The sequence below is a fragment of the Manis javanica genome, chromosome 13, assembly GCF_040802235.1.
Source record: "Manis javanica isolate MJ-LG chromosome 13, MJ_LKY, whole genome shotgun sequence".
NCBI classification, from domain to species: Eukaryota; Metazoa; Chordata; class Mammalia; order Pholidota; family Manidae; genus Manis; species Manis javanica.
Window position 1 is genome coordinate 80,629,288 of NC_133168.1, and position 71,812 is coordinate 80,701,099.

Sequence of the window (71,812 nt, forward strand, 5' to 3'; positions counted from 1 at the left end):
CAGGTGACATACCAGGGACTTCTCAGCATCCAGAATCATGAGTTGGTTCCTCCTAGAATCTCTCTGTATATATGTGATTGGTTCTATTTTTCTGGAGAACTCTAATACAATTAAAGGCAAAAAATGTGTAATTTGAATGGGATAGTCTACGGTTTTCATTGTGACACTTTTAAAGACACATGGACAAGATCTCACCATCATGTCCCTAGGCCTGTGACAGAATATTTATCAGGTTATTTGTAGAACAAATTAAAAAATATGTACCTACTAGGGGTTTTTGACAATTTCAATTAAATTCTTAATAGGTCAACAGTAAAATCCTATTGTTATGCTACAAAGCAAATCATACACCCTAGGTTATGTTGTATAATTTAATTTGTTCAACACCAAGAGAACTGCTCCATCATTGTATGTATGTGGAGTTAAAATGTACATAATATACATAATAGTTCTAAAACAAACATTTCTGTAGCTCTAACAAAATTTAGGTCTCAATTTTAACCTTTGTGAGGTATCATATAAATTATCCCAGATTTCAGGATAAAGCCCACTTGTATATACAGTTGTCTTCTATTCTGGTCGATATGAAAATTTTTCTCTGTAACAGTTACTCCAGACTGTTTGCTTAACAATCCCAGGAATGAGAAATCTTAAGATACTCCATTTACATCCATTAATGCAGAGATAAAACAAGAGACAGTGTAACGCTACTTCAAGGTAAGCTGGGTACTCTAAGTGAGTTCCAAGGAATCCTTCTCAGGCTGACAAGAACGTAAGCTGATCAAAAAAGAGCCAACTTTCCAGATAAATTTCTTGTTGATAAATGTAGGGGAAAACTGACATGACCAGTTTGTTTTTCCATCTTCAAAATATGAAAGGAAAAAATTTTATTTCCTAGATCTGTCTCGCTGAGAAAACACGAGTTATAACCAAATGAGTACTTCAGGTTTTTTTTAATACAACAGATTAGTCTGACAGTTACAGGGTATAAAATCAACTAGTTTTGAACTGATTAATGAAAACAGTACACAAATCAATCCTTCCTCAGGGGAACAGTCTCCTCCCTGATGCCCTCCTTGGTCACAATGCAGATCTTGAGTGCATCGCCAGTGTACACATCCCGCTCAGCAGCAGAAATGAAGACGTCTTTCACAAGTCGCATGGCTCTGTCCAAGGACAGTGGGATATGCTCCACATTCTGCATGTTCTTAAAACCAACCTGGTGAGACAGGAAACCTGGATGAAGCATCATGTGACAGTACAAATGAGGTTCAAGTATCCCCCAAAACCCCGAAATGAACGAGTCACAAAAATCAATCTGACCCACAACTGAAATTCTTCCTGACCTAGCTGAATTACATGTACCTAGACCCTGACAAATACTCATTGAGATGAAGCTCCTGCTCCTGAGAAGCACATAACCTGGAGAGGTGGACATAGGTAAACAGAGTATCATCATGGAATGAACTAGAACACAGGAGAGAAAGACAGGAGAGCCCCAAGCAACCATGGCTACATCTCCTGGTGGAAGAGTGCTGGCAGGAAGCACATGTGAGTCTGGAGAGGAAGAAACTGGTTAAAGAATGGAGTAATGACCTGGACCGAGGGCGTGGTATGTCCAAAGGCCTGGACATAGAACAGGCACATCATTCAAGGGTCAGGGCAGGATGTGAAACGATGGGAAATAAGGCAGGTAGGCAGTAAGTGGAGAGATAAGTACATATAACTTATTTCAGAAAAGCAAGGAAGATGAATTAGGGAAGTAAGTTTGGGGGCAGAAAGGATGTTAGGAAATAAACAGTAATCCAGGCAAGATGCCATGCAGGTCTGAATTTAGCCAACAGTCATGGAAAAGGGAGGCAGTTAAAAGTATATTTGGATGTTAGAATACAAAATTAAGCGGTAAGTACAGGGGAGAAAGTTATTTCCATACTCTCCAGGCAAGATGGCAAGAGGAGAGCTGAAAACACGGACCAAGCGTGACTGACACAGGGTTGGAATCATGAACACAGCAGAGGTGGGAGCCACCAACACAGGAGGGGCCCACAGGAAAGCCAGCAGACCCAGGAAGTCAAGAAAGTCTGGGAGAGACAAGCCAGCCAAATAAACTCAGCAGTGGCTTACAACGAACTGCAGGTCACAGCCAGTGAAGAGCCCGCAGAGGGAAACGCAGAGTGCCCGTGTGGCCACAAGCTGGAGTGGCCTCGTTACCTGGTTGTCGAGCAGGGGCTGCAGCATGGCACTTGCTGAGCCTCCAGCCTTGAAGGCGTCTCTCTGGTAGGAGCCAACTGGGTCAAAGCTGTACACGGCTCCCTTCCCTTAAAAAGAAATAGTCACCATGAGGACGCACGTTGACCACAATCCCAAATCATGATAAAATAAATCTTGTTCAAGTATGACACAAAATGGAATACGACCTTGCTGAAATTCAGCCAGATGTCAGTGAACAGCACACTCACTTGTCCAGGCAGCACACAGTAGTCTGTTCCTCGCTCCCGTCCCAGATGTGGTCGGAGCCCATCTGCCCACTCCTGCCTCCATTTCAGTGCCCCCAGTAAGGAGCTTTATGTTCTCTGCAAGCTAGCAGAGACCACCCAGTGGCTCCCAGCATGCATGTGGCCCCAAAGGCGTGTTGGGCAGTGGCCACAGGTCCTGCTCTACGTTCTGTACCAAACTCTTGCAACATTCCTAAACATGTATCGGAGTAGCGCTGCTGTAGATGACTTTAAAATTTTCCTAATGCTGAACACGAGTAATTACATGGAAAACCTATTGTGCATCTTTTAAACTAACAGCATACTCTTTTGCATCAACACTATAGAACACCAATTTGATAAAGGAGAAATGTTAGAAAAACACAGAAATGCCACAGGCAAGTTAGTTGGCCAAAAATGTAATCACTTGCTTTGTACTATCAGAATTAAGAACAGCTTTCATTTTTTCTAAGAAAAATAAAATCTGAATCTACTCATCCTTAATATAGAAGTTAGTGGATGGTTAAATGGGTCTCAGCATTTCCTGAAGAGAGCATAAATTGTTATGCCTTTTTTGGAGGAGCAATCTGGTGGCAAAATCTATCAAAATGTAGAAGTACATACCCAGGGAACCAGTAATAATCTCACTTATAGAACAGGGTTTACCTAAAAGAATGCTTATATAAATACACAAAGCAACATATACCAGATCATTTATCTCTTACAACAGCAAAAACTTACAAGCAACCTAAAATCCATAAGCAGAAAATGGTGTGTCCAAATGGCAATGTACAGCTTGGAAGAGGGAGACAAGAATTAATACTGTCAAAATGGGCTCACAGGATAAGGTGAAAGGGAGGTCTCTGTAATATGTATGGCATGACTCCATTTTTGTTTAAAAGAATAAGAAAACCATATACATATCTGTATAGGCACACAGAAAATTATTTGGAAAAATAAAGAACTGCAGCTAGTTGTATTTGTGGGAATAGTGGCAAGAAAAGAAGGGAATCACTTTGTATGCCTCTGTATTTGTCATATTTATGTAGTGCACATGCATGTATTAACAACAAGGTATCTAGAAGCATGTTTACCATCGGTTTAAGAGTACTTATCTCTAACACAACCCCTGGACCAAATGGTTTCACTGCTGAATTTTATCAAACATTTAGTGAAGACCTAATGCCCATCCTCTTTAAAGTTTTCCAAAAAGTAGAAGAGGAGGGAATACTCTCGAACTCATTCTACAAGGCCAGAATCACTCTAATACCAAAACCAGGCAAAGACACTACAAAAAAAGAAAATTACAGACCAATATCGCTGATGAACATAGATGCAAAAATACTCAACAAAATATCAGCAAACCAAATTCAAAAACACATCAAAAAGATCATCCATCATGATCAAGTAGGATTTATTCCAGGGATGCAAGGATGGAACAATATTTGAAAATCCATCAACATCATCCACCACATCAACAAAAAGGACAAAAACCACATGATCATCTCCATAGATGCTGAAAAAGCACTTGACAAAATTCAACATCCATTCATGATAAAAACTCTCAACAAGATGAGTATAGAGGGCAAGTATCTCAACATAATAAAGGGCATACATGACAAACCCAAAGCCAACATTATACTTAACAGCGAGAAGCTGAAAGCTTTTCCTGTAAGATCGGGAACAAGACAAGGATGCCCACTCTCCCCACTTTTATTCAACATAGTTCTGGAGGTCCTAGCCACAGCAATCAGACAACACAAAGAAATAAAACACATCCAGATTGGTAAAGGAGAAGCCAAACTGTCATTCTTTGTAGATGACATAACATTGTACATAAAAAACCCTAAAGAATCCACTCTAAAACTACTAAATGTAATATCTGAATGCAGCAAAGTTGCAGGATATAAAATTAATACACAGAAATCTGTTGCTTTTCTATACACTAACGATGAACTAGCAGAAAGAGAAATCAGGATAACAGTTCCATTCACAATTGCATCAAAAAGAATAAAATACCTAGGAATAAACCAAACCAAGGAAGTGAAAGACCTATACACTGAAAACTACAAGACACTCATGAGAGAAATTAAAGAAAGTACCAATAAATGGAAACACATCCCGTGCTCATGGATAGGAAGAATTAATATTGTCAAAATGGCCATCCTGCCTAAAGCAATCTATAGATTCAATGCAATCCCTATCAAAATACCAACAGTATTCATCAATGAACAAGAGCAAATACTTCTAAAATTAATATGGAACCACAAAAGACCCTGAATAGCCAAAGCAATCCTAAGAAGGAAGAATTAAGTGGGAGGGATTACTCTCCCCAACTTCAAGCTCTACTACAAAGCCACAGTAATCAAGACAATTTGGTACTGGTACAAGAAGAGACCCATAGACCAATGGAACAGACTAGAGAGCCCTGATATAAACCCAACCATATATGGACAACTAATACATGGTAAAGGAGCCATGGATATACAATGGGGAAATGACAGCCTCTTCAACAGCTGGTGTTGAATAAGCCAGGTGGAGAAAGACAAGTACCAAATGATGTCACTCATCTGTGGAGCATAAGAACAAAGCAAAACTGAAGGAACAAAACAGCAGTAGACTCACAGAACCCAAGAATGGACTAACAGTTGCCAAAGGGAAAGGGACTGGGGAGGGTGGGTGGGAAGGAAGGGACAAGGGGAATAAGGGGCATTATGATCAGCACACATAATGTAGCAGGGGGACACAGGGAAGGCAGTACAGCACAGAGAAGACAAGTAGTGACTCTATGGCATCTTACTATGCTGATGGACAGTGACTGTAATGGGGTATGTGGTGGGGACTTGATAATGGGGGGAATCTAGTAACCACAATGTTGCTCATGTGATTGAATATTAATGATACCAAAAAAACAAAACAACTTATCTCTAATGGCAGGGTCTGGGGTGATAACTGTCTTCCTCCTGATATCTCCCAGGACTACTTGAAACTTAAGTATATAAAAACTGAAGCCATTATTAATTTGGGGGAAAAAATTCTTTAAAGAGATCATGTCTCCAACTGGGGAGTTAAAGGCACAGAAGTCAAAGCAGATAGCTGGTGACCTTGAGACAAGGACCATGGGTTTAGCCAAAGTAGGGTGAGGGCCCCCGGAAAAAGCAAGGCAAGATAATTACAGTCAGAGCAGTGGAACAATATGCAAAGAAACCCACTACCAAAACTCGGCTTTAAACATTAAGCTGTAGAGTCATTCTTCAATGGGATCAGTTAATATTCCCCAGATAAAGGAAAGTAGCCCATGTTTTTTATTTTGATAATCATTTGTAATTATGTGTCAGATTCACTTTAGCATGTTAAAAGGCCCAGGCCTCTGTGCTGTTTTTCCTCCTTTAGACCTGATGATCAGGTGATGTGCAACCTGGGCAATTAATATTGGCAAGCAAGCCAAGCCATAAACAACATAGTAAAAGTGAGAAAGACTCCATCTTAGATTGCCTTTTAAACTCTTTAGTGAACAGACAATAACTCAGCCCACCTTGAGGGCAGGGCAGGGAGTCTTGACTGATATGCTCCCAGACCAAAAAGCCGCTATTCTGGGAAAGAAATCTGAAGTCAATTTCTTATGTTAATTTTGCAAAACTGTCTGGAAGACTGAGAAAAGAGACTTAATGTCTCCTCAAGGATGAACATTCTAGAACCACTTAACAGGTCCGCACCCCTGGCCTTTTGGCACATTACAAAACCCCTAGACAGTACACGACCATGGACTCTCTTGTCCCCTCTTGGCCAGGAGCTCTGTCCTCTCACTTTATCTCTACATAAAAGTCTCTCCTTTGCTCTCCTACTTTGAGTGTTTGTGAAGTTCATTCTTTGACTCCATGAACAAGAATCCCCCCGGCATCAAGCTCACTATGTCCTGAAGCTCAACTATTGACCCCATTGTCCTAAAAGACAGATGTCAACCCAATTGTCTTGAAGGGCACCTGTTGACTCCATTGTTCCTGAAGTTCTCAATGAGGAGCAATGCTCTTCAATTCCCCACTTCTACCAATACAAAAGACAGGAAATAGTTTTCTGAGACATTAGCAAAGACTCTGGACTTGAGAGTACCATGTTTACGAGCAGATGAAATTAAGTACATGAAGGAAAATAGAATCATTAAATGGAAAGCTGATATGCCACACTAATGTAGACCTTCATAGTAAGATTTTGGTATATCACTCTTCAATAAGAGGATAGGCCAAAGTTAACAGAAATCTGAAGGAAGCCTCCAACACAATAGATAGAGGCCAAAAATGAACAAACAAAATGAAACAGCAATCTGACAAAATGCAGAGAACACAAGAAAGCTTCAAAAGAAGTACAAAAAAACCTAACAAGAACAGTATACTTAAACAAAATAAGTAAGCCAGGAAATAAGAAAAAAGCTTTTGGAAATTAATGACAGCAGAAATAAAACAAATTCACTAAAGGATGAGAAGCTAAAATTGAGGAAGTCTTCATAGTAGAACAAAGACAGAGATGGACAGTATGCAGGGAAAACATTAGAAAATCAGGGACCTGCATACAGGTGGCTGTGGAGAAGGTGGGAGAAGCAGAGAAGGTGGAGAAGGAGAAGAAATGAGAAGAGCCTAGACAAGCAGCATCATATAAAACTTTGTAACACCAGAATAAAGAAAAGACCCTAAGTGTCAAAGAAGGCCTCCTGATTTCCTTTCTCAGAATCTCATGAGACAGGTATCACAGAAAATAAGCCCAAGAAGAGGACATCAAGGCAGAGGAGCTGAAGACTGGGGAGAGGGCTGCTCCATCATGTGCCCCATGATGATGCACACATTCCTCCAGGGGGTGAAATCAAAGAACAATCAGAGCAGACAGGCACGATTAGAAAGCAGTTAGAAACGCCTGAGAATACAAGCAAAACAAGGGACATTGTCACATGGAAATCAAAGGACAGGGCTTTGGAGTCCAACAGATCCAAACCCAAACCTCAGCTCTGCCATTTAGGAAACATGAGATTTCACAAATCAGACCCTCTGACTCTCAGAAAAACTGGAAGGACATTGCCTGGCCTGCTAAAATTCAATGGTAGCTATTAACGTCGCTAAAATCTCAATTTATTAATCTGACATTTAAGTCAGACATAATTTAAGTCAACAAAAAATACCAGAAGCATCCAGCATGCTGGGTTAGGCATGCTAATCTGTGGTGGGTAATTAACTTCTATTTACCACTTCTGTGCTATTTTCTCTTAGTGTTCAAGTAAGGTTCAAAGCCTCAAAAGAAATGTGGTGTCTTCACCCAGATATCCCTGCCTCTCTTGTTTCAACTGACTAAGTGGTGGCACAGATCTGACCTGGGAGATTGTTTGGTTTTTGGAAGCAAACAAATGTCAATCCAAATCATACCTGGTGGAAAACGTTGGTGCCCCCACATGGGCAGTACAGCTTTGGTTCAAAACAGGATGGAAATGTCAAGTAACGAGAGTGGTTTTCTTACGCCTTCCTGGATCTCACTGACAGAAAATCAGAGGTGTTTCAGAGATGTTCTGAAAACACTGCTGGAAATGAGTGTGTTTCTTCTAAGACACCACTTTTACCAAACTTTTTGGAGTCAAGTATGTTTGTTAATAAGCTTCTCCAGATCAGATCTCTTTCTGTGAGATTAAAATGTTAAATCTCTACCGCTGAGCTCATGCAGGGTCTTGAGAAAATAGTCTAGTAGTTGCCTGCCCCACAGTCAACCATTCCAGTTTCAATACACCACTGCTGTGTCTTTGGACAATCACTGATTCCCTCTGGATTCAGCTTCCTCATAGCCTAACTATCAGAAAAGGAAGCTTTTGGGCAAGATGAAGCTTTTCAACTTTTCAACTCTAGCTGTAAACACACACATCTAAGACATACCACCCCCTTCATTTTCCACAAATACAGTACTCTACCTTCTTCATCAAGTCCCCCGATGATGTTGTAAACATAATATGGAAAGAAGCGCCTCGAGTAGAGGATTGTAGACAGCATTGCAGCAATCGCCCCCGTAGTCATGGTCTTATTATTGGAATGCTTATACATCTGTAATTATTAACAAAAGTAACAGGCATGGAGAGGCAGAGCATGTCACAGACTGGAACCACAAACAGCAAAGTTAAAAGAATGCATGCATGTCTTGATGAATGGATCCCTGTTCCTTTCATGACTAAACCACACAATGCTACTAAAATAATAACGTATTACACCCTATCATCCTAGGGGTTATAATGTTTAAGGCAAAGAATACTAGGTGTGCCCTTAGCTCTCTGATTTAAAGACTATTTTCCATTACGTCCTTGTCTCAAGCACTGGTAGTTCAAGAGCAAACGCAATAAACAAGGCACATGAAGTGACCTAGAGAGGACGTTTCGATTTCAGCTTGCCTTCACTCTGCATCTATACTGAGGTCAGCAAGCTGTAACACTTGGGCAAAATTTACAGGTAAAGTTTGCTGATCCTGTTCAGAAACAGATAAAAGCCCCTCTCTTTGTAAAGCTGGTAACTGTTAACAACAGAAGTGAAGCTAAGAGGGCAGCATGGTTCCTCTGTATGATTCTAGTGTAGGGCAGTGGCCTTGCTCCTTATGGTGTCTATGGTGGCAAACCTAAGAATGCAAAACAGGACTTAAACAGAGATTTCCAACCCTAGATTTACTATACCCTTAGGAAGCCTAAGTTATCCAACAGATTGAAAAAATCTACAATAATTGCAAACGTAAGATGAATTTAATTTCACCTATTTGTCAGCCACAGAGCAATCATCTCTACAGATAAACATACTAAGTACTTCATGATCAAATAATGGCAGTCAAAATAATAAAGGAAGATTAGAAATGAATGCCATGTAATGGAAAAGTCAGTGTACAGAAGAAGTTTTTACCAGGGTGAAAATTATTCAAGTCTTCATTTCATTTCACAAGTAAGCACCAAAATTTTATTTATCTCACCACTTACATAATAACATATGAAAGAAAAATTTCAAGGACTGTGATTAAGAAGAACTCATTGTTCCCTGTTTTAATTTATGAACAAAACACTACTCTCCTTATTTATTTTTGTCCTCTAAGTTCCATTTATAAAATACCCATCAGGAAGATACATATATGTCAATAAATGTAAGTCACTTGACCTTTCAATATAAGATTTTAATCAAGTATTAACAATTGAAAAGTTCTGAATGAACTAATCTCTACACATTCAAAACCAAGTATCAGCTAAATAAACATATTACATACTCCAGTGACTATGACATCACTTCTAAGTGGAAATAATCTTGTATTACTCACAAACAGGCAAAACAGAAAGTGATCCCCTGCTTATTTTTTCATGTAGCAGACTGACTTACCAACTACATAAAAGTTACGACATACATCCTACAAAATTAAGTATGAAAACCAAGAGCACATGATGGTGATACTGTAAACATCAACAGCTATGAAAAAAATTTTACTAGGCGGTAGCTGAGAAACATCTGCATTTCTGAATTTTTACATACAGTGAGTGAGAACCCTACTTCAACCCTGTACTGTTGTCAACTAAGAACAGTATGGGTTTATTGGTTATTACAGGCAAAATCCATTTTAATACAGTCCAATTTACTCCTACCCTATTCTCCCTGCAACACTGAGTAATATACACAGGCCATAATTAGTGGTATTGACAAAGTCATCCCCCTATAAAAAGTGCACAACAGGTTAGTCTGTCTCCTTCTCTCACCTCTTCCTGCTACCCCTTTCTGCTTTCTATCCCAACCTGTTTCCTGAACATCTTCCTCAGCAGTAGCAACTAAGGCCTGTGCAGGTGTTAGGTGATAATGGCTTAGGTTGTACCTCTTGCCCAGTTCCTGGCTTACTCCTTCCTAATCCTGCTCATGTGTCCTGTCAATCAAGTACGATGCTGTAGAGGGAACATGTGTCAACTGGTGGCGTTCCAGACCAAGCTCCTGTCTAAAAGAGCCTGCCTCCCTCCAAAGAAATGCACTTATTTTGTTTCTAAGGGAGGAGTATTACCAGAAGAAACCACTCTCAAGGTACCTCAAAACAGGTAGAGAACCATTTACTCTGTAGCTTATATATCTTAACAAATGAGGTTTGCTGTAGTTCCACATTATGCTACCTTAATGATGCTGCATTAACACTAATGCTTCATTTCTATGATTTCCATGTTAGGTCATAGTTTCACCTACTAACCTGCGTATCTCCAGCTATTCTGAGTAACAGTCATGCTGTGTGATTCAAAGAATCTAATAAGCTGTTAACTTTGAACAGTGTAGACATATACAAAAGCTTCTACCTTTAGTCTTGCTTCAATAATCTTTGTCAGGGTAAGACAGTCTCCATGAAAACCAGTGCATCCAATGACTGTCTTGTCTGTTCTGTAAGAAGCATATTTCAGGAAACCGAGTTGGTTAAAGAGTACATCAATACACATATGAGCAACTTTACATTTAAAGCTCCTACTCCCATTATTCATGAAACAGTACTGGGACAACTAGCCCTTGTCTGTGTTGGTGGGGTGTCCGTATCCCAACGTTTCACTCCTTACACCAAATGAATTCTAGGTGGGTCAGAGACTTAAAGAAAAGAAAAAGTATGAATGAACTAAAGAAAACAGATGAATCTTCTACAATCTTGGGTTAAGGGTAGCCGATACACAGCCCAGAGAAGTTTCATAAACGTGACTACATAAAAAATTAAAACTTCTATGAGAAAAGTATGATGAATAAAGTTTAGTAACAGAAAAACTAAGAAAATATATTTGTAGGACATATGGCCAAAGTCTATTTTTAACTCCCTTAGTCTAGGAAGGGCTTCTACAAATATGAAAACATTAACAACATAATGGATCAAGGGGATGTACAGCATGGTGACTATAACTATCAACACTTTGTTGCATATTTGAAAGTTGCTGAGAGTAGATCTTAAAAGTTTTCATCACCAGAAAAAGTATTTTGTAACTATGTATGGTGACGGATATTAGACTTATTGTGATCATTTTGCAACATATGCAGTTTGGAATCATTACCTTGTACACCTGAAACTAATATAATGCCATGTACCAATTACACCTCAATTAAAAAAGCAAACAATGGAACAGATGGGTAAAGTTACATGAGTCACATAAGATGCAAGTCACCGTAACATATGAAAAGAGCCTCTGCATCGTTCAGAAATCCAAATCTAAACGAGATGATTCCAACCTATGTAATAACGCCTAATGCTGGTGAGGTCATGGAACATAAGTACTCTCAGATACTAGTTAAGAGCATACATTGACTTGACTTTTAGAAGGGCCATTTGGCATTATCTATTAACATTTAAATGCCCATCACTTTTATCCAACAATTCCATTGCCAGAAACTTATCTGGTCAATATTCTCACATAAGTTTGCAAAGATATGCTCTATGCTTGTTTGTAAGTATATATATTATGCTAATTGCTTTCCAAAACAAAGCAAACAGAAAACAACCTAAATGCCTGCTAGAGGCAACTGATTAAATTTTGGCACAACCATACAAATTCAACCCTGTCTCAAAAATTCCTAAATTTTGTTATCTACCTTCTTACCTACCTACCCACCCACCCACCTATCTATAGATATATTTATCTATCTAAACCAATCTCACAAAGAAACATGTAGCAGAGGTCGTATGATATACTACTCCTTTCAGAAATTTATGAGTGATTCACATGAATCATACTTTTCCAACAGGGAGACACATGACACCTCTAGGGCCATCACCAGCTACTCCTGATCTATCCCTACAACCAACCTCACTGCACTGAATTAAAAACCTCCAATCTTCTGTAAGGCTTCACTGCTTTTACTACTAAGATGGGGTGACAATATCAACGGGACCAGACAAAATCTTGAGCTTCAAGATGCTCTTCTCAAATATCCAGGTACATCAAAGGAAGGGGAGTTTTCATGCAAAGAATAAAGAGTAACTGCAGAGTCTCAAACAGGTGGGGAAGAGGTAGGCTTGGCTCTAGGTCAGTCCCAAAGGGCATATGATTAGGGATACATAGGTAGCTTCAACTTTATGTATGGTCTAGTGCTGATGACGGGTAATTGGGACATAGGAAATGGTTAATATTACATCCATCTCTAAAGTATTTCATAAAAAAAAAAACATGTATATTCACTTCAGCAGGACACGCACTCAAATACAACAGAGAACCCTGCAAAAGAATGGTACCTAAAAGTTATGTCTTAAAATTTATAACATTTATTACTTTCAAAGTATAAGTTATATCTCAGAAAAGGTTGCATGGGTGCATTATGAATTGAAGAGGAGAAAGGGGTATCAAAAGGTGGAAGAAGTGGACACAAAGGGAACTGGGAAGATGAAAACAAACTTCAACTGTTCTTTAGGTTAAGATGTGGGTTAGCCCTGGGCCAGGAGACAACCGAGCTTTCTCTTTACATACTCTCTATAGGACCACAAGACCTGGTCTGAAGGACCCGAACCTCATCAGTCCATTCCTATCACAATTCAGGATTCATAGGTTCTTACGGATTAAGCTAGGAATTAACCACCATTCATAACTATTTCCAAAAATGTTAAATATAAACCATCACTAATCTGCAAGATGCATTTAGGTTATTTATACAGAAATTTTTTTCTTTCAGTACTTAAGACTTTATTGTCATAAATAAACACAGCTAGTTCAAAATGTGAGTCATGCATATGACTACTTAAGATGTAGCTAAATAGAATGTTTCAGGTTAAAAAAGGCCGGAAAATTAAGAATATATATTTAATGGATTAATGGATAGAAGGATGGAAAGATATATGATAATTTTAGTAAAATGCTACTAAGAAGACTTAGGTGATAGTATATTGGTGTACATAAATATTACTGTTCTTTTATTGTATATTTTTCATGATAAAATGTTGAAGTAAAAAAGTTTAGTTACCAAAAGCACTCTTCATACTTAAATATGGCAAAGATCATGAAGACAGCATACTGAATTATTAGGAAGTACTAATTTAGGAAATTGTTTTCGAACAAAAATGCAAGCTAAGCTCTAAAATAGGCAAGATAAAAACTGATTTAACACTGTTTAGAAACTGACTCTCCTGAAGCATTAAATCATTACAAGGCACTGGGAAATGTATCCTTAGATATTTTTACTTACAGTTTGTAACATTTAGGGCTATCCCGGGTGTGAACTGAAAACCCTTCACTCAATCGCGTGTCAGAAGCAACAATCGAGAAATCTTCCCCAGCAATTGCCAATATAGTACTGAGGAAAAAAAAACAAAAAAAATTAATGAATTCTTCTGGATGGTAATAACATCTCTCCCAAGAGGAGATTGCTCCATGGCATAAACTGGGATAAAACCCAATAGATGTGAGCAAGAGCAGGATTCAGATGAGAGGGGAAAAATCGGGGAGGAAGGATCGTTGGCTACAAGTCATTTGGGAAAAGTAAGTATCTCCCCCAAAACACAAGCCTAGATCAGAACAAAGGTTACTTAGCAGGAAGTAACAGAAAAAAACCACCAAATGGTCACGATCAAAAGGTAAAACACCAGCTTTGTGCAAGGTGCCATATTACAAAAACGCCAAAGGTCATGGCCCGGCCAGAAGGGGTCAGGTGTAGTCAGTTATACCACAACACAAGCTATCGAAGCTTAGTGTTTTTTATTTCTTTATATCCGAACCCTTATATAATGACTAGCACTCAGTAGATACCCAAATGTCTGTTGAAAAAGGAACAAACTTTCCTTTGTGGTTGTACAATTTATAACAGTTCACTGAAGAAGCCTAGAGCATGAACTCCAAAAGCACTCTCTGGATTCTGATTCTGGCTCACCCACTTTGAAGATAGGAGCTTGTGGCTAACCTGCTCAACTTGAAGTTGAGCAGACGTTTTAGCTACAGACACAACTATGCGTCTATGGGCATAAAACAATTAATCCTATCTTAAATTTCAGATGCTAAACCTGCCTCCCCATCTTACTACGCAATGGGGTATGAGGGGGACTCGATAATAAGGGTGAATGTAGTAACCACATGGTTTTTCTTGTGAAACCTTCATAAGAGTGTATATCAATGATACCTTAATTAATTAAATAAATAATTTTTAAAGCTTGCAGTTTGTTAATGGTGCCAAAAAAAAAAAAACTACCTTGCCTGCTGGCATAAGAACATAGTCAGACCGTATGGAAAGGTTAGTTCCGTTTTTAAAGCTCTTCCACCGCAAAGGACAGGTTTAGATTTCTACCTACTGCGACACTGCAGCAAAAAGCAGGCTATGCACACCTGGCCGTCTACATCAAGACCCAAGGGACCAGCCTGCACGGTGAGACCCCAAAGACCAAAGCGGACCCGAGCACACCACAGAGAGGGAGACCTGCGCCCGGCGGTGGACCGCCGGTCCCGCTGCGAGAACCCCAGTAGGGTTAACCAGGGCCGAGAGCGGGTGGGGGCCAAAGTGAAAGCAGCGGCTCTCTGGGTTTTACCCTCCGTTGAAAGCGTAGGGCGAAAAGCGCAGCTGCAGAGGGCCCGCGGCGCAGGTAGGATCCATCGCCAGGTCTCTGCCCGGACCCGGGTACAGCGTTGCGTGCGAGAGCATCCAGCGGCTCTACCTCCTGCTGTTTCACGGCGAGATGGCGACCGCGGCCGGAAATCGCGCAACTCCCGGCGTCCCCGCTGCGCTCCTTCCGGCCGCTGTAGCTCGCGTCACTGTTCCTGAATGTCCCTGCCGCTTCCTCTCCTGTTGGTAGCAGGGCACTTTCGTGTTCCAAGAAAGTTGACACAGGGCTATTTTTCCCAAAAACATTCGATTTCATCCCAAGGGACAAAAATCTGAAATTCTGACCATAAATAAGTAGGTAAAACTATTTTAGGAGCAACGGAATAGTCTATTGGAGTGTAAATTGGTACAGCCGTACTTCGAAAAGAGATCGGCGTGACCTAGCATAGTTGAGGATACATACACCATAAGACCCGGCAGTTCCACGCCAAGGTATGTACCTTAGTCGGAAGACATACAAGAATGTTTTATAGCATTGTTCTTAGTGGGCCCAAACGAAATGATCCGAATGTCCATAAACAGCCGAATGGATAAATCAATTGAGGGATATGTCACAGCAAAGAAAATTAACCGACCTCAGCTAGAGGGAAGACATATCAACATGGATGAGTCTTACAACGCTGAGCTGAAGAAAATACGCTACATAACTTTAGGAGTACATAGTAGGAGGGCGTATTTGGCTGGCGTGGGAGAGGGATCTGTGCTGGCAGTGCTCGGTTTCTTTACTTGACCATAACCAACCACCTGTTAGTCCGTACGTGTGTTTGCACTTCCTGATATGAATATTGTATTTAAAATTTTTTAATGTGTTTCTTAAAAATTCAAGCAAGTAGGCAACTGGCTAATATAGGACGGACTACCTGATATACACAGGCAATTCTGGGACAAGAAAATATTTTTAAAAAGCACTTATTTAACTAAAACTTTCCCTAAGTTTTACTGTAAACAAAAGGCAAAACAAAGCATTTTCTTTGACGTTTATGGACAGATAAGTATTGTACTTATTCAGGTACTTCTTGAATACAAAAAAGTATTAAGGAGCTTACAATCTCACTGATAATGTAAAATAAAAGGAAGCAAATAAACAGGCAGTACAGTGCATGATTATGCCTAAATGAACCCTAGAAGGAGAGATGAAGGTAATCTGGGGGCCAACCAAGCATCAGGAAGCAAACAATCCAAGAAACAACTACCAATAAACTCTTTGTGACAGACGAAGAGTGCTTAATATAGTAGTAGCAAAAGTAAAATATAACTGAATCTGTAAACCAGTCTGTCTTTTTTTTTTATTATTCTACCTGTTCGAAGACATACACCATGCACTGAGTGTTTCCCAGGTGGAAAGCTCTGTTCAAACGAGCCTCACAGCGTCCTTAGAGGGTAGGTACTATTACTATTCCACTCAACAGACTGAGGCGGAGAAGTCGGGTAGATCGCCAAAGGTCTCACCAATAGTGGGTTTACACAACCAACATTTCAAAACCTATACCTCGCCTGCACCCAGCAAGGACCACTGAGCAAAGCCCCGGCGAAGCGGCCTCGCCGGAATCTCGGAGGAGCCCCGCCCGTCTCCGTTTCCGGTAAGCTAGTTACCCACGGAAAGCACGGAAGTGACGGCATGCCCACACTTTTCAGTCCCGTAGCTCCCCCGCGCATGCAACTCCCACAAGCTGAAAGTGGGCCTGGCGGAAGTGACGTATCAATGCGCGCCGGGAGTTCACGGGGGTCAGGAAGGGTCGCCGTGGCGGGCTCCTCGGCCGCCTGCGACTTCACTTCGTTTGCACGGGATGGTAATAGTCTCTGCAGTGACTCCAGGTAACAGCCCTTTGGGCGTTCCCTCTTCTGTGAGGATTCGTGCAGCGGCGACCACCGCAGCGAGGCCCCGTAGCATGTCGGGAGTAGTGGCCGAGTGGGCTCGCAGGCCGCGCGAGGACGTTCCTTTCGCTCGTGCCGCCGCCTCTCCGGCCTGTACCGGCCGCCCATTCCGCCCGGTGCCCTCTCCTGTGGTTGGAAAGCGGCTTTCTATCGTACGAGCGTAGGGTGCAGGGCGTCGGGAGGGGCACGGGGCAGCACAGACCCGCGTATCCAAGACCCGTAGTCTTTCTGTTCTGCCATCCGTTTCTCCTCGATTCTGGAAGGCAGATTTACCCCGGCTTTTACCGCCTGTCTTGCTATCAGAAGGGGTGGTTTTATTATCAAGTTGCGCTTGGAACTTTAACGTTTTGTCAGAGGCCGGAGATTTCGGGCACAGTTGAGCTTAAAATACAAATACACATAACTTTATTTACAGGGCCTCCCTGTCTACACCCGGACAGTGTGTTTTTCTAATTCAAACTCTAGGTAGCCTCTGAAAAGATTATGGTTGATATAATTATGCAGATACTAGGAGGTTATGCAGAATTAATTGATTCTTTATGCTTATCGGTGTCTCCAGAAACTACCGAAATCGATGTTTCAGTTTCCAAAAGCTGGAGATACCTGCAAATGACTGTGTTCTTAGTGCAGTTCTAACGACGCAGGTGAGGAAAGATGGTCAGTGCCCTCACTGGGAGTGATGGAGAGCTCTCAACAATCGTTAACATCAAGTACCAGCTTAGTTCCTCACATTTCGTCTATAGACTTTTTGTTTGCAAACAGGGGTCAGGTCTGGAGCCACCACTTTCTGTATGAATCTCTAGTTATATTTTGAGTGCTTTAAATCTCGCTCTCATTATCTTTTTCCTCATTCGTAGTATTGAATGCCTTAAATTGAACTTCCAGCCTCCAGTTTTCTCTCTTCAAATTCATCCACACTGTTGCCAAAGTAGGTCTGTTTATGCTGCACTTCAAAATCTTGTCACTGCTCTATTGCTTATGTAAGAATGATTAAGCTCCTGTTATAGTGATCCCCACCTGTATTTGCTTCTGCAGGAACTTTTTATACAGTTGTTTTGAGCTTCTGCTTGCATACTGCATGCTCTTTCAAACGTTGTCTCTTTGGTGCTTGACCTTTTGCCTGAAGTGATGATTTGTAAATTCCTAGTTCCCCTGCTGGACTGAAATCACATGGTCTCTGCTTTGTGAAAATACTCCTCTTCAGAACCTTGGCAGTTATATTATCTTCTTGTCCATTCATTCATGATCACAGGCTACATGCCAGGTGCAGGGCTAAGTGCAGAGATTGCATAGACATCTGCCCCTGTCTTTGTGCTGGTTTCTGCACTCAGGGAGCTTTATATATGGTGCATCTCTGCTATTGATAGTGCTTACGTTTTGCATACTCTTTTATGGAACTCCGATGCCAAGGACTACATAGCCTTTTCATTTTTATATTTGCAGCACTTATATTATTGTTATAGGATAACAGTGTCAAAAAGTATAATTTTCCTTTATCTCTGACATTTTTTTATGTTGTTTTCATTTTCATTTTTGGTCTTTTCCAGTGATCTAGATGTAGGATATATAGTCTTTTGTCCTCTCAAAGTGATTATCCTATTCTTTCCTTTATCTGACAGATATTTGAGTGCTTTGTACCAGGACAAGCACATGTGTATTTGAGATATAACTTGCGACTTTGAGACTTGAAAGTTCTATGTGAGAAATTCTTACTAGATGATAATGTTTAAACTGAAATCTGATAACAATAGCTACATTTATCTTGTGCTTACTGCATGGTAACTAGATGCTGTTCTTATGTATTACTCATTAATCAGTCCTGTTTGAGTCTCAGTTTTCACAGCAGCCATGAGTGAGTTACTGGTCCACCTCAACTAAACTGAAGGTCTTTCAGTAGTCACTTGGTTCTCTCAAATAAAAGGAATTTAAAATGTGTAGCCAGTAAAGACATGATTTAAGCAGAGCCAGATGCAGGCACAGTTTGTACTTCTATGTTCTAAAGAGTTAAAGTTATTACATATATAAAAACATGGTGTTTCATTTGTTTTGTAAGCTTTTATTATAATGTTTAATTAAAGTAGTAGCTCAATAAATAATCACACCAAAGTCTATTGGATCCAGTTCAATGTTTACTTAACTTAATGCAGAAGATGTTGTGGAGAATGTAAAGCTGATTGGAATATTTAAAAACCTGAACTTGGCCTAAATGCTCTGTGTATACAGTGCTTAATGTTCCTACGCGGATACGACAGTTTGCCTAGTAATTCACTTCTTGTGGGCACTATTTTCTAAGTTTTCAGTGCTGATTGTGACACTTTAATTTTAAGCATTACATAAATATTTATATTAGACATATAATGAAACTTTTTCTCATGTTGCAAATTTTGCATGCAGTCACAGGAAATGTGGAAAGAATAAGATTTCAGCATTACCAGGTAAATGTATTGCAAAATAGCTTCACTGGCACTTTTCTCTGCGTTTTGTATAGCTGTAAGATGTTTTATGAGACTATGCTACTTTCTTGTATTTTTACATTAAATTTCAAACTTTTTTCAAAGCATCATCACTGTTCCCTGGTATGAGTGAAGACAGTTGAGGAAGTTTCTACGAAGAGTGTGCTGGGATGCTCTAGGAAAAAACTGAATGTTGAACCAAGTTCCAGTCCAAAGGTTTTTGATTTGTCGAGAAGAAGGTGACTATAATGGATCAGAACAACAGCTTGCCACCTTATGCTCAGGGCCTGGCCTCCCCTCAGGTAATAACAGCTGGAAGGAGAGTGCAGATGGGACAGAATCTGTGTTGTAAGAGACTGTATAAAGGCGAAGAAGGCAACTTAACTGTCTATTGTTGAGAAGTCCTGTATGGCTTTGAATAGGCATGATAGTGTTTAATTTGGAGAGTTTATTTGGAAACTAAAATGTGTGTTTGTTTATAAAAAGTGAATCTTGATAAACATGTAATGAAAGTGTTCCAAGTGATTACAGGGGGGTCTTTGATTTTGAAAATAACTCTCACAGAATTATTTTCCAGTTTTATCTTACCTTTTTTGTGTTTAAGGTTCTAAATAGCATGTATTTAAATTATTTTAAATGAACTGTTGAGGTATAATTTATATACCATAAAACACCCATTTTAATGTATGTTTGGATAATTGTGCACACCTGTGTAAGTAAGTTATAGACCATTTCATTTACCTTAGAAATCCCTTCCTGCCTCTTTGTAGTCACTCCTTTTAGCCTCACATAACTACTGATCTGCTTTCAGAGCTACAGATAGTTTTGCCTGGTCTAGACTTTCATACAAATGGAATCATACCAGGATGTGCTTTTTTGTGTGTCTGTATGCTTTGCCCAACGTAGCATCTATGTAGTGCAGAACTCTCTCCTGTTGCCGCCCAGTGCTCCAGTGTGTGGTTGCACCACAGTCTGCTTAGCCCTCACTGACATTAGGAGTCTTTCCAGGTTGAGGCCATTATGAATAAAGGTGCTTTAAATACCTGTGTGTGGGCTTTGTGTGAACTACATTCTTTTACTCTTGGGTAAATACCCAGGAATGAGGTTGCTGGGTCATATGACAAGTGTATGTTTAACTCTATAAGAAATTGCTAAACCATGTTCTTAAGTCCCACCAGCAGTATAACTGTTCTAGGTGCTCCACATCCTCACCAATGTTTGGAGCTTCTCACTTCTAGCCATTCTAGTGGCTGCTCAGTAGTATTTCTTTGTGGTTTTAATTGGTATTCTCTTGATGACTTGTATCTTGAGCATCTTCTCAAGTGCTTATTGGCTATTTATATATTTTTATTTGTAAATATCCTCCATATCTTTTGCCTGTTTTCTATTGGCTTATTTGTTCATCTTTTATTGAATTGTGATTGCTTTTAATGTATTCTGGATACCAATCCTTCCTCAGACGTGTGTTTTATAGATGTTTTCTCCCAGTCTGTGGTTTACTTTTAAATTTTCCTAGTGGTGTCTTGCAAAGACTAGTTCTTAATTTTTTATGAATTCCATTTATCAGTTTTACTTCATGGTTAGTGTTTTTACATCCTAAGAAATCTTTGCCAATCCAAGGTAATAAGGATTTTCTCCTCATAGTTTCAGTTGTTACATGTATGTTTGTGATCAGTATTGAGGTCTTTTTTTTACATGATATAAAGAAAAGCAGACCTTTCAAAACCTTCTTAGTCTTTTAAAATTAATGTAACCTGAATTTTTTCTACTTCATACTTTATAAATGTAAGTAATAAATGCAATAAAATAATACTGTTAGGGTCTACAGTATATATTTGGTGGTGTTCCTCCTCTCATATTCTTTCTTGCAACTATATTGGTGAAACAATTTAATATAAATATATTTGAAATTTCTAGTTTGTGCTTTCTGCTAATAAGCTAGTGGAAATAGTAAAGCATTTGGCTCTTTTTTGGGGTTATGCGCCCATTGGAGACTAATGAAAACTATGGCTCCCTCTGTGCAGAAATGTTGGGTATAATTTTAAGAAGTTTCACAGAGAGGTCACAGGCTCTGCAGACTCCGTGGGCTCCATGGACTTTGTGGTCTCAGCAAACCATTAGACTGGGCCTCAGGAAGACTTGGTTGTGGTCTTGGCTCCTTTACCACCGAGATCTGTGGTCTTGGGCAAGTCATTTAGCTTCTCTTGGTGTCAGTTTTCTTGCCTCTAATATGGGAAGAACAACATCTATTTCCCTTTACCAAAGGGCCGCTGTGAGACTCAGATCAATTAATAAATGTAACGATGTCTGGAAAAGTTTAGAAGCATAGGAGAGTGAGTTGATTTTATTCTGATACATGCCTTGTATTTTGTTGATATAAACTCAGGGAGAGCAGATGATCAGCCTTTTTGAATAGTATTCTAATAGCTGTCATTATATTTGCTGACACTTGAGTGTTTATGTCTGTCATCGTATTGAATGCTTTAAGTGGATAGGGTAATCATTACAGTGTGTCATTTAAGCTAAGACAGATCTTTGAGAGAAACATGGGGTCCTACCCATGTGGCATGCTAGGATGATGGTTTAAACAAAGGTGTGTTCACCCCAGTTATCTCCCTTATTCTTTCCAACAATCCTAGAGCATTGTTATCCCGTAGTTGTGCCTGAAGGGTTAAGTGACTTCCTCAGGTTCTCACGTGCAATAATTGAGCAGAGTTGGACTTCACACACAGGTATACTTCCGAGTCCTGAGGCTATAGGTACGATGTTACGGTGAGGAGGAAAGTGGCAGGTGTAAGAACAGCTTGTTCCTCCCTATTAGTGCACAGCATTCCCTTCTGTACTTTGAAGGTGCTAGTCTCACCAGCTCTCCAGCAGACAAGTCTGACCCATTGTCCTTCTGACTTCCCACAGGGCGCCATGACTCCTGGAATCCCTATCTTCAGTCCGATGATGCCATATGGTACAGGACTGACTCCACAGCCTGTTCAGAATGCCAACAGTCTGTCCATCCTGGAGGAGCAGCAGAGACAGCAGCAGGCAGCAGCTCAGCAGGCGACATCCCAGCAGGCGACACAGGGGGCCTCAGGCCAGACCCCGCAGCTCTTCCACTCACAGACTCTCACAACCGCACCCTTGCCGGGCACCACGCCTCTGTATCCTTCCCCCATGACCCCCATGACCCCCATTACCCCTGCCACGCCGGCCTCAGAGAGCTCTGGGATTGTGCCGCAGCTGCAGTGAGTACTCTGTCCCCTTGCCCAGGGGTGCAGCTCTCAGGTCCGCCAGTCAGTGTTGCTCTCTCTCACTTGGGAAGGGGCAGCAGAGCTGCCAGTGCATCGGTGCCCTCAGTCAAAGGCTCTCATGGCACCTTCAGAAATGCAGTAGCTTGTGTTCATGGGCTTAGCGCAAGTATGTGAACACAAGCTACAGAGTTATTCCTGTACACATTTTCCCATAGATGAACTGCTGAATCCAGCGTTATGTAGTCTCCCTCCCTCGGGATGACTTTGCTTTTTGAGAAAATTACTTAGAAAATCACAATGGTCCTTGTTCTTTGCCATTGTTTACTACGAGAGCTGCATATAAATCTTTGAAGGGCTATGTGCTCACAAGCTAAGAATGGCCGTTCTACCCCAAATGTATTTTTCTATCTAAATGAAGTGGGTGCTAACAGGGTAGCGGTGGGGGACTAGGAACAAATTTCTCCTTCCTGGAAAGCACAGATGTTCCCACTTATCTGTCAATGAGTAGTGTGTAGCTTTTGCTTTTAGGAAGTTTGTGGCCAGATTGAAAGGTTCTTTGTAAGAACTATATCACTACATTTCCCTGGATACCTTCTCTAAAGAACTAAGCAGTGTTTAATCCTGGGTCCTGACTGCTGTCCAAAGACTTGAATCTGACAATGGGTCTTTTGATCTGACACAGTTCTAAAAATTTTAATTGTAATGATTTTACAGAGAGCACTTGTTAGTTCACCTCTCTCAACACCAGTCCCTGTTGTCCTGCCTGCTCATCTGGCTCTGGAGGGGATTAAAGTCTGCACCTCCAGTCTGAGTCATAGACTATGAGCAGCTGTGACACGGTGCTCTGTATTTTGCCAGCACCTTCATCTTTCTGATATTTCACATAGTGTCTAGTCGGCCACATCCCTGAGTGTCTGCTGTCTGATAAGAGCACTGGATGGGAATTCAATGGCCTCTAAATCTTATAGGCTGATGAAGAATGAGGGTAACTATTTAAAATGAAAATATTTAAGACTACGTTTTTACGGAGGATACTGGGAAGATGGCAGAGTAGGAAGCACCTGTGAAGTGGGAATCTGTGTAATGGTAACAGACGGCAGAATCTGTGCGATGGAACTATGTAGTCTGTTGAAGGTTTGCAACTCCTAGGGGAAGTCTCAAACCCTAAATTGTGGTCTTTTTTTTTTTTTGCTTAAGTTAAGCGCTTAGCATAGGAGCAGTTACCCATCCCCATCCGCAGCCCCCTGGCAGACATTTGTGCACATTTCTTAGGGCAGATTGCATACAGGTTATGGGAGTCAGGGTAGGCAAAAAGGACCCTGTCCTTCAAATATAGGAGAACTGTTCTCTGGTTGCTGATAGCTGTCTGGTCACAGGTACAGACAGAGGTAGGCAATCATTCTTGTACCTTCCCCATTGTCTTCTCTGGCTGAAGTGACTTCCAGGGGAATTTAAAGTCCCAGTGCCTTTCTCCCCACCTTCACTTTCTGCTTTTTCCCTGCTGAAAGCCAGACATTAAAGACTAAGACATTCAAAACCATTTGTACATATGGGGAAAAACAGAAAATGAGGCATGTTCCCAAGGAAAGGCTCACAAGACATAAGACATAAAGTTTACACCTCAGGCTGAGGTACAGAGACAGCCTACAACAATCAAAAAAGAGGATAAGAAAGCAGAAAACAACACAATCAAGCAACTAAATCAAACAGGTACTGAGTATTCCACTCAAGGACAGCATACACATTCTTTCAAGTGCAATTGGGATGTTTTTCTAGAATACACCATGTTGTTAGGCCACAAAATAAGTTTCAGCAGATTTTTAAAAGTAGCTATCATACAAAGTATCATCTTTGACCAAAATGGGATGAAGTTATAAATCAATAACATAAAATTAGAAAACTAACAAATTTGTACAGATTAAACAACACATTTTTAAACAGTCAATGGATCGGAAATCACAAGGATGATTAGAAATAGAATTGAAAACAAAAACAGCATATCAAAGCTTATGAGATGAAGCTAATGCAGTGCTAAGGGAGGAATTTATAGTGCTTGTGCTAAAAAAGCAAGAAAGAACTCAAGTCAACTAAATTTTACAACTTAAGGAACTAGAAGAATGAAATAAATCCAAACCTAGCAGAAAGAGGAAATAATGAAAATTATAGCAGAGATAAATGAAGTAGTGAATAGAAAAACAATAGAGAAAATAAGTGAAACAAGAAGTTGGTTCTTTGAAAAGATCAATAAAATCAACAAACTTTTAGCTCCATGGACAGAGGACAAAAAGAATGAATACCCAAATTGCTAAAATCAGAAATGAATGTGGGGATACTACTATTGTATAGATATAAAACATGTTCTAAGAGAGAGTACTGTGAACAATTGTATGTCAAAATATTGGATAGCCTAGTTGAAATGAACAAACTTCTAGAAACACAAAACCTACCAAGAACAAATGACAAAGAAATAGAAAATCTGAAGAGAACTACAACTAGTAAGGAGATTGAATCACTAATGAAAAACATCCCAGCAATAAAGGCCCTGGGCCTGATGATGCCTTCTCCAGTGCACTCTACCCGGCGATCAAAGAAGAACGGATACTGCTCCTCAAGCTTTCCCAAAAATTGAAGAGGAGGGTGTATTTCCTAACTCATTCATTGAGGCCAGTGTTATGGCGACACCAAAGCTGGAGGAGCTCTATAAGACAGAAAAACTACAGACCTATATCCTTATGATCACTGATGCAAAAATCTCAACGAAATACTAGGAAACAGAGTTTGGCAGCATATTAAAAGGATAATACATCATACCCAAGTGGGATTTATGCCTGGAATGCAAGGATGATTCAATATATGAAAATAAGTAATATACCACAACAAAGGGAAAAAAAATCTGATTATCTCAATTGAGACAGAGAAGGCATTTGACAAAATTCAATACCCTTTAATGATAAAAACACCTAAAAAAATAAGAATACATAGAGGCTATCTTTCTATAATAAAAACTATATATATGAGAAACCAACAGCAAACAACACTCAATGTTGAAAGACTTTAGGCTTTTCCCTTAAGAATTAGGAGTAAGGCCAGGATATCTGCTTTCACCACTTCTATTCAACATAGTACCAGAAGTTCTAGCAAGAGAGTTTAGGCAAGAAAAACTAAAAGGCATGCAAATTAGAAGTAAAAATAAAATTATCTTTGTTTTTAGATGATAAGCTCTTATGTAGAAAATGTAGAAAATCCTGAAGTCTGCACATAGACTAAGGAATTCAGCAAAGTAGCAGGATACAGTTAACATTCAAATATAAATTGCATTTCTATGTATAATAAAAATTTACTGGAAGATGATACAGAAATGCAAACATTCATTGAGTTACTCATCCTAGTTCTTAAAATTTTGTGTTAAGAGAGTCATCCTTTCAACCAAATTTTGAGCCATCAAGTATTCAGAAATGCTGCATTTTCACAGTAGGAAAAAGAACCAGAAGCATCAATGAGCTAGAACTGATTGGAGATGCATTTGAAATATGGAATCAGTATTCTAGGACAGTGGTGTTCCAGGCTTGTGAATGATGGTTGATGGGCTATTAGTTTCATTCAGAGGGCATTGCCCATTTCAGTCAGTACCTTCGAAACCAGGAAAATACAGAATAAGTTTGGGTTTGCTGTGTGTAAGTTTTATTAAGATTTCTAATAAACTTGTTTTTCATTCTTTTGTAAGTTATTCATAAAATGATAATAAGTATTAAAAAATGAAAAGGGTGCATTGGACCCAGATAATACATGGTAGAGTTTGTTTTTCTTGATTTCCTAAGGGTTAATCAGAAGAAAGAGCAGGTGTTTTTCTTTGTTAAAGATACTGGATTCTTGTTCTTCCAAAAGATAATTTTTGCGAGGAGGACTGGGAAAGTCACACCTGCATGTTCTCCTTATAAGCAGTGGTTGGTGGTGGCGGTTCAGAGCTCGAGGGTGAGTTGAGTCAGTATGGTAGACGGACTCGAATCCCAACTCCGCCACTTAGGAGCCTGGTGTATCTGGAGCAAGTTACCCCCAGTGAAGCCTCAGCTTCATCTGAAACAGAGAATGTTAACAGTTACTATTTTTTAGTGCATTTATAAGTATTTAACTGAGAGAATCTATGGGCAGTGCTCCCCAGAGTGTGTGGTACTTATGGAACAATAAATGTCAGAGATTTAGAAAAATGTTTAATGTTGAAAATAAATTAGTTTATTAAACTAATTTAATGAAATTAAATTACATCTGGTGAAAGATTTCTAGATAAATGTGTAACACCTCATCCTGTAAAAGTTAAACAATCATGTTGTCTTTCCAAATTTCTTGCAGAAATATCGTATCCACAGTGAATCTTGGCTGTAAACTTGACCTAAAGACCATTGCACTTCGTGCCCGAAATGCTGAATATAATCCCAAGGTCAGAGCAATTATAATGTATTTCAAACTACAATAATATAAGAATTCACTTCTAAAGATCCCTAAATCAAAAAGTATGTGTCATGCTTAAGTTGGTTGACACCAACAAAATGAGAATTTAAAGCAAAATGTATATTTTTATGGAATAGCTGCCATGTAAGAGATCCTAGGAAAAAGCAGTCTACAGGATAAACTAAGTTTATATACCCATTGTGATGAGGATCATGTATGAATTTAGAAGGCAAAATGTATGGTATGATTCTGTTTATGTTTTGGAAACTATATAGGATAGAGTGTCATACCCAGTATATGAATTTAGTCCAGAACACTCCAGTTGGAAAACTGGGCAGGGCATATGGATGAAACAAGATGGGGGAAGAATTAATAATTGTTAAAGATGGGTAATAAGTGCAAGAGAGTTTATTAATTTTCCCATCTTTGTGTAACTTGTAACTTATATAATCAAAAGATTGGGGGAAAAATACAAATTTTCTGATCTGAAGATAGCAGCCTGAGTTCATGTTAAGGTTTTTGTCCTTGCACTAGTAGAAAAGCTGTTTTATAAAAAAATAGTACATGTTTTCATTCAAAAATGAGTGGACATTCTTAGAGAGGCAAACAGAAACCCGATGCCCGAGTCAGAAGGTAATCATGTTGGAGAGCTCTGGGGCAACGTCCTTCAGAAGATGACTCCCTTGAAGTGGGAGCCTTTCAGAGTAACTCAAAGATAGGTACTTGACTATTAGCATGCTGTTTACTTTTATGCAAGGGAAACCAGTAATAAATTGCTTTCACCCTCTAACACAGGTAAAGTAAAGATTTTCTATAAGAAAAAGAAAAGAGAGGGTAGAAGGAACAGCCTGAGAATGTGACTGAACTGTATGTGGTAGGCTCCATGCTTGTGTGTGTCCATGGGTGTGTTAGCGCCTCAGAGTCTTACCAGATCGTGCCATTTCTTTTACTGATGTCTCAGTGCCCCTTGCGATAAACTCAAGGCCCACAAGGGCTTCACTTTCTCATAGGATGTCATTAGTTAGTGTCATCTGGAAACAGTGGCCATATAGCAACATTTAAGTACCAGGATACTAGACAGCAGAGGAGGGAAAATAAGAAGAATAATCTAAAATACCCTAGGAAATAGGTGGGATTTACTTCATACCCAGTTTTTTTAGTTTACTTAAGCCTAAACAGAAGAATTAACGCCCAGGAATCAGCTTGGTCAGTTTCAGGAACCAAGTCTTTTTTCCCAGTGGGTGGTTCTGTTCCCCATTCCCTGAAGTACTTGTCCTGGTGCTGACAGGTGTGGCAGCATTTGTAGTAATCCTCCTACTTGACTGGCCGTTGAAAAGTTGAGGACAGTTCTCTCTGGCTCTGTTTTAGACAGTGGACTTAAGATAGTTTGTTGGATTAGCCATTTCACTTACTTTTTGAGTCACAATCCAGGAACTCCTGTTTCAGTTCATAAACTCCTACTAGTCAGGATAGAAATCTCGAAAAACAGTGAAAGCATTTAGCATTATTGATGAGTGACTGTGTTGGGTTCTTGGAAAAGCTGGATAACAAATTTGAAGCTTAAGCAAACAGCCAAAAAGGATTAATACCAAGGGGAAGGAGTGAGGGAAGGAAGAGGCAGTTAAGTAATAAAACGTAAGTCTGGATCTACCCTGGGTCTTCATTCAGAGGTTTTCTGAGGAAGCTGTATTTTCAGGAGTGACATTTTCTTTGGTGATGTAGCTTACCCAGACATTTGGTTTGATAGTGCAGGTTGTCTGCACTATCCGAAAGTTAGCATTCCGTCACTCTGCTTTTTCAGAAGACCTGCATTAGTACCTGTTTTCGCTAACCAAATGAAATCAGAAGAGAGTTTTTGTTTTTAGGAAACAGTAATTCCCGCTTTATTAGATGCCATTTTAGCTCATGAAAGTTTCCATAGGAACACTTCACTTCTGGATAGCAGGGGAGACTACTTGACAATGTCAGGACATAACAAGGTTGAGGCTGTTAGTGGGGAATCAGGCCAATTCTCATCAGTCTGTCAAGAACATCTTCATAGGGTGAGAATTTGGGGGCGGGGAGGTTTGAGGTGTAGATCACCTTGTTACTAGGGCTAAGATGTTAGGCCAAGGAAAGTAAAATTCTTTGGAAACTTGGACAGTTTCAGCATTGGCCTTTTATCAGAGGAAAGCTTCAACCAATCAGAAAACCACTGACATACTATTACGGTGTGTATCTCAAATTTTAGACTTGGGCATTGAATGAAAGCAAAGTGGGAGCCCAGAGCCTTGCCCACCATTACAGTTCATCCTGGCTTCTGATGACTAAAGATAAGGCAGTTCTCACAGCCGCTTGAGCTCCCCACATAAAGTGTCCCCACCAGTATTTTGTGAAGTCCAAATCAATGTATGCATTTGTCTCAAGACATTTTATGTTTGGCAGTGGTAGCTTTTTGCTGTGTGTCTGTTTGCATGCACGTGTGTACTTAAAATTTCAAGATGACTTTAAGTAACACCGTGTGTTTTTGAAATATTTTAATGAAGAGAAAAGACGCTAAATTTCTGCCTCCCCCCTCAATGTGAAAAAAAGATTATCTTTGTTGTATCACTGATAGTCAAACCTAGTAACAGCTGTTGTTTGCATGACTTAGAGAAGCCACTTTCCTTTTGTAATTGATATTTACTTCAGAAGTCTGATTTCCTCTAATAAGTCATTATTTTTAATGTTTTAATTGAAGATAACCAAAGAAGACAGAAAATTCTCATTTTAATAAGGACACAACTCTAAAAAGCTTATCAACTATTAATATTTATTTCCACATAAATCTCTAGCAAGTTGACTATCTTAGGAAGGAGTTGTTGGTAAGGTTATACAGCAATATTTAAGATGTTATAAGATGTTATAGTATATCAATGTAAAGTATACCTTGATTATCGTAAGCACATGAATTATTATTGAATGACTCATTAAGTTTTATCAGAGCAAAACAGAATGAGGTAGATTTAGATTTATTTTGATCACTGAGATTTTGGGTTACTTTTTTTTAAGGGAAGGGAAGTAAAGTAGTTGGGTTTAGACTGGAATAGTATTTAGGATTTATATAGGAAGCAGACAAAATTATGTGAGAGAAGTGTAGGGTGTTTGCCAGCTGTAGCAGATAGGGAAGTTGGATACAGAAATGTTAGCTGTTGGTTAAATAACGGTCTTGGGATGAATTTCTAAATCTCTAAAACAACCTTGTCTTTGATGTACAAATGAGAAAGCATTAGCCTAGGTGGGAATGTCCAAAGCCAGAGTTGCTGTAACAACTGGCTGAGAAAGAAAATGGCTTGTTTAGCTTTTGAGACTTATTGTTACCTTGATTGAGCTGTTTAAAATATAGAGAGCATCAGCTATGCCTAATTATTTTAGAACTCCTTCTTTTCATGGTGAGAGAATAAATCTTTATGGTACCCAATGGCCATTTAGGAAGCCTTAAATAAATACTTAGTTCTATTATTTTGAATTCAGAGTAAAATAGAATTTAGAGGAAATAAAATACATATTTCTTGTTAACTGTTGGTATAGTCTCAACCATTTACATTAGTGATTTAATTTAGCCAAAGCAATCCAATGTTGTTTCCTTTAGGTTCAGGGAAAACTGGAAGGCAGATAACCCAAGGAATGTCTGGCTGTCTGCCTGTCAGTGCACATTATGTATGTCTTTTATAATTGTTTGAAGTGGCAAAATAAACATGTATGTTAACATCATTCTTTCACCAAATAATTGAATGGCCATTGTATAGCATACAAAAATGAGAGAGAGAAAAGGGTAAATAAAAACTTCCTTGACCAGCATTTTTATGTTCATCTCAAGAAGTTATCGAAAATATTAAAAACTGTTTATTTGTGTAAGTTCCTAAGGTAACTAAGGTCTGGAAGTCATCAATTAACTACCATGGCAAGTCCATATGACCAGTAACATTATACAAATTAATCTTTTATATCTCAGAATTGGATTTAGTTGAATACATGATTTTACAATTGTATAATCTCCAATGAAATATTAGCTATCTGACCAGTAAAACCAGTAGAGAGAATTTAGGAAATGCAAAATAATTAGGGTTTTCCTGCGACTTGTATAAACTAGAATATAGTGCTAGCATTTTACATGGTAGTAAAATCTAAGGGAAGACAGGGCAGTTTTTAAACTAAAATTGTTAAAGCTCTCAAATTTGGCAGAGTCATCTTGATTTGAAATATTACATTAATTTTTTTCTTACATAATTAAATATCAGATATTAAAATTCTAGAATTGTTTGAAAATAATTTTTTGCTTCTTATTGTGTAACCTAGTAACTTAGGCTATTAATTCAATCCATCCTTGAAAGTTTTTCCCTTGAACTACAATTTCAGCAAGCAAAACATGTTAAAACATAAAAGACAAAGTAAAAATAAAAAGTTTTATTTTTTACTTTGCAGTTATGTAAGTGCTAATACATTAATACTGTTTATAAAAGCCAACTGGAAATAGGAGGTCCCGTCACTACATATTGATGTGCATGTAGTCTGATTTATTAATTCCCTATACAGGTTGAAAACTGTCAGCTTATTTGTCTAAGAAATCATTAAAAATAAATAAAATTAAGTTATAGAAGGTAGTCAAAATAAGAAGCAAATATGAGGTAGAAACAGAGGAACTAGTATTTAATAGGGATGTAATTAAAGGTAAAAAGCTTGAAAAATTGCCTTCTTTGGCTGGAATGTGTGTGCAAGAATACACGGGTCTTGGTCCAACTTAATCAGTAGTCATAGTTTTTTTTCTGCTCTTTGTGCAGAAGCATATGTGCCACATGGTGAATCTATGTAAAGGGTTCCATACAGGAGTGTGTGACAGGTGTTTTGGTGACTGTATGTGCCAGGTCCTTCTTAACTACTTGTGATGCTCGGTGTCATTGTCCAGTCCTCCTAACAGAAATGAGCAGTGCGGCAGGACCTCATTATTCTCTTACCGTTTTAGCGGTTTGCTGCTGTCATCATGAGAATCAGAGAGCCCCGGACCACTGCACTGATATTCAGTTCTGGGAAAATGGTATGCACAGGAGCCAAGAGGTAGGTTTAAGGAGCTCTTCTCCCGGTTGTATGTTACCATGCTTACTTCCTTACAATTCAGTTACATTTTATGTATATTTGATAGTATGTAATATCCAAACTATTAATAAGAATCCATTTAGGTATAAAAATTTACATATAACACAGATTCATCCTCAAGCGAAAAGAGAATTGCTCAGGAGTCAGTTTCAGAGCTGAGTGTGTGAGAGCGTGGTAGACCTCAGGCTCAGGCAGTGTGTCGGTCGCCCATGCCTGCTGCCTCTGGCTCTAAGCAGTCTTAACTGTGAAGGTTTGAGTTGGGCTCTTAGGGAATGCTCCCCTTTCACGAAGTGCTGTTCCCTTGTCCCACTTCTGTTGGGAGTGATCCTGTCTGTGCAGGTTGGTGCTTTAGGGCCTTCATTGTTCTCAGCCTTGCCTAGCAGAGTCCACATACTTGGTAGAAGGCAAAAGATGGGGAAAGATTAAACAGTAGCTTCATAAAGCTTGGACAAATGAAGGAAAGTAAACTTTTAAAATGAAAGATAACTGAAATGCACTTTGCAGTGTCTACACATACAGGGGGTTGTGGAAGCTTTTCCTTATTGTAAACTTTGAAGTTACCTCTAATGGAGGGACAGCTGTTGGTGGGGACATATTTGCTCTTGGTCTCTGAGGTTTTTTCAGAAAGCTAGACATGGGTCTGTCCTTGGCTTCCACATAACTCTTCATTTAGTTTTCTCCTGGATGGAACATTAAAAACTTGTGTTTGTCAGTGGCTGCTGGATGGATGTTTGTCTTTCCCAAACAGGTTTTTTGTGCATGTTTAGCCCTCTCTATTCAGAGCATTTCCTGCAGACAGCATAGTGTATTTCTAGTTTCGTGATTACTAAAAAGAAATCAGAAATTTATTTCCATCAAAAAAAAAAGTGTATGTATGCATGCTTAATTTTTGTTGTTCCTGACCCCTACACTTGAGAGTCTTGTTCGGGATGGTGTCTTTCTGCCTTTTTTTAGTTAAGCTCTACATTACTGTATATTCAGAGTACTGTAACAGGTGAGTTGTGGGAGTGGGTAGAGAGAGATGGCATAAAAGTGGGTATGGAGTTAGTGTGTGTACTCTTCAAGTGTAAATCTCGATATTGTACTTTCAAAATGAAGCTTGTTAATTTTTATCTCAAAGAATGTTTAGGCTGAAAAAAAAATAGTGATAGTGGTGACTACGATTTACTTCACATCTGTAAGATCTGGGGCTATCAGTAACTTGGTGAATTGGAAAAGTGATCATTTTGGTAGGCCTACATTTTTCTACTAAGGACCCAGGAATACTTTAATTTTTTTTAAACAGTAAAACTGTTAATGTCAGTACATATTTTCTCTTACTGGAAGTGGGTTGACTAGTTTACAGTTTTTTTAAAACAACTCTCCTAATTTGGAGTTTCTATAAGTTACTCATCTAAATAATTATTTTAGCTGGTTTTGAGTATGAATATTTCACTTTTTCCTTTCCCTAGTGAAGAACAGTCCAGACTAGCTGCAAGAAAATATGCTAGAGTTGTACAAAAGTTGGGTTTTCCAGCTAAGTTCTTAGACTTCAAGATCCAGAACATGGTGGGGAGCTGTGATGTGAAGTTCCCCATAAGGTTAGAAGGTCTTGTGCTGACCCACCAACAGTTCAGTAGGTAAGTCTGAGATGTATTATGATTGCTTTCGGCAAAAATGCATTTATAATCTATCTAAACATTGTTCATGAGAGAAATGCAGAATAATCAGTAGGAAAGAACTCATGATGTCATTGTAGACATATTTGTTATTTAAGTTTCTTCGCAAAATCTTTGGTAATAATGTTCTCACTAGCCCCCTACTTTCACATTCCCCTTTGTGGCATCCAAAGCTCCCTTTACTGGGAAGAGAGTGACTCTTCTTCTTTTATGCTTCATCCTGTTATTGATCAATAAACACATTTTAAATACAGAAATTAAACCCACAACCTCTTGTATCAATTTTTTCCTCAGCTGTTTGAATTTTTTCTTCTAGTCAACATTCTGTCAGATTTGCCAGCAAATTGTCAAGTTCAGTGATCCGATGTACTTTCTGTGTATTTTCCCTGTACTTCCTGGTGGAGACTCACCAGGCCCCTGCCCACCTCTCCACCTGCTCAGAGCACCCCCTGACTGATTTGGTGCCCCTGTCTCACACCATGGCCTTCTCACATCCTGCCTCTTCACCTGGCACACTTTCATTTCACACTCCACCTAGGAAACTCCCACTCATGTTTCAGATACCCACCCGGGCATCTCTTCCACAGAGAAGCCTATCCTGATTTTTCCACTTGGTTAGACACATACACATCCCATTTTCAATCTCTCTGAACTAGGAAAATGAGATTGCTAGGATCAGAACAGGGCACTCAGACCAGCAGAGCGTTTATCTGGACAGCACTGTCAGGCAAAAGCTAATTCTCCAGCCAGCGCCTTTCCCGTCACTTGGGTCCCATTTCCTGCCCAAAGTCACAGCCAGTTTAAGGTGATGAGACTGGGATGATTAAAAGACACACTGTTACTACTAGAACTTACAAATAAGTGATAACTGGGCTCTTCTGAGTTGATAGACATACTTGTCCAGAGTGAAACCTGGTAAGTATCAGATACACATCAGGTAAGCATACAGAGAATAAATAGAGTTCTTATATCAGAAAATCCAGGCGCATGAGAAATGGAGTTGGTCAGCCTCACTGGCCTAAGTACGTTCTCCTTTGATGCTCCTTGAAGAATGGGCCTTCTCTTAGTTTGCTGTCCATTTTGTATTTTCCCTTGTCCAGGTCCTCATTTTATCCAAAAACATGGGCAGCTTTTAATTTCTGAACTGTTTTTGCCATTTTTCTTCTAGTTATGAGCCAGAGTTATTTCCTGGTTTAATCTACAGAATGATCAAACCCAGAATTGTTCTCCTTATTTTTGTTTCTGGAAAAGTGGTATTAACAGGTAAGTTGTAACAGGAAGTAGTGTCTGCAGGTTTGAAAGGTTTATAAAGAGTGGCATCTTCTCTCTACTGAGGACGAAAAGTATTATCATAGTGTTGGGACAAGTGGCTCGCCACTTGTAGAGGATTTTGCCCTGTTCTCTCTTCTCTCCTGTCATCCTTACACTCTGATGAGAAACCCATCCACTAGAGGGAGTGAGGGGAGGGAAGTCAGCTCAGAGCTCTGCTAGGTCCTCTAGCTGGAGCATGTATGGTGGGGAGAGCAGGAAAGGGGAGCATTATATTGCATGTGAGATTGCATTTTAATTTGGAAATCATCCTGTAAGTCTTTGGGATTCATGAGCAGTATCATTTTGAGACTTGAACAAAGCATGATTCAGAGGAGCTTGGTTGAAGGCAGCAATTAGGAGAATAAGACTCAGCCACTCTTACTTACTGCTTCCCTGCTCAGTTCGTGCCCAGTGCAAGGACTGACAGCTGTCCCATGTGACTAGCTGCACAGAGGGACGCTGGAGTCACTTGGGACATTGCTTTTGTAACTTAAAAAAGCCATTTTAAGAAAATACTGCTGTAAAAACAAAAATAGAAGATTGTGACATGGGATTCCCTCATTAACATTTCAATTCCCTATCTTTTAGTCAGATACGGAGAGAACTGTGCTTGCTGTTTTGTTTTAAAGTAATAATTTTACCTTCTTAATATGTTAAGAAATGCCATTTCAGACTCTCATGTCTATTCAAATTTTTCTTCATAGGTGCTAAAGTCAGGGCAGAGATTTATGAAGCATTTGAAAACATCTACCCAATTCTGAAGGGTTTCAGGAAGACGACGTAATGGCTGTTGTGTACCGCTCCCTCTCCCACCCAACTTGTTTTTTGTTTTTGTTTTTGTTTTTTAATAACAAATCAGTTTTGGTACATTTACATGGCGGTGTTGTGAATGGCCCTGATTTGGTGAGAAGATGGACTCTCAGTTGTGGGTCACAGCAGCAGGCGAAGCTCTCCTGCATGTGTCCCCTCAGGAGGCCAGGAAGGTCACCTCTGCAGAGAACACCCAGTGTTTCATCAGTTGCACACATGGTGCTGCTATTTGGGCAGCACTGCCCGTTTATTTATGTTTAGATTTTAAACACTCACTGCTGTTGAGAAGTTAGTTTAAGGGACAAAACTTTAAGTGTTAAAGCCACCTCTACAATTGATGGGACTTTTTAATTTCTTCCCCATAAACCAGTTTTTATATTTCTATCAGAAAAGTAAAAATGTTTTTTAAGAGTGTTGTTTTTCTAATTTGTAACTCCTAGGGGTTGTTTTTGTGCCAGACACATTCCGCCTTTTCAGTATTGCAGAACAGATGTATGAATGAAAATGAACGGCTGTACATATTTTCTTCCTTCAGAATACTCTGTACAATAAATGCTGTTTATAAAGTATTAGATTGATGTTATGATACTTTATAAGATTCAAGCGATAATACTGTTAAAAAAAAGGTGTATTTTAGATATAATGCCTAAAACCACTTAAGTGTGTGCTTGTTTCAGTCAGCATCTCGTGATGCAATGATGATGAACTCCTTGGAAATTTAACATTGCTTACAAAACATGTTTTATGTTCCATATACTGAGCACCTCCTGTTCCCCAGATACCTTGCCTGTAATTCTCACAAAACCTGCAGTTTCCATAGAGGAAACTTAGGCCCCAGCTGAGGTGTTTTCCGCAGGTTATGTGGATCCTAAGTAGCAAAACCAAGCTGTCTGCCAGAGGCCTTGGTTGGTCAAGCTGGGGTGTGTCCAGATTGGTGGGGTTGGGGGGGAGGGGTGCTGTTTTCTTCATGATTTTTTTTTTGAGGTAGGTATTTTAAGTTCTTGTTTCAGTGTTTGGATGTGTGCTTTTCTTTTTACTTGTAAAGACATATTTTCAAATAGCTCAGAGGTGTCATCAGAAAGGAAAGGCCCCCAGGTCAACTTCCAGATGAGTGGTTATCTGTCAATCCCTTTTCTCTACAGATTTTTTTTGGGGTGCATTTGATTCCATTTGGGAAATAATACTAAAGCATATGTCCACTTTTCTCTGTGTATCATAAACATATTTCCATCATAAACATATTTCCATAATCGAGAACCTGATGGTGTCACAGACACATAGCATCATCTGTGTGTTCCTTTTTGTAGCTGACCTTTCCTTCATCATGGTCATTTGTTATCTGCAGTGTTTCTGGACTGTAAACACTGCTGTAGGGAATACCCTTACATGTGTATTTGTGTGTAAGCACCGGTGTTTCTGTAGTAGACATTCCTGGAAGAGGAATCGCTGCAGTAGAGAGCACACATTCCGAGTTTTGGCAGATCAATACCAGACTGAAGTACTGCAGGGAAGACTGCATGAACGGCTCTTTTTTTGCACTTGCCAATCTTCAGTGATCTCAGTAACATGGATTGACTGGAAAGACATGATTCCGGTATTATCCCCTTATGTCCAAAAAAGAAGTATGTCTCCTACACATGTAGGTCTTATGTGAGGTTCTTCAGTCAAGTTTTATAATTTTTTCATGTTGGACTTTTACATTTCATCAGTTAATTCCTAAACATTTTATGATTCCTGTTATTAATGGGAGTTTTCCAGTTTAAAATTATTAACATATCTTATTCCCAATCCCTAAACTGAAAGCTGTAAAATACAGCTCACACAGGGAACCTAACAAAACAAGTATTTAGCACTATGTATTACTCAGAGGCAGGCACCCCTGCAACTCCACCAGAACCTTGCCATCCTAGAAGCCCCCTCATGCTCCATTATAGCCACAACCCCCATTCTCCCGCACACCCATTCACCGTGACCATTATCCTGACATTAATAGTGATTACCTAAACACTAATAGAGAGTAATCTTGTTTAAAAAAATATTTTTTTTTATTCCTTAAAATTCTCCCTCCTCTTTTCCTTATGGTTTACAGGTGATCTGGGTTGTTTTTGTTGTTTTTAAGAACAAAAACCAAATTATCATTTTTTACTTATAAATTTAATTATACTCAATATTGCCAAGCATTTCTAAACACTTTCCAATTATCTTTTTTTTTTTGGTATCAATCTATAATTACATGAGGAACATTATGTTTACTAGACTCCCCCCTTCACCAAGTACCCCCCACATACCCCATTAGTCACTGTCCATCAGCATAGTAAGATGCTGTAGACTCACTACTTGTCTTTGGGTTGTTTTTTATAGTCTGTTTTGCCATTTGCAAACTCATGGTGCACTTCAGCATGTTCCTCTGTTCTCCGTATTTCCTAGAGAGGGGTGGCTGCATCCAGAGGCTTGACCCCTTTGCAAAGCCTGAGTGGCATGTTCTGTTGTGAAGAATCAGCTGTCTGGTTGTCTCTCTTCTCATTCACCTATTAATTCATTAGTGCATTACAAATGATGATCTAATTCATTTTTTCATTGGAATACTTTATTATAAAGTGATATACTTCATATAGCAGGAAAATGCTGGTTTCTCTGAAAGTTTTCAAGATAAAATATCTCATGAGTTCACACTGATAAATCCAATTCAAATTCAGGACTGCAGGGGTTTTTGACCAGTTTTATATTATGGATTATCTTATACACTGAGAATCCTTAACTTTTAAAACAAGGGATGAGTTAGAATATCCCATAGTCATTTCCTTTCTCTCATACATCACGGCCTTAGAATGACAAGAGTACTACCACCCATATGATTATCAAAAACGTTTTTTTCAGCTATAATCTCTGAATCGTCAAAAGACGGTAAGACCAGCCTTCAACGTCTCAAGTAGGACAGGTGAATGTGTTGCTCCCTCAGCAGGGGTGAGGTGTCAGGCCAGACAGTGTCTGGGGGGATGATGGCATGCATGGATTGGCAATAGTAACTGACATTCTTTGCAGAAGCCATTGGGCAAGATGTATTGATCATTTTATGTTTTTAAATGTATTTGACATTTTTTAAAAACAACCAAGTTGCTTGTTATACTCCTTAAATTTTTTATTTTCTATTTTCAGTATAGTTGCAGTTATTTTCAGCTGTTGCTAGGTTGTTGTAGCATTTTCCTTCCACTGATTTGGACTAGTCTGTCTCCAAGTGAGAAGGTCCTGTGAACTCTTGCCATTAGCTTTGGAATCTGGCAGTGAAAGATGCCTGAAGGATAGCTTGGCTATTGCCACAATGCCTCCAACATTGTATGCCTCGTTTGGGTCTGTCTCCAGGTGGACCCTGAGGAATGTGCTCCAACAATCCTTAGCAGTCAGGATGCTGGTCTGCTTTGGAAAACTGTTAACATTCCCTGACTAGTAATTACTCAATTTGGGATACGAAAGTCCCACTAGTCTGGTTTTCTAAGAGCCATTGAGCCTCTTACCAAGTGTGTGACTTGCCACCAGCTGATGCCAGCTTTTCATGTTGTGTCCTCTTGTACAGCACCAGCTGTCTCACAAGGTACAGGTGATTCTCATGGCACCAGCCTGAAAACCGTAACACCATTCTCTCCCTCTTTAAAAGCTGTATTTAAAAGTTAGCCTAGGCACAGGTCTGCCCATGGGAATTTCAAACTGGTTTCCCTTTTGGCGCTATGTGTAACTGTACTTTATATGCACATCTCTTTATGAATTACAAATACGTGATGGGTACTAACAGGCCAGGCCCTTCTAATATAAAAACAGTAAAATAGGCAAGTTGTCAGTGATGTTAGTATGTTACCTCCAATAAGATGTGCTTATTTGCACTGGCAGAGTGTTTCTTGGTTATCAGAGGTGTATGGGAGGAGAAGCTGATGCAGACTGGAAATAATCATGAGAAAGTTATTGAATCAGTCGTTGGTTTTCAAACACTAGTCAACAGCACTGTCTCTAGGTTCTGCCTTAGAGCTGGGCAGAGATCACAGAGTTGAGAGAATTGGGAATTACTATAATTGCAAAATGACAGGAGTTGGAAAGAGCCTCAGCATAGGAAACAGCATAGATTTAGGACCCACTTGCATAAGAAGCAATATTCCACACCTGAGAGCTGAGCTCAGGGCTTTCCCTCAGGCTGCTGCCTCCTGTGCCAGTCTCCCTAGGGAAGTGTGATGGCCGACTCCCCATCTCCCTACCTGGGTTCACTTCCCATGTATACAGAGGAATAGACAGAGAGGGAGACCGCTGCCCTTGCCTCATAGTTGCCTTGTGCCATCAGCTGACCAAGGTCAATGCTTAAGTAGAGCTACTCTTCAAAATCAGATTTTCTGCTCACCTGCCAACTTTGCTGCTGCTTCAGACACACAGAGTCCCACTCATCACAACAGCCTAGTGGAGGTCAGAATTTTTTTCCACATTCCGGGCTTCCACATCTAATGGAGTCTGATAATCACCTAATTAATCAGACCAGTATCTTGGGGTTTTAACCAAATACTGCATCCTCTTTATTTTTGCAAATTTTAGGGGGAAAATGCTCGAAGTAGTGGTTTGACTTAATTAGGCACAAAATCCATTTTTACTATAGAAATATACATTTAAGTAAAAAGAACATTTTACTTATTCCCAGTTAACCAGTTCACACCTAATGTGTATCTTTCCAGATAAAATTCTGTGTACATATATGTGTATTTTCACAAAAATACTATGAATGCCTTGGTGTCAGTTTAGATCTCTGTCTTACCTGGTGTCCCAAAAACTGCATAGCCTTCCACTGTACAGATGACACCAAACTTTACGTCATTTTATATTACTGGACATTTTGGTTTCACTAATATTTAGACATTGTAAACAAAGCCTACAACTACATCTCCGTACCTGTGTCTGGTATAATTATTTCCTTAGGACAAAGTCCTACAAATGGGAACACAAGGTCCAAGGGATCATGAGCATTTGTAAGGCTTTCCCATGGCATCGTCAGGGTGTGTCTGCTACATCCTGCTTCCAAACAAACTCCTCCGTGTAGCCTGTGCCCAGCCCACAGCTTTCAGCACAGGTGAAGATGGCCAGGACACCCCAGTCGACACTCCTCCCCAGTGTGTCAGCCTTCAGATAGCCGAGCAGCTGAGGCATCACCTGAGGAGAGGACGGCAGTTAGAGCCCTGCTTCCAGACACTGCTGCTCTCCACACCTCACCTGCACAATCACGGGTCCTGGACATCCCATCACCACCCTGCACAGCAGGGCTGTGGATGGCACACAGTTAACATATTTGGTCTAAAAATACTTTGCAAGTCTGGTTCTTCAAAGCCCCTTTCCACCTGCATTTGTTGTTTCTCTTTCCCATTTAAGATGTTCACAAGCATGAGACCAGCAGGTACCTTAATGGGAAAGAGCTCCCACTAATGTGAAATTGCTTTATACAAACACATTAATTAATGGAGCAAAAAAAGAAGGATATTGCTTAACATTACAAAGATGGCAACAGAGGTACTAAAACAACAATGTGTGGAAGGTGGGGGAAGGTCTGGATGGTATAAGCCACTATATTTAAACCTTCCCTGCAGAAGTCAGTCAATGCGTAATACACCAAAACTATTAAACTGACAACTATAAGAAATAGCATGTTATTTAGAGATAGAACCTGTCAGATAAAGCAGTAAAGGATAATTCCATTATGAATTTGGGCAGGAAACTGCTTATTTTCATTATAGGGCACCTTCTGTAATACATGGGCCCACATGTGTCTATTACTATGGTGAAGTTTTTAACGTTTGAAAACATGAATCAGAGTGATTAGATATTACAACAGTCCTTATTAAAGGCCATACCTGGAATTCAAATATTCTTTTGGCACCACAGGGGCAATCTGGAATATCCTTTTCTTGAGGGACATTTTGACCAGAGATCCAGATGGGTGCAATCCCTCTGCCATATCTGAGAATCTAAAATCAAGGATCAGGTTCAAATCACCAGCATCTCTCCTAAGAGATTTCAGTGGTAGTACGCGACCCCAGGATCCTCTGGAGAAACGTGTGCGCTCTCCCATGCCCCACAGAACTCTCTTGGAAGGCAGTGTGCCATTTCCCCTCCGACCTGGCATTGATAATGCCTTCTCCCAGCCACCAAACCAGGTACTTCAGTTTGTGTGACTCGGGGTAACAATTACATTTCTTAGATGGTAGTATGGTTAGAATCTGAGTATAATGAATTTTTTCTGAAGGGACTAACAATACTGTCTCCCCATTATTAGGTTCTGAATCCAAAAGGCAAAGTCTGTTATTACCTTCACACAGATATGATGAGACTTAAAAATTTTTTTAAAAGGACAAATATGAAAGACCACCTTCTCAGTGTTTAGGGCCTAGAGCTATTCCTTCCCTGAGTGCCCTGGGTATCTGTCTGACCCAGTGACTGGTTTATGGGAATTTAGCAGAATTCTCTTTATTGACTTAGGTTTACGGTGAGAGAATTTAAGGGGAATAATGGTGGTGGAAGAGCAGAGACAAAAGGAAACATCTGAGCACTTTGTGTGCCTACAGTCTCCCTTAATCCTTTCAACCACCCTCTACTGTTCGCACCAGGCAGAGGTAATGACAGCAGAAGCTCATTACATAACTCAAGTGTCCCGGATTCTTCCCCAAAACAAAAATCCATTATTCTTTTCATAAAACCACAGTGCCTTTGGGTCAACATGCCATTTTGTTTGGCCAAACCAAATTTCCATGTTGGAGTAACAGGCAGAAATTTCTTTTTGCCACTGGTGTCTCAACTCCATGTATTTCTAGTAACATCTCACCCATCCTCTTATCTCTGATGCCCTTCTTAGAAAATGAATCCTGGAAGAGGAGCAGTACAACCTTTAGTCTTCTGGTGACCACTGAAAGGGTCACATGCAGAAACAAATTTCCCTGGGGATCATCAGTGTGAAGGGCCCCATGGAACAAGCTAGCCTTACTACAAAGGGCCATTCCTCTCAGGGGTTATACCCCTGAAACACCTCCTGGAAAGAACACAAGAAAGAGCTATATGAGGGCTCATTTACCTGTTCTGGCTCAAGGGCTACTTTACTTTTAAATTTCTGGAAAATTTTATCTTCCCTGGATTCATGTTTTGCAGTGGAATCCAATTCCTCCTCAGGTGCTTCATCTGAAACATCGTCAACATAATCATTATGGCAACGGGACTTGACAGCTCACACATGCTGAGGGAAGCCAGCTCCTGACAACCACCTCAGCGTGCAATAGATCTGACAGCGAGGCCTCATGTCTCACCGGCCTCAATGTGACTCGCTACAGTGGGACCTGTCAGACCACATGGACCCCCAGGTGCCCCATAAAGCATTGTTTATTGTGTGGGCTGCTGGTGATAACTTCTCTTCAAAGCTTCAAACTTAAAGAACAAACCAAATTCTGGGCTCAGGACTGTTGTGTTCAGCATGTGACAGGACACCCAACAAACAGGATCCCCTCCTGTCACTACTATCCTCAAGCCATGTGAACTTCCCAGCCGGTACTCTCATTCAGTCATGACATGCTCTCTGTGGACCTACAGATCCTTCTCCACACTGACCTGGAATCCCAGCCGTCTGAACTAGTGCTGTCCCCAGCAGGATTTAGTCTTAGTAACATGTACCAAAATATGTTTTTGATATCATCTGAGTACAAACAATAAACTAGTACACTGACATTCTATTTTAAAATCTAATTTTTTGGTGGTTAACAGCTCAAATTCCAGATAATATGTGAGCTCAAACTCCAATTCTAAAACTTACCAACTTTCGTTACGAAACAAGTTACACCGAGAACGTCAAATTCTTCACTGCAGAATGAGGCTGTTTCTAATATACTGCACTGTTGTTGGGATATTAATGAGACCACACACACAGCCCTTGGTGTAGTTAGATAACTCAGTCTTTCAGGCGTCCTGTTAGACAGGCAGTGCTCTGAACATGGTCATCATTAGCAAAATCGTGCACCTAAAACTGGCCAGATGAGGACAAACTCCTGAATTAAAGGTCCCCTGCCACCTGCCCAACACTCCACTAGGCATTCTCATGTCCACGATCTCAGTGTGACAACCGGGTCCTTCCTCTGGCGTGTCTTTACAGGAGCTAGAGTGTATCTGGCATTTCCACATAAGGCACCTGCAGCCCCCAACTGAACTGGCTGTTTCTCTCGGAGCTTCTTCTCTGGACATACTGAGCCCTTCCTTCCAAGCACTGCTCAGTGGATAGAGCTCTGAAAGTGATTCTTACCCATGCTCCCTGAAATCTCTGAGTCGTCTTCTTCCACAGCTTCAGGTTTAACTTCATCTTCTGTTTCTATTACGATCTCAAATTCTGGAAAAAGGAAGTTGTGGTCTGGAACTGTGCTGTCCAGATTGTCTGAAACAAAGTAGCATTATTGGTAAGCTAATTTCCTAAAGTATAATCCACGTAAGTTTTCCTAATAAATATGAATATAAAATGTATACACAGTATGTATGTAATAATATATGTAGTTCCAGCATTCTCGGTCATAAATGAAATGCCTATTTTAAGGCGAGTCTGGGACATGACTGAGCAGGCAAGACCTCACAGCTCCTCTTAAATAAAGGTGTTCATGTCACCGGTTTCAAAAATTTTGGAAGTGAATCTACCTTTTCTAATTTTAACATTTATCCTCAAGATAAAAGATTTGGGTTTATAGACACTATGAAACTGCGCTGAATTATAAAAATAGAAGAATTGACTCACCAGATTCTGTACAAGCCTGCTTATGTCCCAATCTCCAGTCTAGAATCTGATGCTCCCTACTGCAGTAATGTGCCTTGTGACACCTGGAACATGCTTTGGGACCTAAACAGCCACAAACTCGGCAAAGGTGAGCGCCAGACTTGAGCTGTAGGCACACAGATTCTGTCGCTGGGGGAGGATCCTCAGAAGGTGGCTCATAGGAGTAAAAGTCATTTTTCCTGGGTAGCTGATTTCTAAAAACTAAGAGGAAGTAAGGAAAACGCTATAAACATTTACAATAAAACAACAAAGCAATTGCAATATTTAAACCTTCCTTCCACGCAGGATTGAACACTCATTTCTTAAGAGACAGAGAAGGCAGTTTTTGCTTTTGGGACGCTTACTTTCAGGAAATGGAAAAAAGTGAAAAGAAAAGTGAAGTGCAGCAAGCCTCCGTCTGGCACTGGTAACGGAGTCGGCTCTTTCAGACTGTTCTCGTTAATAAACGCCGAGACTCACGTCTGGGTGACCGCAGACCTGTGGGCGCCTGGGACCCAGCTCCCGCAGGAAGGACACTGATTCTGACCCAGCAAGACGCTGGGCGCCAGCGAGGGACCCTCACCGCGCAGACCGGCGCAGCACGGCGGCGCCCGACAGCAGAAGACGAAGAGGCCGCGGTGGAAGGCGTCGGCGCGGCTGGGCACCGGCGCGTACAGCTGCAGCAGGAAGGCCAGCGGGCGGCCGCACAGCGCGCAGGCCAACTCCTTGGGCCCCGGCAACCCGGCTGCGCCCAGCCACGCCGGCCGCCCGCCCACCTTGCTGGGGAACTGCTCGCTGCGCAGCCGCCACGCGGGCGCCGCCTCCGCGAAGCCCAGCTCCACCGGCCCGCCGCGGGCGGCCGCCATGGGGTATGTCGATGGCTTCCGCCGCACCGCCGGCCGGGAGGGGTAGTGGGGTGCCGGAAGGCGCGGGGAATGGCGGGCCAGAGGCAATGGCGCCGGAAAAATGGGGCGGGACTGGGGGGCGGAGCCCGGCGGAGGGCGGGCCGGCGACGCCCACTTGGGGGACCGGCCTTGGCCGTGGCGCGTTCTCGCTGGAATTCCCGTCTGTAGTTCGCACTCGGGCTCGGGGCCGCGGCGGGTATGCGGGAGCCCCGCACCCCCACCCCGCGGCTCTGCGCCTCTGGCTTCGGGCAGACGGGCCTGGCTTGCAGGCACTCGTGCACCTCCTCCTTCCGGGAGCGCGATTCCGCTGCCCTGAAGGATGATGACCCAGGCCCGCCGTGGCCTTAGGGAGGGGCCGCGGTGGCGCTGACGAGATCCCTAATATGCATAGGTCCCGCCCCTCGGGGAATGGTTTTGGGGTCAGAGTTCAGGGTCAGGATTGAGTGAGTAAGGGTTAAAGGTTGGGGTATGTCTTGTCAATCAATGGCTTTCAGCCCTGGGCAAGTTCGCTGTGGATTCAGTGTGACCAAAGAAATTGACAGCAAAACATTCTTTGGGGTGAAGGGGTGAAAGGGTTTTTTACCCAGCTTGTTCCCTGGCAGTAGGTCGAGCACTAGCATCTCTGCCTCCACCCAGAGCACTGGACCCAGCTCTCTATATAGCGCAATAATAGTTTATTGCCTAAAGGTGTGGAAGCGGCAGCCTAGCAACTGGCCAGTTACATCAACAGGTGGTTTAAATTCAGTGAGAATCCTGGCCATAGGAACCCCAACTTCCCCACACTCCACCCCTCCAGGATTCTCGCTTTACAACCTACACAATTTCAATCTTCCGCAATCATCCCTGTGCGAGAAAGCTGGAGCCCTGTAACCAGATTACACAATAGCAACAAAGGATAACAACAACTTAGAGATAATAAAAATTAAGATACAGCAAGATTTCGATACAAAAATTATAATAATCCTCAAGCTAGAGGAGGTTCCCAATCCATAAAGACTTTAGGGGTGATAGGACACATGTTTTAATGTCACCAACAGGTAAATCTTGTCCATCAGGTAGGATGCATGTAAGAGAGTGGTCCTGTGATAGCACTGTAGCAGGAAGGGGGTCCCTTCCAGGTATAGTATACCATGCTTTTACTCCTTTCCCCGTGGAGGTTACTGAAGGGTCTATATATAGTGCTACTGGAGGTGCATGCACTGGCCACAATGATAAAACAAAATTCCGTGGAAAGACGCTCTTACCTTCTAGCTGTTCAGGATATACTACTGTAACCTTTAGTGGCCACTCTGCTGTTATGCCAGGATTACACAGGAGGCCAGCTTCCAGGCCTTGTCCCCAAAGTGCCAGGAGAGCCAGCTATCGTTGTCCACATGTCGAAAGGTCCAAGGCCACGTCCACTCAATGGAGTCTCGGGGGTTCAGTGCAGTTGGTGCTGGCAGTAAGATGTTATTCTGGTGGCCAAACGTCAGCTTCAGTGATTCTTCCTTGGTTTGTACTTGCAGTTGTATAGGGGAGGCAGCCATGTGTTAACATGTCTATGGGCTCAGAGCTCCCTTTCAGGGTCTCTCATTCAAATGCTGTATCACGGTCCGTAAGCGGACTGACCATCCCTGCAGACTATTGGTATCTGACTTTAGTAAGGATTTTAACAAGCCATTGTGCCTCTCTATCATGCCTGCTGCGGTAGGATTGTATGGCACATGAAACTTCCACTTGACTCTCAGCTGTTGTACCCATTCTTGCAGTGTATGTCCAGTAAAATGGGTGCCCTGATTACTCTCAATCACCTGTGGTCGGCCATAGGCAGCAAAGAGATGCTCCAGGCCTCTTTTGGTTGCCTGCTGGTTTGCACAACTGGTAGGAAAAGCAACCAGAAGTCCATTAGCTGTGTCCACACAAGTCATTGCATACCAATATCCTTCTGACACAGGTAGAGGCCCAATATAGTCTATCTTCCACCTGATGAGGGGTATAAGCCCCTTAGCTATTGTTCCATGTTGCTGTGGAACTTGGTGTAAGTCCCTTTTGGAGCATACGACACACTCCTATCAGGCTCTACTAACTTCTTCGAAGGTCAAAGGCAAGCCCCACCGACAGGCTACAGCCCACATTGTCTTTTGCCCTGCATGCAACAAATGCTGATCATTTCCTGGGGATGCCAGTGGCAAATGACCTGTCACATGGTATACTATAATTATTTTAGTCTGACCACAGGCCCATAAGTCTTGCCATAATTCTTGCCCCCAAAGGGGTCAGTGACCAACCAGCCATTTGGCATGGTACCAGGTTGGTAGCCACAGGGTCAAGCTCCGATGGACAGCCCAGCTGTCAGTGCAGGCAACTATAGGGGAGGGCTCCTGGCTGATCACAAGCCACACAGCCTGCAACTCTGCCCATTGGCTTCTCTTCCTCTCACCATCTTCCATCCATATTGTCTCAATCTTAGGATGGAAAGCTATGGCCTTTCATTTTGGGGGCTGTCCACACTGGAGCCATCTGTGTACCATGCATCTTCGGGTATAGGGGCTCTTCCCTCCCGATAGGGACTCTCTGCTACTAATGGTTCAAAAGCAAGTTCTTCCTGCTTTTCACTAGTATATGTCACTGGACCCAATGAGCATTGGAGTTCTTCACTCAAGGGGCTACTATAGAGGGCACTACGCTGCTGTAGGTAAGCATCCCATTTGGCTAGTGTGGGTGTTTGTGCCACACCACTCCTTGGCTTTTGGGTCGAATCTCATACCCACCCCAAGATGGAATAGGTGGTTATTACCTTGGGGCTATTCCAGTGATAGGTTGTGTAGCCAGCAAGGCGTGATACACAGCAACCAGTTGTTTTTCTATCAAAGTATATCATACCTCTGCCCCTTTCCAGAGTTGTGACCAGAATCCAACGTGTTGGCGAGTTCATTCAAGCTGCTGCCAGAGACCCCAGCCATAACCATCTTTAGTGACATGAACTTCCAGCTCACAGGGCCTTGACAGGTCTATCACACTCAAGGCCTGCACGGCCTTGACTGCCCATTTTGCTGTAGTAAAGGCAGATGCACGTCTCATCCCAGTCCCACCTGATGCCCTTTCATACCAACTGGTATAAGGGCTTCAGAATTTGTGCCAAGTGCAGTATAAACACTATCCAGTAGCCTAGAAGACCCAGAAACTCCTGTAGCAATGCTACAGTTGTGGGGGTAGGAAAGGCCTGAACTTTGTAACTGCTTCTGGTATAACTTTGCTCTTACCGGACCAGATGACCCCTAAGAATTTAACAGACAAACCAGGACCCTGAACCTTGGTGCTATTCACAGCCCATCCTTTCTCCTCTAAATGTTGCAGCAGTCTAGGTGCTGCACCTTCTAGATCTGAAAGAGAATTGGACATAAGCATGACATCATCAATCTAATGGTACAGCCACACTGTTGGCATTTTCTCCCATGTAGCCAAGTCCTGGGCTACAAGTCCATGACAGATGGTGGGGCTGTGGAGGAATCCCTGTAGAAGAATGGTGAAAGTTCATTGCTGTCCTTCCCACATGAAGGTAAACTGTTCCTGACTTTCCTGCTCTATGTCAATGGAAAAGAAGGCATTAGCAAGATCTCCCACATAATGGTATGTTCCTAGTTCATGGCTGAGGGTATCCATCAAGCCTGCAATAGAGGGGACAGCAGCATGCATAGGGGGTATGACTTTATTCAATTCCCTGTAATCCAGGAGCCATCTGGCTTTTTTACTGACCACACTGGGGAATTGAAAGGACTATGGGTGGGCTTTATAATACCCACCTTTTCCAGCTCCTGGAGAGTTTCTCCAATCTCTTTATGCCCTCCAGGCAGTTTGTATTGTTTGGTATTAGTCACCCGCCGAGGCACAGGCAAAGCTATGGGCGGGTGCCTAGCATGTCCCCTCAGAACTGCCTTCACCACATGTACTCTTAGTCTGAACTCACCTGCGGTGGTCTGCAACCATAAACCCTGCAGGATATCAATCCCTAAAATATACTCAGGAATAGGAGCTATATACACAGTATACTCTTTTGGAGGTAGATGCCCTATTCCCAAAGGGACCTGGGCTTTTTTCACCCTGATAGCCTTCCCCCCATATCCATCTATGATAGTGGGGGTCCCGGGGAACTGCTCAGGGTTACCATGAATCAGTGAACATTCAGTCCCTGTGTCCACCAGAGCCAGGACACGTTGTATGTTTACTGGGGACCAATGGATAGCTATTTCAACATGTGGCCTCTGGTTCCCCTCCTGGTACCTGCCTTTAGGGCAGGTACCTTGACCTTTCCCTCAGTCAAACCATGTTCCCCAATCACCTTCCTGTGTGGGCTCAAGTGAGGTTGGCTCGTTCTCCAGCAGGAAGTCTTGCAAACACACAGGCCCGACTCGTGGCTCTGTTTCTGACCTCTGCCTCTTTGGTCTTAATGGCTGGAACTGCTGCTCTGGTATCAGCTGTTGCCATAGCTCTAGTAAGAGCCTATTGGACTTTCCATCTAATTTCCTTCCATCTGCTCCTGCCCGTATTAAATCAACACACATCTGGGTCCCTGTAACCTTCATGGGGCCCTGTAAAGTCTTCTTGTGAGTAACAGGTCTTATTTCTTTCTGGATTCTCTTTGCTTCTGCCTCTCCTAAGTCCTATCACCTTGCTTGTGGGCTGCCCTAAGTGAGGGGAAAGAATGGCCACTAGAGACCCAAAGAGGGATGTAGGAGCCATTTGAAGTACAATATTTCTCATCCCAGTAGTGAAAATCTCTTCATCTGGGTTATAATTCTCTGGACTATACATGGCATTTTTTATGCCTAGCTCTCATAGCACCTGTTGGAGCTCAGCATATGTCTGCCATCTAACAGGAGAGGATGGCAAACCACTCGGATTGGGCCACACAGCAAGAAGTGCAGCCATAAGCCAATCAAAGAGGAAGTGACTCCCTGGGGTCTGATGTGCATTTTGTAATCACTGCCTCAAGGCAGGCTGCACTGTCAGAGAAGACAGCTCTCCCATCTCTGATCCCAAAGGACAATTCCATCCACCCCAAAGTCCCACAGATGCAGGAGCCAAGCTGATATTGGCTCGGAGGGCTTCTGCCTAAACCAGGAGCCCAAATCCACCAGCTCAGCCTGAGTATAGGGGCGGACCATAGAGAGCTCCACGACCTGGGGAGGGGCTGCTCCTCTCCTTAGGGAACTTTCAGCTGCTGGGTCTTTATTTTCTTTACAACCACTAGGCATGCTTTCAATACAGGAGGAGCAGTGCCTCCGGCACCACCCCTTCATCCTTCCCCAGCTCCTCCGTTTCTGGGCCAGATGGCACCTTTCTTTCCACTCCCCTGAGTGCCTCTCTGCTACAGTGCCTCACAACAATGTCAGCTCAGTCTTCTGGAGCTCTCTTACCTTCAGCTCAATGCTTCGCAGCTGACGTTCTTGTGCCACCTCTGCCTGTGCTCCCCTCAGGAGCTCATCTTTCTCCTTGATGCCTCGTCCTCCTTCAGAACACCTGGCAGCACTGCCGTCTCTTCTCCAATGGCACCTTGCTGCCGGTGGTCTTGTGCTGCCCCCTCCCACATCAAGGCCATCTCCTTCTTCAGAGAATCCAGAGTTTTGCAGCTTGCGTTCTCATGCCGCCATTTCTTGGGTCTCCTCTGTAGACCTTTTTAATACTGTGAGAAGCAGCCAACCCACAGTCCCCACTGCCTCCCGGGCACTCTGCTTCTCAAAGGATCTGCTTACTATACCAAGGGCCACCCCTACCGCCTCAGGTGTCACCTCCACTTGCCTCCAGTCCTGGGGTGGGGCCCAGTCCTCTAGGAGGCAATCCAACTCAGACCACATTCCCACTGGGGAATGATCCACTGTCTCCCCATTCACAGGGGCAGCCCGCTGAAGCACCCCTCCCATAAGGGCAGCTTGTCTTTTTCCCTGGTCAAGAGTGAACACTGCCCACTTTGCCAATTGTCTTGCTAATAGATTTCAGTCCCAGGCAAGTTCACTATGGATTCAATGTGACCAAAGAAATTGACAGCAAAACATTCTTTGGGGTGAAAGGGTTTATTACCAGGCTTGTTCTCTGGTGGTAGGTTGAGCACTAGTGTCTCTGCCTCCACCCAGAGCACTGGGCCAAGCTCTCTATATAGCAGAATAAGCAGTATTTCATTGGTTTCCCTGTTTCTCAGACCTCGAATCAAACGGGATTATACTCCCAGCTTTCCTGGGTCTCTGCTATTTGCCAGGTGTTGCTCCTCTATCTATAGCAGTCCTATAGGTAGAATAGGACTATAATAGCTTATTGCCTAAAGGTGTGGAAGCCGTAGCCTAGCAACAGGCCAGTTACATCATGAGGTGGTTTAGGTTCGGTGACGATCCTGGCCATAGTGTTAGGAAAGAGTATAAAACCTAAATGTGATTTATTCCCACTAGGATGTTTAAACATTTTAACAGTAAGGTATTGACAAGGGGCCACGTGGTGGAAGCTGCTCGGGCTGAGAGTAGGGGTGGGGGAATTGATAAGGGCCTGGCAATACCTGTTTGAGTTTTTTAAGCGTACCAGTAAGATTAAGACAAATGTAAGGGAAAGATATATCTGGCTTAGGCGACATCCGGGGAAGAATGTGAACCCTGTAGTACTCAGCCAATGAGGAACCAGGGGAGGGACTCGTGCACTAGGAGATAAATTACTGGTGCCAAACTCCCCAGGTGTGCCTGCCCACCAGACACCCGATCTTGCAAGACTGTCATTAAAGCCTCGCTCCGCTGTTCTCTTTGTCTCCATGTCCACTTATTGAATAAGGGCCAGTGAGTGTGTTTCTCACAATAGGAACCCCAACCTCCCCACACTACTTGTGGGACTTAGTCCAGCACTTGGTGTATAAGGAAAAACTGTAAATATTTGGCTTAAGCCAGAACTTTTAAAAGGAGTAGAATCTCCTCAGTTTCAGAATCGTGGTGACTGTGAGACAGGGACCATAGATGTAGTCAGAGTAGGGTGAGGGCCTCTGGAGGGGGCAGGGCAAGATATCTGCAGTCAGAGCAATGTAACTACATGCAAGGAAACACCCCTACTAAAACTCTATGTTAAACATTAAGCTCTAGAATCATTCTTCAGTGAGATCAGTTAATGCTCCCCAGATAAAGAAGAGCAGCATATGTTTATTATGCTAACCATTTGTAACCATGCATAAAATTCACTTAAGCATGGTTTTGTGCTGCCCCCTCCCACATCAAGGCCATCTCCTTCTTCAGGGAATCCAGAGTTTTGCAGCTTGCGTTCTCATGCCGCCATTTCTTCTTCAGATCTGATGAGGTGATTTTGCAAACTGAGCAACTAACTTAGCATGCAGACCCAGCAAACTCTCAACAAAATGGGCATAGAGGGCAAGTACCTCAACATAATAAAGACCATATATGATAAACCCACAGCAAACATCATACTGAATAGTGAGAAGCTGAAAACTTTTCCTCTGAGATAGAGTACAAGACAGGGATGCCCACTCTCCCCACTGTTATTCAACAAAGTACTGGAGGTCCTAGCCACAGCAATTAGACAAAACAAAGAAATACAAGGAATCCAGATTGGTAAAGAAGAAGTTAAACTGTCACTATTTGCAGATGACATGATATTGTACATAAAAAAACCCTAAAGACTCCAATCTCAAACTACTAGAACTAATATCAGAATTCAGCAAAGTTGCAGGATACAAAATTAACACACAGAAATCTGTGGTTTTCCTGTACACTAACAATAAATTAATAGAAAGAGAAATCAGGAAAACAATTCCATTCACAATAGCATAAAAAATAAATACCTAGGAATAAACCTAACCAAGGAAGTGAAAGACCTATACCCTGAAAACTATAAGACACTCTTAAGAGAAATTAAAGAGGACACTAACAAATGGAAACTCATCCCATGCTCTTGGATAGGAAGAATTAATATCGTCAAAATGGCCATCCTGCCCAAAACAATATACAGATTTGATACAATCCCTATCAAATTACCAACAGCATTCTTCAACAAACTGGAACAAATAGTTCTAAAATTCATATGGAAACACCAAAGACCCCGAATAGCCAAAGTAATCATGAGAAGGAAGAATAAAGTGGTTGGGGGGGGGGATCTCGCTCCCCAACTTCAAGCTCTACTGCAAAGCCACAGTAATCAAGACAATTTGGTACTGGCACAAGAACAGAGCCACAGACCAGTGGAACAGAATAGAGACTCCAGACATTAACCCAAACATATATGGTCAATTAATATTTGATAAAGGGGCCATGGACATACACTGGGGAAATGACAGTCTCTTCAACAGATGGTGATGGCAAAACTGGACAGCTACATGTAGGAGAATGAAACTGGGTCACTGTCTAACCCCATACACAAAAGTAAATTCAAAATGGATCAAAGACTTGAATGTAAGTCATGAAACTTTAAAACTCTTAGAAAAAAACATAGGCAAAAATCTCTTAGACATAAACATGAGTGACTTCTTCATGAACATATCTCCCTGGGCAAGGGAAACAAAAGCAAAAATGAACAAGTAGGACTATATCAAGCTGAAAAGCTTCTGTACAGCAAAGGACACCATCAGTAGAACAAAAAGGTACCTTACAGTATGGGAGAATATATTCATAAATGACAGATCCAATAAAAGGCTGACATCCAAAATATATAAAGAGCTCACACACCTCAACAAACAAAAAGCAAACAATCCAATTAAAAAATGGGCAGAGGAGCTGAATAGACAGTTCTCTAAAGAACTTCAGATAGCCAACAGATACATGAAAGGATGCTCCACATCACTAATCATCATAGAAATGCAAATTAAAACCACAATGTGATATCACCTCACACCAGTTAGGATGGCCAACATCCAAAAGACAAACAACAACAAATGTTGGTGAGGTTGTGGAGAAAAGGGAACCCTCCTACACTGCTGGTGGGAATGTAAATTAGTTCAACCATTGTGGAAAGCAATATGGGGGTTCCTCAAAAAATTCAAAATATAAATACCATTTGACCCAGGAAATCTACTCCTAGGAATTTTCCCTTAAGAATACAGGAGCCCAGTTTGAAAACCACATATGCACCCCTTTGTTTATCACAGCACTATTTACAATAGCCAAGAAGGAAGCAACCTACGTGTCCATCAGTAGATGAATGGATAAAGAAGAGGTGGTACATATACACAATGGAATATTACTCAGCCATAAGAAGACAAATCCTACCATTTGCAACAACATGGATGGAGCTAGAGGGTATTATGCTCAGTGAAATAAGCCAGGTGGAGAGAGACAAGTATCAAATGATTTCACTCATGTGGAGTATAAGAACAAAGCAAAAACTGAAGGAACAAAACAGCAGCAGACTCACAGAATCCATGAATGGACTAACAGTTACCAAAGGGAAAGGAACTGGGGAGGATGGGTGGGAAGGGAGAGACAAGGGGGAAAAGTGGCAATACGATTCACACACATAATGTAGGGGGTGGAGGGCATGGGGAAGGCAGTAAAACACACAGAAGACAAGTAGTGATTCTATAGCATCTTACTACGCTGACGGACAGTGATGACTTCTTATGCCTATGATGGAGTATGTGGTGGGGACTTGATAATAGGGGGAGTGTAGAAACCATAATGTTGCTCATGTAATTGTACATTAATAATACCAAAAAAAAAAATGAGGCCATTTGGGTGGGGCTTTACTCCACTCCAACAGATGTCCTTATGAGAAGTTGGGGCCTATGGAGAAACACCAGGTATGTGCATGGCAGACAGAAGACCATGTGAAGGTGCAGCAAGGAGGCAGCCATCTGCAAGCCAAGGAGAGAGGCCTTGGGCCAGACCAACCCCACCAGCCTCTGGATCTTCGTCCTTAAGCTCCAGAATTACATGAAAATAAGTTTCTGTTGACTAAGCCACCCAGTCTGTGGACTCCTGTTATAGCAGGAGTGCCTTCGCCCTCCCACCAGTCACCAAGTCCTACCCACCCTACTTCCTAAACATCTCTGCAGTCTATGCTCTGCATACCCATTCAGCTGCCCTCATCCAGCACCCATCAAATCTTTTGTGGACGCCTGTAGCAGCCTCCCAGTAGTCCTGCTATCACTTTGCCCCCAGTAATCCAGTCTCCAAAGAAAGGCCAGAGTGCTCATTTAAAAATGGAATCCTTTCCCCTGATCTAAAACCCTTCAATCTCTCAAAGAACAAAATCAGAACTTAATTTGGCAGGCAAGCCAAGCATGATATAGCCGCTGCCCACCCCTGTGGTCTCAGAATCATGTCAACCTCTTATCTTCCATCAGACACAACCACCTCTGATAGTTTTTCCAAAGACTAAGAACACCATTCTTACCACCATTTTTTCCCCTTGTTGGAAATTTTTCTCATCCCCTTCTCCCCTTTTGGCTAATGTTCACGCATCTTTTGGGCCTTGGTCACACTGGCACCTCCTTGTAGAGGCTTTCCCCGACCTCCCCTGCCATCCTCCCGGCTCTCCTGAGTCCTGGTAGAACCCTGCACTGTTCTTCATGGTACTCTTCATGAGTGAGATTAAACATTTATCTGTATGATGTTTTCATGTCTGCCTCTGATATGTGAGCCCCATAGGCTGAGTGTCACAGCGCTCTCTCTCTCTCTTGTTTTTAAATTTCCACAGCCAAATACAGAGCCTGGCAAATATTGTGGAAAGGATGAAGAATGACCAGAACACAGGATTACTTCTAAGAAATGCAGCAGAGACTCCAAAGGAAGAGGATTTACTTCCCCTAAAAGCCCAAAATACATTGAGAGAGGGCTTTGGTTTAAATTCTGAAGTCAAATACTGAACAACCATGAAAACCAGAATTTACAGCAAGTTAAGCTATAAGAAGATAAAACTATATGTCTTATTTGCTTTTGATCCATATCACTGCATTTCCTAATACTGTAAAATAATTTTGTATCTTAGATGACTACAGGATACTCCATCCATTAAGAAAGAGTAGAGCGTGGCTGGAATAAGGGGTTTGAGGATATCAGTGAAGATTTAAGGGTATTAGGGGGAAATTAGATGGGACTGAGAGAGATCAAGTAAGGTAACTGGCTGGCAGAACTGAGGCGGAGCTGGGATCATTTATTTTATGGGCTCCAATCAACTATAACTTAAGCTGCATAAATGCAGTGTATGGATTTCCTGAGACGCCATAGCAAAGTGCTATAACCTGAGTCACTTCAAATGACTGAACATTATTCTTTTGCAGCTCTGGACGCTAGAAACCAACATTGAGGTGTCAGCAAGCCACGCATTCTCTGAAGGCTCTAGAGGAGGAGAAAACTTCCTTGTCTTTCTCTGCTTCTGGTGGCTCCCGGCTTCCCCATGTTGTGGCAGAATGGCCCCAATCTGTGCCTCTGTCTTCACACATTCTTCCATCCAGATCTGTGTGCCCCAGTCTTCCTCTCCTTTCTAGTAAAGGTATTAGTCCTGAAATTAGGTCGGTCCCTAAATCCCAGATGATTTCATCTTGAGATCCTCAACTAGTTGTATCTACAAAGGCTATACATTCAAATAAGGTCACATTCTGAGGTTCTAGGTGAGTATAAATTTGGGAGGCCACTATTCAGCTACAGATGAGAAGTTTGTTTCACTCACTCCTCCATCCCCAGAGCCTAAAATAACACTTGGCACAATGGCTTATGCTCAATAACTATTTGTGACTGCATTAACAGATAAATAAAAAAAGTGCAACAGAATCAAGGGTGCTAAGGACTGTAGGTGCTTCCCCTGAGGAGCACAGACAGGGCATCAGCACAAAAGCCAGCCACCACGTGGACTGCCACATGCAGACCCCAAGGGAGTGACCCAAGAAGCCATGACATGGCTCCAGGCATCTCACCAGGCAGGAGGTGGGGAAGGGCGGAGACACCAAGACTTAGGGGCGGGTGGCGTATGGAAGACTCGAAGGAGCTGTACCATGGGAATCTCACCCTCACCAGGGCCACCAAGAGAAGGGGTGAGGGGAGGGCTTCCCACTCATTCCAACTTCTTAGAACTGCTCTGGGAGCTCAAAGAGGGTGTAGCAGCTCTATGCCAGGAAGTCACTGCGTGCCCTCCACAGGCATATGACTCCTGGGGTGCAGACATGACAGCAGGAATGTGGTCAGTCTGAGGTTGTTTCTAAAAGGATCCTGCCCCAAAGAGCAGCGTGTCAGGAAAAGAGGAACCTGTCACCTGACGCAAGAAGGGACGGAATCTGAAAGTGATCAGAAGGGTTGCTGTCCACACCACAGGAATGCACCCAGGTGGGCGTCTTGGGTGGGGGTGGAGGGGGCGTGGGCAGGTCGGTCTTCTGGGGAGCCTGGGAATGTGCTCACAGTGAAGTCGGCTTTAAACTCCACACTGCCTGCATGGAACATGACGCCAGACTTCAGTCAATAACCTGTGGTCCATTCTCGCTTTGCCTTGCTGCCCCAGCAGAGTCAGAATCAGCAGCCACGAAGTGAGAGGGTTGGTGGTGGTGCGGCTGCCCAGAACTTCTGCCCACACCAGACACTCCTCTAGGCCCCAAAAGCGGAGTGGTGTTTTTTAAAAGCATTATTTAAGAATGTATTATTTGACCCCTCCTGGATATTCCTTTGGAGAAAATGACCGTGTTCTATAATTTATATTCAATTTAAAAATGTTGAGTAGAACTTAACTCATTAATGCCCAACATTCTTCTCATATGTGTCAAAGGATTTAATAAATTGACCAAATGACTAATTTATTTGTTTGTAGGCTGAAATGCCAGTCTTTCAAAAGATTCTATTTACCTTTTAAAAAATTAAAATTCAGAAAACATTTAAGACTGTTAAAATATTGGTTCTAATGTGAACCAAACAGCAGAAGCTGGTGTCTAGATAGGAACTACTTCTTTTGCTTTTTTTATCAAAATATTCAGATGTTTAGGTGGGTAGCACATGGCCAGGACAGACTTACACAGGAAGACTTTACCAGTGTTTAAATTAACTCGACTTTATCCTCTGTGATTCTCCAGTCCCTGGGTGGAGGGTGAACTTCAGCCTCAAAATCCCCAAAACACACAGATTCAAACATTAAAACAGAGCTTAGACATTACCAAAAATTGGAGCTCCCTTTTGAGAACGAGTCCTGGTGAATGGAGGAGGAACATAGCAGAGGGAGGCAGGCGGAGGGGAGCAGTTCTGTATGATCCCGTTCATGACGCCAGCTGTGTCGGAGGCAAAATTCAGTGGATTCAAGCTCCTCTAACTTCAAGTTGTTCGATTAAGCCCAAACTAATGAGCTGGAAACAAAACTCACAACAATATTTCAAATATTTAAATCGGAAATTTATAGAACAGAGGGCAGGAGGTGCCTAGTTTAATGAGTCTGGGTTCCGTCAGCTGCCCTGTCCTGTGAAGGGACGGCAGAGATGTGAGCACTGCACTCACCGCACCTAGAATCTCACTGAGAATTCTTTCCTGGATTCCAGTCTCCCTGACATTAATCATTAACCTTTTCTTGTAGTAAGGAAGAGTCTAAAGAGAGAAATGTTTCTCAAAGTAACATTAAAATATTTTATAAAAACTATTCTCATATGTTGTATGATTCTATTTTTATGAAATACCCAGAATAGGTAAATCCATAGAGACAGAAAAACAGATTAGTTGTTTCCGGGGACTGGGATAGGGAGGAATGGAGAGCAACTGTTTAATGGGTTGGGTATGAGGTTTCACTTTAGGGTAATGACAATGTTTTGAAACTAAATAGAGGTGGTGGTAGTAGAATGTGTGGGATATACTAAGTGCCACTGAATTATCTACCTTAAAATGGCCAATTTTATGTTATGTGAATGTCACCTGAATAAAAATAGTAATTCCCAGAAGAATAGGAAAATGGGTGAGGTTACATTAGTACTGACTTAATTCTCTTATTATTGCATATATCATAATGAGAGAGTGAAAAAGACTATACAAGGTATTTGATGAAAGAAATAGTTCTGCCTTTACCAGGTCTCAGAGCTCCAGTGTGTACTTCATAGGTATTTCTAAAAGGTAAATTAGTGTTCAGCTTATCATACATCATATATTAGACTTAATTTAAATTTGGATATCCAAAAGCCCTCCTTCAAAATGTATTGAGTTGGCTTGAGTTGGCTTGAAACAAGGCAGTCCTTTTTTACCAAAAAGCTTAGGCAGGTGCATTCACCATTCTGTCTCCTCTGCGCTCTTACAGAGTAAGAATCAGGTTTATCGCACCAAAAAAATCACAGACGCCACAGTGCTTCCAATGGAAGGGCAGATCCTCATGGTGTTTCTCTGTGAAGGGATAACACGTGCTGTTTTGTTGTTGGGATTATCATAACCCATTGCTTGAGAAAAGAGCATGTGCTTGAAAAGAGACGAGAAAGAGGAAATTGGGAAGATTTAACAGAGTGGCCTGTCCTGGGATGTACCTGAAGGCTCCAGGGCAGCTGTAATGTGTATCATAGGAGGCATTGACATTATTTCTAATGAAACTAAGTTGTTTTGAATGTGGATCATAGGGTACTACAAGTGCTACAATTGGTCAGAAAAGTTAAACTAGTCAAGTGGGATGAATCCTGGGATGGAATTGTGATTCAAGTCAAACCGGAAATTGGATGGGGGGGCGGGGGGAGAAATGCTAGTTAGTTGAACTATATCTTGATCTTCTGAGAAATCTGTTTTTCCATTTAACCTGTCTTTATATCCTTTATGGTCCAGAACACATGGAAGTTTTAAAATGTTCCATTTATAACAGGATATAAGGTGTTTTATTTCTGCTTAAATGCAATTATCTTTTTTTCTCTTACCTTTTCAGTTTTACTTTTTATTTTACCTTTTATTACCATTTCATTTGTTTACAAAATAAAGCCATCCTACAAAAGAACCTCAAATCATGTGTTTTCTTTCAGGTATCCAAACCTGGAAGCCTTTGCTGTCGATGTCAGGCTTGTTTTTGACAACTGTGAAGCATTTAATCAAGATGATTCTGATACAGGCAGAGCTGGCCACAGGATGAGGAAGTATTTTGAAAAAAAGTGGACAGATACTCTCAAAGTGAGCCGAAGGTACAATAATCTCTCTTTTTTCCTTTTCAATAAGGACAAATAAGACCAGCAATGTGAACTATATTTTACATAAATGTGCAAGGCACATGCATAACGACTTTTTTTTCCTTAATAAAAGTATCACACACAAAAACAGTATCAGAAGAATGATACCATTTTTAAAAGCTTCACTCCTACAACAACCAAGGCCCTTGGTTATTGGTTTGTGTGATTTATCAGCTAATTTAGGTAGAACAGGGAAGCACACCCAAAGAATTTTCAAAGGTAAGGGTGTTATAGAGTAACAGCAATTAAAATATATCAAATCGCACTGAATATTCAACACCAGAGCTCTAATGTGGGAGATGGTTCTCCTTTCCCTCTCAATAAATATCTACTTTTCCTTTTATTATTTTGTAGTTTATTTTTTAGTGAATGTGTTTAATTTTAAGAATTATTCATGATTAAACCACATTCAGAATCTTCATTTTCTGTGAAAAAGAGGAACTAGAAAATTGCTTTAAATCTTGAAAATACAAGGAATGTAAAAATATAAAACAAAGCCAAGTTAAACTGTGTACACTGATGTGCTATAAAAGCACCATAAATAAACTTTACTGTAGTTACAGGTACATTTATATGTGTGTGTGTGTGTGTGTGTGTGTGTGTGTGTGTGTTGCTGCATCACTTGTGTAGTTAAATTGTATTTCAAGACAGTGAAGAAAAATTGACATGTATATACTGTTCATTATTTTTATACTGAGTCTTGTTTTAAATGTGTATTATGTGTACATATTGTTTGAAGACATTATTCTTTATGCCTTAGAAGGATTGTAGCATTTTATTTTAGTCTGAAGGTAATTATAGCTCTACAGCTTGTACAGTATTTTCCTCTGCCAACACTGTGGCATCTCCTTGATCTTGGCAGTGCCTGCCTTTGAAACAGGCCATAGGGGATATTAGTTTTCCATTTTTCTATTTTGTTACATAATTTTAAGCCACCAAAGCCTAAATTAAAGTATACACATTTGTATCCATGTGGAATAAAATTGTGACAATATTATACGCACAGTATTTTTTCATAGAAACATTTCCCTCCCATTTGCCTCGCCTCAGAAATAAATTTAAAAGACGTTTGTAGCCACTGTGTTTTATCTACTGTGTGTTGTGGTGGCCTGTGGGAGGCAGATAGATCAGAATTTTTTTTGTACCTATGTAAGAGTATTTGAAGTTTTATTTTAATTAAATGATGTGCAAAAGGTAGCGTTTTTTTAGGAGTGTTATTTTTCACTACAATGTGTGGCACTGATACAATAAAAGACTTTTACAAACTAGTCTTTAGTTTTTCTTAATGAACTTGAAAATATTCTTTTCAGAGAGACAGTTCATTTAAATTTGATTTTTACAGAATCATAAAGGAGGAGCAGCAGAATGTGGTTCAAAGAACACTGGGCTGGGTGATGGAGGGTGGTTTTAAGTCAAATGATGTGACTTTCATGACTGTCTGAACCTCTCTGGACCACATTTTATTAACTTCACATTTTCAATAAGAAAATATTAGAAAACACTTTTAAGGACTTTTAAGATAATTTTAAGAATACATATTATTCTGATATGAGAAGTGTTTTCTATTGGTAGATATATAGCCCAGTAAGAAAAACTGACCACATAGGTTTGTCTAATAAGTCGTGAGATACAAATTAAAGCATTCATGAAAGATGATTTGATGCCTTGCTGGGCTCTGAGGGATCGTTAGTCAACAGCACAGGCACAGGCCCTGCTTTACAGAGCTCACAGCCTCATGGGGAAATGATCCTTAAACAATGTCCTTAGAGGGTGGATTTTTTAATAGTGAGGAAGAAAAGAAAACTGAAGAAAATATTCCTAACTTTAAACTGCTTCAAAGCCACAGACTATTTCCCCAAGCCCCTAGATTGTTTATGAAGACTTAAAAGAAGAGCAGCTGTTATAATGTAAATATGTCAGTTTCTCTTAACCAAATGTTGCAGTGATGCCCTATGTGGCTGGTGCTTAATCAAAATATCATGAGGAGCCGGGAACAAAGTGGTGCTCTGTATAAAGTATCTGTTTTTTTGTGTTTATAGAACTGCCAAAATGCACCACAGGGAGTCTTCTGCATGGGGTTTTTTTGCCTTAGGAATGAAACACATTTACATTAATTTTTATTAAAAGGCGTAAGAGCTTGATAATAGCATGTCTGGTATCTGAGGGTCTCATCAACAAGAAATAAAATAGTTAAACACATGCAAAGAACAGTTTTTCAAAAATGATCATTTTCTTTTAAACATAAATACAATATCCCTGAAAAAAGGAAAGCTTGGTACATATTGGCTACTTAGGACTGGTGTCTTCATCACTGTTGGTACATACTCAGCAGGAGCAGCTGTGCAAGAAGTAGTGGCATGATTTGAAAATGGCAGTTGGTCTACTAATAATTGTTACTATACATGTGTGTATCATTTGTTCTGTGACTGACTTGCACTCAAGGTGCCCTAGGTTGAGTGTATCCTCAATTAAACCCCTATCACGGTTCTCCTCAAATAACAAAAAAAAGTTATCCTAACCCTATGCTACCACACTTACAAGTATACTCTTTCAGATAAATGAGGCCTTAACCTTAACCATCATCATTTTAGTCCTGATTGCTCTGTAAATTATAGAACCCTGGCCTACCCTCAAGTTTAGATTTCGATTGCCATTCAAGTGGTAATCAATGAATGATAACCAATGAGTGCTCTACTGTTAAACTCAGAAAAGTCATCAATTTGAAGTAATATGTAGAGAATAAAGTAATATTTAGTTGTTAACCATAGTGAAAATCAAGTGAAATTTATCTATGGGTATAGATGAACTCAGAAGAATTAAGTTACCATAAATGCACGGTGATCTCTTTTCCTTGTTTCAACCTCAAAATGAAATTTGTTAAAAGCACTAATTTTAAAATGATGAGGGAATCTAATCTGCCTTTGGTACCTTATGCACCCCCTCTGTGCTCCTTTTTTCCATTCCTTATACCCCCAATACCTTTTCAAAAAATTTAAAATCCTATTCATTTAGCCTCTCATTAAACATGTCTTCAACAAGGAAATCTGATATCAATCATTTACTCTTTATTGTAAGTTTTATTTGTGGGCTTACTCTCTCAAGGTTATTTATATCTTAAATATTTCTATATAAGAAATGAAAAAAGTTTGTGTTGTTAAAATAATTTCAAGTAGAAGTTAAGGGAGGTATTTTAAGAGAATCAAATTTTCCTTCCAGAGAAATATGACTGTCATACAACACAGGGAAACTAGTAGAGCCTTATCTACTGGGAATTTCACTTCAATAAGATCTCAGGTTTGTTTGGGCCATTTTACAACTGTACCTTTAAAAGACATTTTTTTTAAACCTCAACTACATAAAATTGAGGTAATTCCTCTCATTTCCTTGAGCTCTTCAATTTCCTTCCCCCATATACTTTAATGTCTTTCCAGTCAACCTTTTATATATTTACTTAGAAACATGTATCTTTAAAAATAGGTAGTGTCAGTGCCAAATGATGTCCCTCATTTATGGAGTATAACAATGAAGCAAAACAGAAGGAACAAGATAGCAGCCGACTCAACTCCAAAAGGAACTAGTGGTTACCAGAGAGGAGGGGTGTGGGGTATGGGGAGGGAGGGAGAAGGGGATCGAGGGGTATTATGTTTAGTACACATGGTGTGGGGGATCACGGGGAAAACAGTATAGCACAGAGAAGGCAAATAGTGAATCTGTGGCATCTTACTACACTGACGGAGAGTGACTGCATTGGGGTATGGGTGGGGACTTGATATGGGTGAATGTAGTAACCACATTAAACTTTCATAAGAGTATATCAATAATACCTTAATAAAAAATTTAAAAATGGGTAGTGTGAAAAATACATGTATATCCTGTTGTTAGACTTATCAGTTGCATTATTCTGTAAACCTCATTCTGTTTTTGTTTCAAGTTGAAAAAATAATATGTAAATCTAGTTCATGACTTTGATGCTGCAAGGTACTCCATTGCAGGGACATACCACTTTTAACGTCCAGATTTCTCTAGGAATGCAAACTTAAGTTGCCTGCAGCTCCTTGTCACTGCAATGACTATTGTCATACATGTCGTATGCAGGCTCATGGGTAGAAGTCAGTTTCCAAAATGGTCCCAAATGATTCTCACCTGGTATTCATGCCCTGGTGTAATCCTTTTCCACACTGTATCACGGTTAGCCTGGGTGACCAGCATAATACGGCAGAGTGATGACGGGTAAATTCCCAGACTAGGTCATAAAATATGCTGTTGCCTCCACCCTATTCTCTTGGATCACTTGGCTCCGAGTAAAACCAACCACGGACAACCAAGAACTGCACCAACTTGGAAGCCATGTGACAGTGGCATTTTAGAAGTGGATCCTTCAGCCCAAGTCAAGCGTTCGTTCAGAGAACTGGAGTCCCAGACAACATCTGGACTGCAACTTGTTGAGTGATTCTAAGCCAGACAACCCAGAAAAGCTCCTCCTAAGGTTTATTTTCTGTTTTTCAGTATAATTGACATGTAGTATCCAATGACACACATATCTCAGAGATACTGCCGGTTCAGTTCCACACCACCACAATAAAGTATCTCAACCAAGAAAGTCAAATGGATTTTTTGGTTTCCCAGTGCATATAAATGTTACCTTCACACTATACTATAGTCTCTTAAGTGTGCAACAGCATTATGTCTAAAAACCTCTGTACATAACTTAAAAATACTTCATTGCTAAAAAATGCTAGCCATCATCTGTTTCGGTCAGTTGTGATCACAGATCACCATAACAAACACAATAATAATTTAAAAGTGTGAAATACCATGAGAATTACCAAAATGTGACACAAACATGAAGTGAGCAGATGCTGTTGGAAAAATGATGCCAAAGACTTGCTCAACTCAGGATTGCCACAAAACTTCAATATGTGAAAAACAGTATCTGCAAAGTGCAATAAAACAAGGTATGCCCATAGTTTAGGGTGTATATCATAATGACTCAATGTTTTTATATATTACAAAGTGATCTCCAAATGTCTAGTTACCATCTGTCACCACACAAAGTCATTACAATATTACTGAGCATATTCCCTATGCTGTACCTTACATCCTCATGACTTACGTATATTTTGTAACAGGCAGCTGCCTCTTAATCCCTGTCACCTGTTTCCCCTACTACTGACCTCTCCCTGCACTGGTAACCAGCAGTTGGTTCCTTATCTATGAGTCTGTGTTTTGTTTTTCATTTGTATTGTTTTTTAGTTTCCACATATAAGTGAAATACGGTATTTGTCTGTCTCTGATTTATTTCACTTACCATAGTACCCTCTAGGTCCATCCATGTCGTCACAAATGGCAAGGTTCGATTCATTTTTATTGGTGAGGAATCCTCCTTTGTGTAAATTTATCTTCTTTATCCATTTATCTACTGATGGATAATTAGGTGGCTTCCATATCTTGGCTATTGTAAATAACTCTGCAGTGAACATAGGGGTGCATATCTCTTTGAATTGGTATTTTGGATTTTTTTTTAATTTTTGAGGGACTTCCATACTGTTTTCCTTAGTGGCTGCACCAATTTACATTCCCACCAACAGTCGAGGGTCAGGTGGTACCCGACTGCGGTTTGGATTTGCACGTTCCCGATGATTACTGATGTTGAGCGTCTTTTCATGTGCCTGTTGGCCATCCATATACATGTCTTGGGGAAAATGTTTCTTCAAATCCTCTGCCCATTTTTAAATTCAGTTTTTGGGTTTTTTAAAAAAAAAATTGTGTAAGTTCTTTGTATGTTTTGGATATCAACCCTTTATTGACTATATGATTTGCAAATATCTTCTCTTATTCAGTAGGTTGCCATTTTGTTTGTTGATGGTTTCCTTCACGGAGCAAAAGCTTTTTAGTTTGAATTAACCCCATTTGTATATTTTAGTTTTTCTTGCCCTTGCCTAAGGAAACTGGTCCGAAAAATACTGCTAAGACTGATATTGGCAAAGAGCTTACGTTTTATAGTTTCAGGTCTTACTTACCTAGTTATTGTCTTTAATTCATTTTGAATTTGTTTTCATATATGGCATAAGAACCCAATTGCATTCTTTTGCATAGAGCTGTCCAGTTTTCCCAACACCATTTATTGAAAAGATTGTCTTTTTCCCATTAAATATTCTTGCTTCGTTGTCATAGATTAATCCATCATACATGTGTGGACTTAGTTTCTGGGCTTCCTATTCTAGTCCATCAACCTATGTGTCTGTTCTCATGCCAGTAGCATACTGTTTTGCTATAGCTACTGCAAGTCCCCCCTGCCCACAGCAACCGGCAGACTAGGTGTGACCCCCACCAAAATTCCATAACACTCCTCCCAGAAGCAAACACCCTACAGGCTGAACAGAACCACACGGGACCCGTCCCACAGCCGTCCTAGGAAAGCAGAGCCGGGGCGTCGCACCCAGACCTCCCACTACACTGCGGGGCTGCAGCAGCAAACGTGACCTGGCACAGCGCCCAGGCAGGCATGGGCATGGAAATGGATCAAACCCGCTCTGCCCAAGGAGCCGGCTCACACAGCTGCGGGTGGGGGCCGCCCTCGGGTGGTCGGGCTGAGTCAGCGCCGTACTGTGCCCTGATGGCCTCCCAGGTGGCCTCTACCCTTGGAACCCTTTCCAGGAACCCACCCCCATGTGCTTGGCACACGGCGAGGCTGCCCCTCCGGTCCCCAGGCCTCTTCGTGTCTCAAAGCCTCATCAGGAAGGAGGCATGGAGCCCGGAGGAACCCTAACCCTAACCCAACACTAATACTAGATGTAGCCCTAACCCGAACACTTGTCGTCACCCTCACCCAGACCTACATCTAACTTTTGGTTGAAAGCTAAACTGATCCCTTATCCCACCCTAAACCTCATCTATTAACCTAACTCTAACCATAGCAATATCTTCACTGTAAACCTAACCCAAGTCAACCCTAACCCATACCCATAATAATATGGACCCCATGTGCCAAAATCCCAATGCGCAGAACCAGCACTCAGACCCCAGAAACAGGACAGTGCATTTGAACACAACATAAAAACCAAACCCTGAACACAAGCACAATCACTAACCACTGAACATGAATCCAAACACAACACCTGAACCCTCCCACTGGAACCAAACACCCTAACACCAACTGGAACCCTGAACCTTATCTGAACACTACCTTACCTCTGAATCCTAACTGTTGACTCTCACCCTGACCTGGAGACATAGGCACTGAGAAGAACAATCATGTAATCCTAGGACCTTTGTTGAATACTGTGAAGGGCTGCAACAGAACCATTATTTAGTGCCTTGGATCTGCGTGTTAGGAGCATGGCTCTCTCGGTAGTCCCACCTTTATGCACACATGATTTCCTTGGGGGACACTGATAGAAACAGAAAGGAAATGATTCCTGCCAATCTCTGTTCCTACTAGACTGAGCTCTAAGATGTAAAAATGCAATCATTTGGGAGGTGGAGCCAATATGGCGGCATGAGCAGAGCAGTGGAAATCTCCTCCCAAAAACACATAGAGCTATGAAAATATAACAAAGAAAAATCTTCCTAAAATAGAGACCACAGGACACAGGACAACATCCAGACCACATCCACACCTGCAAGAACCCAGCGCCTTGCAAAAGGGGTAAAATACAAGCCCCGGCCCAGTGGGACCCAAGCGCCCCTCCCCCCGGCTCCCGGCGGGTGGAAACAAACTGGAGCGTTTTTTTTTTTTTTTTTTGGCGAGTGCTTTCTGGAAGCCTTAAAGGGACAGGGACCCTGTTGCTAGGGAGGCAGGGTGGCGGGACTGGTGAGCGGGTGCCTGGGACCGGCACTTTAGGACAGAGGAAATTGCGCATTTTCCCCCTTTTTTTTTCTCTTTTTGGCGAGTGCTTTTTGGAAGCCTCAAAGGGACAGGGACCCTGGTGCTAGGGAGGCAGGGCGGCGGGACTGGTGAGCGGGTGCCTGGGACCGGTGCCTGAGGACAAAGAATATCACGCGTTTTTCCCTGCGGGACCAGTGGGTGGGTGCTTTTTGGAAGCCTTGAAGGGACAGGGACCCTGGTGCTAAGGAGGCAGGGCAGCAGGACCAGTGAGCGGGTACCTGGGACCGGCGCCTGAGGACAAAAAAAAAAAAATCAAGTGTTTTTTCCTTTTTTTTTTTTTTTTCTGTTCCCTCTCTAATTGTTGCTGTTGTTGTTTTGGTTTGGAGAGTGCTTTTTGGAAGTCTTAAAGGGGCAGGACAGGTCACTTAGACCAGAGGCAGGGAATCTGGGGATCTCTGGGCACTCTAACACCCTGGGCAGCAGGGAGCACAGAGGCCCCTTACGGAGATAAATAGCCTCCCGGCTGCTCCCCCTCCAATGGGGCTCCACCATTTTGGAGGAACAGCCCCAGCCAGGCCAAGCCCACAGCAACAGCGGAGATAAACCCCATAGCAACCGGGCAGGAAGCAGAAGCCCTGTCTGCACACAGCTGCCCCGCACAAGCCACTAGAGGCTGCTATTCTCTCAGGTGAGGAAGGCCACAAACCAACAAGAAGGGAAGCTCTTCCAGCGGCCACTTGTACCAGCTCTGCACACTATCTCTATCACCATAAAAAGACAAAACTACAGGCAGACAAAGATGACAGAGACAACACCTGAGAAGGAGACAGACCTAACCAGTCCTCCTGAAAAAGAATTCAAAATAAAAATCATGAACATGCTGACAGAGATGCAGATAAAAATGCAAGAGCAATGGGATGAGATGCAGAGAAAAATGCAAGAGCAGTGGGATGAAGTCCAGAGGGAGATCACAGATGTCAGGAAGGAGATCGCAGAAGTGAAACAATCCCTGGAAGGATTTATAAGCAGAATGGATAAGATGCAAGAGGCCATTGAAGGAATAGAAGCCAGAGAACAGGAACGTATAGAGGCTGACATAGAGAGAGATAAAAAGATCTCCAGGAATGAAACAACACTAAGAGAACTATGTGACCAAGCCAAAAGGAATAATATTCATATTACAGGGATACCAGAAGAAGAAGAAAGAGGAAAAGGGATAGAAAGTCTCTTTGAAGAAATAATTGCTGAAAACTTCCCCAAACTGGGGGAGGAAATAATCGAACACACCATGGAATTACACAGAACCCCCAACAGAAAGGATCCAAGGAGAACAACACCAAGACACATAGTAATTAAAATGGCAAGGATCAAGGACAAGGGAAGAGTTTTAAAGGCAGCTAGAGAGAAAAAGGTCACCTATAAAGGAAAACCCATCAGACTAACATCAGACTTCTCGACAGAAACCCTACAGGCCAGAAGAGAATGGCATGATATACTTAATGCAGTGAAACAGAAGGGCCTTGAACCAAGGATACTGTATCCAGCACGACTATCATTTAAATATGATGGTGGGATTAAACAATTCCCAGACAAGCAAAAGCAGAGGGAATTTGCTTCCCACAAACCACCTCTACAGGGCATCCTACAGGGACTGCTCTAAATGGGAGCACCCCTAAAAAGAACACAGAACAAAACACACAACATATGAAGAATGGAGGAGGAGGAATAAGAAGGGAGAGAAGAAAAGAATCTCCAGACAGTGTATATAACAGCTCAATAAGTGAGCTAAGTTAGGCGGTAAGATACTAAAGAAGCTAACCTTGAACCTTTGGTAACCACGAATCTAAAGCCTGCAATGGCAATAAGTACTTATCTCTCAATAGTCACCCTAAATGTAAATGGACTTAATGCACCAATCAAAAGACACAGAGTAATAGAATGGATAAAAAAGCAAGACCCATCTATATGCTGCTTACAAGAAACTCACCTTAAACCCAAAGATAAGCATAGACTAAAAGTCAAGGGATGGAAAAACATATTTCAGGCAAACAACAGTGAGAAGAAAGCAGGGGTTGCAGTACTAATGTCAGACAAAATAGACTTCAAAACAAAGAAAGTAACAAGAGATAAAGAAGGACACTACATAATGATAAAGGGCTCAGTCCAACAAGAGGATATAACCACTCTAAATATATATGCACCCAATACAGGAGCACCAGCATATGTGAAGCAAATACTAACAGAACTAAAGAGGGAAATAGACTGCAATGCATTCATTTTAGGAGACTTCAACACACCACTCACCCCAAAGGATAGATCCACCGGGCAGAAAATAAGTAAGGACACAGAGGCACTGAACAACAGCCTAGAACAGATGGACCTAATAGACATCTATAGAACTCTACATCCAAAAGCAACAGGATATACATTCTTCTCAAGTGCACATGGAACATTCTTCAGAATAGACCACATACTAGCTCACAAAAAGAGCCTCAGTAAACTCCAAAATATTGAAATTCTACCAACCAATTTTTCAGACCACAAAGGTATAAAAGTAGAAATAAATTCTACAAAAAAAACAAAAAGGCTCACAAACACATGGAGGCTTAACAACATGCTCCTAAATAATCAATGGATCAATGAACAAATCAAAATAGAGATCAAGGAATATATAGAAACAAATGACAACAACAACACTAAGCCCCAACTTCTGTGGGATGCAGCGAAAGCAGTCTTAAGAGGAAAGTATATAGCAATCCAGGCACACTTGAAGAAGGAAGAACAATCCCAAATGAATAGTCTAACATCACAATTATCAAAACTGGAAAAAGAAGAACAAATGAGGACTAAAGTCAGCAGAAGGAGGGACATAATAAAGATCAGAGAAGAAATAAACAAAATTGAGAAGAATAAAACAATAGCAAAAATCAACGAAACCAAGAGCTGGTTCTTTGAGAAAATAAACAAAATAGATAAGCCTCTAGCCCAACTTATTAAGAGAAAAAGAGAATCACATAATCAGAAATGAGAATGGAAAAATCATGACAGACTCCACAGAAATACAAAGAATTATTAAAGACTACTATGAAAACCTATATGCCAACAAGCTGGAAAACCTAGAAGAAATGGAAAACTTCCTAGAAAAATACAACCTCCCAAGACTGACCAAGGAAGAAACACAAAAGTTAAACAAACCAATTACAAGCAAAGAAAT

General features: G+C 41.3%; 3 protein-coding genes across 6 annotated transcripts; 1 reads left to right on the plus strand and 2 right to left on the minus strand.

The window, feature by feature from the left end:
• Window positions 1-938: 938 nt before the first annotated feature.
• Window positions 939-15,212, minus strand: PSMB1 (proteasome 20S subunit beta 1). Its single transcript, XM_017669192.3, has 6 exons — window positions 14,976-15,212; window positions 13,646-13,753; window positions 10,795-10,876; window positions 8,416-8,545; window positions 2,212-2,318; window positions 939-1,219 (listed from the first exon to the last, which is right to left on the minus strand). Exons 1-6 carry the CDS (start codon window positions 15,086-15,088, stop codon window positions 1,034-1,036), a joined length of 726 nt encoding a protein of 241 aa, XP_017524681.1. The 5' UTR covers window positions 15,089-15,212; the 3' UTR covers window positions 939-1,033.
• Window positions 15,213-16,444: 1,232 nt separating this feature from the next.
• Window positions 16,445-36,528, plus strand: TBP (TATA-box binding protein). 4 transcript variants are annotated; one of them, XM_037020941.2, is made up of 10 exons: window positions 16,735-16,864; window positions 17,782-17,852; window positions 19,319-19,359; window positions 19,483-19,679; window positions 22,291-22,616; window positions 26,970-27,057; window positions 32,050-32,141; window positions 33,632-33,799; window positions 35,007-35,101; window positions 35,854-36,528. In XM_037020941.2, exons 4-10 carry the CDS (start codon window positions 19,626-19,628, stop codon window positions 35,931-35,933), a joined length of 903 nt encoding a protein of 300 aa, XP_036876836.1. In that variant the 5' UTR covers window positions 16,735-16,864; window positions 17,782-17,852; window positions 19,319-19,359; window positions 19,483-19,625; the 3' UTR covers window positions 35,934-36,528. The 4 variants fall into 4 exon arrangements, with proteins under 4 accessions (XP_036876837.1, XP_036876835.1, XP_036876836.1 ...); XM_073219920.1 differs by lacking the exon at window positions 19,319-19,359; XM_037020942.2 differs by lacking the exons at window positions 16,735-16,864; window positions 17,782-17,852; window positions 19,319-19,359 and adding an exon at window positions 16,445-16,629.
• Window positions 36,529-40,479: 3,951 nt separating this feature from the next.
• On the minus strand, window positions 40,480-45,719 carry PDCD2 (programmed cell death 2). Its single transcript, XM_017669186.3, has 6 exons — window positions 45,340-45,719; window positions 44,739-44,978; window positions 44,259-44,387; window positions 43,047-43,150; window positions 41,833-41,946; window positions 40,480-41,137 (listed from the first exon to the last, which is right to left on the minus strand). Exons 1-6 carry the CDS (start codon window positions 45,620-45,622, stop codon window positions 40,979-40,981), a joined length of 1,029 nt encoding a protein of 342 aa, XP_017524675.3. The 5' UTR covers window positions 45,623-45,719; the 3' UTR covers window positions 40,480-40,978.
• Window positions 45,720-71,812: the final 26,093 nt, after the last annotated feature.

Excerpts from the sequence above, each read along its gene's own strand:
- TBP (XM_037020942.2), top strand. The coding sequence starts at position 19,626 with ATGGATCAGAACAACAGCTTGCCACCTTATGCTCAGGGCCTGGCCTCC. Across the intron at positions 19,680-22,290 it reads AGGGCCTGGCCTCCCCTCAG|GGCGCCATGACTCCTGGAAT; the intron begins GTAATAACAGCT and ends GACTTCCCACAG. Across the intron at positions 22,617-26,969 it reads GGGATTGTGCCGCAGCTGCA|AAATATCGTATCCACAGTGA; the intron begins GTGAGTACTCTG and ends AATTTCTTGCAG.
- PSMB1 (XM_017669192.3), bottom strand. The coding sequence starts at position 15,088 with ATGCTCTCGCACGCAACGCTGTACCCGGGTCCGGGCAGAGACCTGGCG. Across the intron at positions 10,877-13,645 it reads AGCCCTAAATGTTACAAACT|AACAGACAAGACAGTCATTG; the intron begins GTAAGTAAAAAT and ends TGCTTCTTACAG. Across the intron at positions 8,546-10,794 it reads TTATTGAAGCAAGACTAAAG|ATGTATAAGCATTCCAATAA; the intron begins GTAGAAGCTTTT and ends TAATAATTACAG.
- PDCD2 (XM_017669186.3), bottom strand. The coding sequence starts at position 45,622 with ATGGCGGCCGCCCGCGGCGGGCCGGTGGAGCTGGGCTTCGCGGAGGCG. Across the intron at positions 41,947-43,046 it reads TAGCCCTTGAGCCAGAACAG|ATTCTCAGATATGGCAGAGG; the intron begins GTAAATGAGCCC and ends CCTTGATTTTAG. Across the intron at positions 41,138-41,832 it reads AAAGAATATTTGAATTCCAG|GTGATGCCTCAGCTGCTCGG; the intron begins GTATGGCCTTTA and ends TCCTCTCCTCAG.